This window comes from Anolis carolinensis, unplaced genomic scaffold, assembly GCF_035594765.1.
Source record: "Anolis carolinensis isolate JA03-04 unplaced genomic scaffold, rAnoCar3.1.pri scaffold_10, whole genome shotgun sequence".
Taxonomy (NCBI): domain Eukaryota; kingdom Metazoa; phylum Chordata; class Lepidosauria; order Squamata; family Dactyloidae; genus Anolis; species Anolis carolinensis.
The window spans coordinates 26,037,643-26,097,257 of record NW_026943821.1 but is presented as its reverse complement, the minus strand read 5'-3'; the positions used below and the strand labels follow the sequence as shown (position 1 = coordinate 26,097,257).

The 59,615-nt window shown below is 43.3% G+C and overlaps 1 protein-coding gene across 1 annotated transcript; it reads left to right on the top strand.

Moving 5' to 3' along the window:
- The first annotated feature begins 1,118 nt into the window (after positions 1-1,118).
- Positions 1,119-56,900, top strand: extl1 (exostosin like glycosyltransferase 1). Its single transcript, XM_062962148.1, has 11 exons — positions 1,119-5,370; positions 36,756-36,849; positions 38,577-38,684; positions 44,998-45,117; positions 47,118-47,250; positions 48,080-48,198; positions 49,612-49,710; positions 51,993-52,079; positions 52,822-52,982; positions 54,642-54,813; positions 56,446-56,900. Exons 1-11 carry the CDS (start codon positions 4,430-4,432, stop codon positions 56,632-56,634), a joined length of 2,223 nt encoding a protein of 740 aa, XP_062818218.1. The 5' UTR covers positions 1,119-4,429; the 3' UTR covers positions 56,635-56,900.
- The last annotated feature ends 2,715 nt before the right edge of the window (positions 56,901-59,615 follow it).

Sequence of the window (59,615 nt, the reverse complement as noted above, 5' to 3'; positions counted from 1 at the left end):
TAATAATAATAATAATAATAATAATAAACATCACACAGTCCTAGACACTTGGGAAGTGTTTGACTTGGGATTTTGTGATACGAAATCCAGCATATCTATCTTGTTTGCTGTGTCATAATAAAATAATAATAATAATAATAATAATAATACATCACACAGTCCTAGATACTTGGGAAGTGTTCGACTTGTGATTTTGTGATACGAAATCCAGCATGTCTATCTTGTTTGCTGTGTCATAATAAAATAATAATAATAATAATAATAATAATAATAATAATAATAATAAACATCACAGAGTCCTAGACACTTGGGAAGTGTTTGACTTGTGATTTTGTGATACGAAGTCCAGCATATCTATCTTGTTTGCTGTGTCATAATAAAATAATAATAATAATAATAATAATAATAATAATACATCACACAGTCCTAGACGCTTGGGAAGTGTTCGACTTGTGATTTTGTGATATGAAATCCAGCATATCTATCTCGTTTGCTGTGCCATACAATAATAATAATAATAAAATACATCACACAGTCCTAAACGCTTGGGAAGTGTTCAACTTGTGATTTTGTGATACGAAGTCCAGCAGATCTATCTTGTTTGCTGTGTCATACTACGTCGTTGTGTCAATAATAATAATAATAATATTTTTGAGGCTGGATGGTCATCTGTCAGGGTGGTTTGATTGTGTTTTTCCTGCATCGCAGATTGGGGTTGGACTAGATGATCCCTGGGATTTCTTCTAACTCTATCATAATAATAATGTTTAAATAATAATAATAATAGAGTTGTGTGATGCACATTATCATTATATTACAATAATATTATTATATTGAGGCTGGGTGGCCATCTGTCAGGGGTGCTTTCCCTGCCTGGCAGAAATCGGGTTGGACTAGATGACCCTTGGGGTCTCTTCTAAGCTCTATTGCTTGTCCCCGACCCGCTTTAAGGAGACACGAATGAAAAGCGCCGCCTTAAAAAACACCCCGAGGCCCCGCCTCCTCCCCGTCGTCCAGATAAGAAAGGGTTACCCGGAGCCACGCCTCTTCAATCGGCGGGGACCAATGGGAGGCGAGGGGCGCGGCCGGGGGCGTGGCCTGGTAAAGGTGGGCTGGGGAGGCTTCTTGCCTGGACCAGAGGCTGGGCGGCGGGCGAAGGGAGCGATGGCTTGGCCGAGCCTGGCATCCTTGCTCCCCTGGATTGGAACTCAAGCCTTGGGCGGAGAGCGCGGATAGCGGGGCCTGGACCTGGGAGCCTGGAGCCGGTAAGGGGCGAGAAGGGGAGAGAAGAAGGCAAGAGGAGCCCCAGCCTCTCCAAAGGCAACTACTCACCTGCTGCCATGAGTCTCCTTGCAAACTCAGCAGAAGGAAGGAAACAATAATAATAATAATAATTTGCCATTTTGAATATATTTTATTTATTTTTAAATCAAGGAAAGAAAGGGAAAGAGAGCTGGTTTGGCACAGAATTGGACTCAAAACATAATAATAATAATAATAATAATAATAATAATAATAATAACAATAATAATAATAATAATTTGCCATTATATTTAAGAGTAATATTTTTAAATCAAGCAAAGCAAGGGAAAGAGAACTGGTTTGGCACAGAATTGGACCCAAAACATAATAATAATAATAATAATTTGCCATTATATTTAAGAGTAATATTTTTAAATCAAGCAAAGCAAGGGAAAGAGAACTGGTTTGGCACAGAATTGGACCCAAAACATAATAATAATAATAATAATTTGCCATTATATTTAAGAGTAATATTTTTAAATCAAGCAAAGCAAGGGAAAGAGAGCTGCTTTGGCACAGAATTGGACTCAAAACATAATAATAATACTAATAATAATAATAATAATAATAATAATAATAATTTTCCATTTATAAGGGTAATATTTTTAAATCAAGGAAAGCAAGGGAAAGAGAGCTGGTTTGGCACAGAATTGGACCCAAAACATAATAATAACAATTTGCCATTATAAATATTTAAAAATATTTCTCTCTCTCTCTCTCTCTCTCTCTCTCTATATATATATATATATAAAGAGTAATATTTTTAAATCAAGGAAAGCAAGGGAAAGAGAGCTGGTTTGGCACAGAATTGGACCCAAAACATCATAATAACAATTTGCCATTATATTTAAGAGTAATATTTTTAAATCAAGGAAAGCAAGGGAAAGAGAGTTGGTTTTGCACAGAATTGGACCCCAAACCATCCAAGATTGGAGACTCCTTGGGAATCCCTTTCAGGTGGGATCCCTTCCAGCCCCCACTGCTTGCTTTTCCAAGCCAGGAAGGTCCAGGTCCGGTTTCCCGGGGAGAGGCTCAAATATCCCGAGCGAGCGAGCGAGCCCTTGAACTCTCTTCTAAGGGCAGGGCTTTGCAAGAAGGGAGCGGAGGAGGGCAGTGCCAGGCAGGCCAAAGCTGGCCAGAGGAGCAGGAAGGACAACACAGGCCCAGCCAAGCCCAGAGGGAGCCCGAGAGCTGACTCTATCAAAGGGCAGATTTTTATCTCAACGGGAAATAAGACTTTTGAGAACTGAAGAAAGGAATTTGGAAAAACTTCGCCAAGAAGTAGCTGGAGGAGGAAAAGGAATCACTTCTTTGAGTAGTTCCAAATAAGTCGGACATTGCTGGTCTCAGAGGGCATCAAGGTGTCGAAAGATGCATTTGGATTAACTAAGGCTCTGCTGCAGATTGGCTCCAGCACCAAACAAACAATCACTTCTCAGAGTAGTTCCAAAAAAGTCTAACATTGCTGGGCTTGAAGGACATCAAGGTGTCAAAGGCTGCGTTTGGAGAAACTGAGGCACCGCTGCAGATTGGTTCCAGCACCAAGCAAACAAGGAATCGCTTCTCAGAGTAGTTCCAAATAAGTCTTAAATTGCTGGTCTTGAAGGACATCAGGTTGTTGAAGGCTGCATTTGGAGAAACTACGGCAACGCTGCAAATTGGTTCCAGCTCCAAACAAACAAGGAATCGCTTCTCAGAGTAGTTCCAAAAATGTCTAACATTGCTGGGCTTGAAGGACATCAAGGTGTCGAAGGCTGCATTTGGAGAAATTAAGGCACTGCTGCAAATTGGTTCCAGTGCCAAACAAACAAGGAATCACTTCCCAGAGTAGTTCCAGATAAGTTGTACATTGCTGGTCTTGGAGAACATCAAGGTGTCAAAGGCTGCATTTGGATGCACATAAAGCACGGTTGCAGAGTGGCTCCAGCGCCAAACAAGCAAGGAATCGCTTCTCCAAGTAGTTCCAAATAAGTCGTACATTGCTAGTCTTGAAGGACATCAAGGTGTTGAAGGCTGCATTTGGAGAAACTGAGGCACCACTGCAGATTGGCTCCAGCACCAAACAAACCGGAATCGCTTCTCAGAGTAGTTCCAAAAAAGTCTAACATTGCTGGGCTTGAAGGACATCAAGGTGTCGAAGGCTGCATTTGGAGAAACAGGCACCGCTGCAGCTTGGCTCCAGCACCAAACAAACAAGGAATCACTTCTCAGACTAGTTCCAGATAAGTTTTACATTGCCGGTCTTGAAGGCCATCAAGGTGTCAAAGGCTGCATTCAGATGAACTAAGGCTCTGCAGTGCCAAACAAACAAGGAATCCCTTCTCGAACTAGTTCCAAATAAGTCTAACATTGCTGATTTTGGAAAGCATCAAGGTGTCAAAGGCTTGGGAGACCTAAAGCACTGCTGCAGATTGGCTCCAGCATCAAACAAACAAGGAACCATTTCTTAGACTAGTTCTAAATAAGTTTTACATTGCTGGTCTTGAAGGGCATCAAGGTGTTGAAGGCTGCATTTGGATGCACATAAGGCACCTCTGCAGATTGGCTCCAGCGCCAAACAAACAAGGAATCCTTTCTCAGAGTAGTTCCAAATAAGTCCAACATTGCTGGCCTTGAAGGACATCAAGGTGTCGAAGGCTGCATTCGGATGAACTAAGGCTCTGCTGCAGATTCGCTCCAGCATCAAACAACTAGGACTTTGCAAACAAGTCATCCTTGGCCGTGTCGTAAGATGGGCAAAGATTTGGCAAGGCTAACGCAGACCCCTCCGTGAGATCATTGCAAAATGATCGGGTCATGAGACTCGGGGTCTTGCTTTGGTTTTGGTTTCTACTAGAGCCTGCAATTTGCACCGAACTTAACAGAAATTGAGTTCTTCTACATTAGAAAGCATCATGGTCTTTTCCCGTGAGCATGCCATCTCAAGAAAAGTCCAAAGTCCAGTGTATTGATTTTGGTTTCAAAGGTAAATTCATGCTTAATTTGCTCTGAGATCCTATTATTATTATTATTATTATTATTGTTGTTGTTATTATTACCGTCTGGCCTGCCTTTGATGACTTCTCCTTTGTCGACGGAGCGGGCCTCCTTTTTCCAATAAGGAGTCTCGCGGGTTCTGCGTGAACCTATGCAGGCCAGGAAAAAATACCTCTTGATGACTTTCTTTGCCACGTGGCTCCTGCTCTCGCTGTTCGGAGGAGACCAGATCCGGCGCTTGGCCTTCCTGCCCGGCAAGAGATCCGGGGCGCTGCAGAGCTGGCCTCGCTGGGCCGACGGGTTCCTCCTGGAGAGCTTTGCCGACCCCGAGCACCTCGACGGCCATGAGGGAGACCCCGAGGAGCCCTCGCCCAAAGCCCGGCGCGAGTTGAGGAGGAGCATCTACAGGAACAGCCGGTGCCGCATGGAGACCTGCTTCGACGCCTCCAAGTGCCGGGAGCACGGCTTCAAGGTCTTCGTCTACCCCTTGGAAAGAGGGGACCCCGTGTCCGAAAGTTACCTCAAAATCATCGCGTCCCTGGAAGAGTCGCGGTATTTCACGTCCAACCCGGAGGAGGCCTGTCTCTTCGTCCTTAACATCGACACGCTGGACCGGGACCACCTCTCCCTGCGTTTCGTCCGCAACATCGACGAGAAAATCCAAGGCTTCCCTCTCTGGAACGACGGGCGCAACCACCTCATCTTCAACCTCTACTCAGGCACGTGGCCCAACTACACGGAAGACTTGGGCTTCGACATCGGCCAGGCCATTCTCGCCAAGGCCAGCTTCTACATGGAGCACTTCCGCCCCGGCTTCGACATCTCCATCCCGTTGTTTTCCAAGGACCACCCCCGGAAAGGCGGGGAGCGGGGCTGGCTGCACAAGGCCTCCGTCCCGCCGCCGAAGAAGAAGTACCTCTTGGCCTTCAAAGGGAAGCGCTACCTGACCGGAATCGGCTCCGACGCCAGGAACGCTCTCCACCACATCCACAACGGCAAAGACATCATTTCCCTCACCACGTGCAAGCACGGGAAGGACTGGGAGAAGCACAAGGACACGCGGTGCGACAAGGACAACGCAGACTACGAAAAGTAAGTGAGCGGGCTTTTTGCATGTATCTATTTATTGTGTCAGAAACAAATAGAGAAAATAGCAATCTATCTTCTATCTATCTATCTATCTATCTATCTATCTATCTATCTATCTATCTATCTACTAGCTGTGCCCGGCCACGCGTTGCTGTGGCGAAGTATTGTGGTATGGGAAATAAAGTATTGAGGAATTGGTGGTAGTTACAATTATTGCTCTCCCTGTAATTAGGACTTTATTTTTCTTTTCTTTTCTTTTTGTTGTATCAACCTAGAGGCGTGGATGATGGGTTGTGTTGTCAAATTTCGAGGTTGGGGGGCCTGTAGGTTGGGGTTTTGTTGTTTTGTGGGTCGCCGTGATGCCATCAGATAATCTGTATTTTATAGGTAGTGTGGAAGAGGCCTAAGTGAGGCCTAACTCTGCCTGTCCCCTGGGCTGAGTGGGTTGCTAGGAGACCAAGTGGGCAGAGCTTAGCCTTCTAACTGGCAGCAATTGGATGAAAGCAATTATTCCTCTCCCTCTAATTAGGACTTTATTTTTCTTTTCTTTTTGTTGTATGAACGTATAGGCATGGATGAGGGGTTGTGCTGCCAAGTTTAGTGTTTCTGGGATGTGTAGTTTTGTTGTTTTGTCCTAGGCCGAAATTTCATTACCCTTTTATATATATAGATATAAACTAGCTGTGCCCGGACACGCGTTGCTGTGGCTTATGGGAATGCTTTGTTGGCCAGGTGGAATAGCAGTGAATAGCCTTGCAGCCTCAAAGGCCTGAACCCTGGCTGTACCCCGGTGCCATTGTGACCGAGGAGGTTGCTAGGAGATGAAGTGGGCGGGGCCTAAAGGGGGCAGGGCCTACCCTTCTGACCAGCAACCAGGGTTGAAAATGGCTCTTCCTCGTGCTCTAATTTGGACTTTCTTTTCCAGGTTGGATGACTATGTCTTTTTTGGCCAAATTTGGTGTGATTTGGTTCAGTGGTTTTGTTGTTTACTCTGTCCTACAAACGTACATTACATTCTTATATACAGTATCTATCGTGTCAGAAACAAATAGAGAACAGCTATAATGTATAAAAAACTGCAAACAAAACTTGACATGATACTAAATGTCCTTTAACCAGAAACTGGCAACTTGTGTCGCTGTGAGAAGGTCCTCCGTTGTGGATGTGGCAGGGCTCAGACCACATTGTAGCCACAGTGTTCTGTGGTTTGCTCTTTTCCACACTTGCATGTCATGGACTCTATTTTGTAGCCCCTTTTCTTTATTTCTTGTTGTGCCGGAGCTTAGCCTGTTCAGCGCCTTCCAAGTCGCCCTGTCTTCTATGTCCCCAGGAAGGAGTCTCTCATCCAGTTTAAGCCACTGATTGAGTTTCCGGGTTTTAGCCTGCCACTTTTGGACTCTTGCTTGCTGAGGTGTTCCTGCGAGTGTTTCTGTAGATCTTTGGAAGCTGTCTCTTGATTTAAGTTGTAGTTTGAAAAAGTCATTTTTCCAAGTTCTGATTCATCTACAGCAGGTATGGGCAAACTTCGCCCCTCCAAAACACCTGGAGGGCCAAAGTTTGCCCATGCCTGATCCACAGCATGGAACAAAGGCTACATCTACACGCTAGAATCCATACAGGGCCTTCCACACAGTCATATAACCCAGAATATCGAGGCAGATAGTCCACAACATCTGCTTTGAACTGGGGTAACTGAGTCCACATTGCTGTGTAATCCAGCTCAATGTGGATTTTATACAACTGTGTGGAAGGGTCCATAGTTTGACACTACTTTGAATGGGCATTACTTATTATTATTATTATTAGTATTATTATTATTATTATTATTATTATTATTATTATTGTATGACACAGCAAACAAGATAGATATGCTGGATTTTGTATCACAAAATCACAAGTTGAACACTTCCCTTGTTGTTGTTGTTGTTGTTGTTATTATTATTGGCTCAAAGACATAGTAGGACACAGCAAACAAGATAGAACACTTCCCAAGTGTTTAGGACTGTGTGATGTATTAATAATAATAATAATAATAATAATAATAAATACCCTGCTTTATCTCTCCCAAAGGAGACTCAAAACAGCCTAACATGAAAGCATCAGCATACAACCCGAAATATACAAGTATGCAAACATTATAACAGGATTAAATATAAACAGTATATAAAAATTTCCAGTTTAAAACCATTAAAACATATTAAAACATATTCAAAGTTCTTATGTCGCTCATGTTGAGCCTTATGAAATCTTGGGAATTGTAGTTTTGCAGTTCTGCAAGGTTTTTAACCATCTGCCAAACTACAAACTCCCAGGCTTCCGTAGCATTGAGCCGTTAAAGTGGTGCCAAACTGCATTAATTCTACAGTGTGGATGCACCCATGATGATGTGATAGATTTTGGGTACAATGTGGAGTGTGGAAAAGCGGCATTTGTATCTAGTTGACCCGTGGCCCATGTTTCCATTAGAAACTATTTAGATGAACAGCACAGGCTCATTTCCATGAAGCTTTCGCAAAAATAATTTCCCAATCGCTGGTGTCCTGGCTTAATAAGTATGTATAAGGTGTAATTATTGTTTTCTGCCTCGGGCACCGAAATGTTTGGGGCGAGCCCTTGCCGTATCTGTAAAGTTATCTCGGCAGGGAGGCGCGTGTGGTAAGGAAAACACAGGACTCAGCAAAATAAAGAAAATTGCAAGTGTTGTAGAATTCCCGTTGTCAAAAGCCAGGACATTTTGAGAGCCTTGGGAGCCGGGCGGTTAATATGTGCGCCGTGGAGCGATGTGTCAGCATCACCCTGTGCAAATATCATTAGGTTGTTTACCCAAACGTTGACTCGACTCATACTAAGTCACGGCTCCTTATCGTTTGTCCCTGGAATCTTTGGCTTAGCTCTGGAACTTGGGAAATGGGCGTTGTGTCTCTGAACATGTGCAGAATGTTTTCCTTGAAGGGTTTCCGTCTCCGCAAACCGATCCTCCTTCGGGGATGTAAACAACGATTCCCGTCTTTGCAAATGGGAAGAGAGTTTTATTTTATTTCTGTGTCATATACCTCACAGCCTTTGAAGATGCTTGCCATAGATGTGGGTGAAATGTCAGGAGAGAATGCTTCTGGAACATGGAACCCCGGGAAAAAAACAACACAACAACCCAGTCCTGTGTGTGTTCTAATCTAACCGGGGGCGCATTTACATTATTTATTTTTATTTATTTATTTGCAGTATTTATATTCCGCCCTTCTTTCTCACCCCGAAGGGGACTCAGAACGGATCACATTGTATACATATAAGGCAAACATTCAATGCCCATATACACATAGAACAAAGACAGAGACAGACACAGAGGCAATTTAACCTTCTCCCGAGGGGATGTTCGATTCCGGCCACAGGAGGAGCAGCTGCTTCATCATCCACTGCAACGGCACTTCCTCATTCCAACGACGGCTGGATGATTTTTATGGAGTGGTAAATTAGTTAAATTAGCCTCCCCACTTTTTAAGTGGTACCTTAATTTCCTACTTGATAAATGCAACTATCTTTCGGGTTGCTAGGACAGCATCGAGCAGGGGCTATTTTTTATTTTTAATTGTCGGGTGCTCACCCCGGCCACGGGCTGGCCTCGAACTCATGACCTCATGGTCAGAGTGATTTATTGCAGCTGGCTGCTCACCAGCCTGCGCCACAGCCCGGCCCCATTGCAGAATAGATGCTTTTTTGACACCACTTGTACTGCTATGGCTCCATGCTACGGGACCATGAGAGTTGTAGTTCTACAAGGTCTCTCTCCTTTTCTAACAATCAGTTTTAGTGCCTCACCAAACCGCAACTCCCACAATTCTATTGCATTGAGACAAGGTAGTTAAAGTCTTCTCAAACTGAGTTAATTCTACAGAATAGGTCAGGCACGGGCAAACTTCGGCCCTCCAGGTGTTTTGGACTTCAACTCCCACAATTCCTAACAGCCTCCGGCCTTTTCCTTCCCCCCCCTCGGACGCTTATATGGTCAGCGTAGACTCATATAATCCAGTTCAATCCAGTTAAATTGCATTGTAAACTGTAGTTGTACTCCAAATCCCGAAATTGTACATTTGGGTCGCCAAGATAGTGACAGTTCGATATACAAGAGCATCAAATTCTTTAAAGGTACTGGATAAAATTACCTTCGAGCTATGTATATAAAATTTATTTATTTACAATATTTATATTCCACCCTTCTCAGCCCGAAGGCGAATCACAATGCACATATACAGTAGAGTCTCACTTATCCAACATAAACGGGCCGGCAGAATGTTGGATAAGCGAATATGTTGGATAATAAGGAGAGATTAAGGAAAAGCCTATTAAACATCAAATTAGGTTATGATTTTCCAAATGAAGCACCAAAACATCATGTTAGACAACAAATTTGGCAGAAAAAGTAGTTCTATACGCAGTAATGCTATGTAGTAATTACTTTATTTATGAATTTAGCACCAAAATATCACGATGTATTGAAAACATTGACTACAAAAATGCGTTGGATAATCCAGAACGTTGGATAAGCAAGTGTTGGATAAGTGAGACTCTACTGTATATAGCAAACATTCAATGCCATTAGATATGCGACATATATAGACAGACACAGAGGCAATTTCACATTCTCCAGCTTCTGGCTTCATGAGGGTATGCTCAATTCTGGCCACAGGGGGAGCTGCCGCTTCACCGTCCACTTGTGACACCGAGTCCTTGGTGGAGTACTTCCTCATTCCTTTACGCACACTGCTGGAAGTTTTATAGTGTTGTAAATTAGTTAAATTAGCCTCCCCGCATAAAGCGGTACCTAGAATTTTGTACTCAACAGATGCAACTGTTTTTCGAGCTGCTTAGGTCAACAGTGAGCTAGGCTATTAACGGTCGGGAGCTCAATCCGTTCGGTCAGTAGTGATTTATTGCAACTGGCTATTAGCCAGGTAAGCCACAGCCCGGCCCATGAATCATCTTGCGTATATGAAACATCAATGAATTTATGCTTCAAGGCACATACATATATTGGTATTCCAAAATCCAAAGCACTTCTAGTCTCAAGCACGTCAACCTGGGCAAGTGAAGGTAAAAGAGAGTGAAAATGAAGCAGAAATGTATTTTTCTCTCTTTATGGAGCTTTCTAGACCCTTTCCTTTGCAACCTTAAAGCTGGGAACACCTAGTTGTTATGAGACATAACAATTAAATGTGTCGCAGCAAGAAATCCCGGAGCCTGAATGGCCGTCATTATAGTAAATGACTGAGCTTTGGGTTGTTTGTTTGTTGACCTTTTAAATCCGTTGAACTCGGTAGGTTGGTACGAAACACCGATTCTCAATTTGCAGAAGTGCAGCAGATGGCGAATAATTCCTGCCGTCCTCTTCCTTTCCTCCGTCGTGTCCTCTTCTTTCTGCTCCGTCCTCTTGTCAAGAAATGCCGGGATTCCCGCACGGGTTTGGCATCCACGGTCCAGGAATCCTGCCCAATCCAGCCTTGTTTTTCTTGGCTACAAAATGCCCCGCCGCAATGAGCCGTGCATGCTTTTCATTGTGCTTATTCAGTAGTAAACTTTTTATAATCAGACTGAAACTTGACATAAAGTCAACAGAGATGCACATCAATTGGATTACTCAACGCGAAATGATTCATAGCCAGATGCGCCGTGCCAAGATACAGAAGGAAAACTAATCCCGAAATGTGGATCTTCTGATCCTGGGGAGGGGTGTCAAACTTGTTGGAGGTTGTAGAACTAAATAAATAAACAAATAAATACATAAATGAATAGAAGTTTTAACACAGTTTCTGGATCAAGAGAAACCCCGCAGTATAATAAAATGTCACTCAGGCTTGTGTAACAAGTAACAGTGTCTTTACTTCGGTTCGAAAGATCCAAACAGGGCGACAATATATACAGCAGTCTTTCTCAATTCACACAGAGAACATAGGGAATAAACAATCCCTTTTAAACAGTCTTTAAATATGCCTCATTTGTCTTACAGGCCCAGGCTGTGGCGCAGGCTGGTGAGCAGCTAGCCAGCTGCAGCCAGCTGTAACAAATTACTCTGACCAAGAGGTCGTGAGTTCGAGGCCAGTTCGGAGCCTATGTTTGTCTTGACTTTGTTCTATGTTAAAGGCATTGAATGTTTGCCTTATATGTGTAATGTGATCCGCCCTGAGTCCCCTTCGGGGTGAGAAGGGTGGAATATAAATACTGTATATAAATAAAATAAATAAATAAATAAATAATCAGGCTTCGGAGAGTATGACAGTCATTTCCTTCCTGACCATTTCCAGTCCGAGATTAAAACCGTTTGTCTCGGCACCAAGCTAGAGACAGCAGCCAATCGGAATTCTGGCTCCTGACTGGCAAAGCCAATCAGCAATCGACACATCTCCTTTCCAGTCAATGCACCACATCATGGTGCCTCTTTTACAAATCCTCACAAAACTGCATTAATTAAAGTGTGTAGATTCACCCAGGGTTCGAGTCTGTGCCAACCAACCCTGGACAAATCTTACTGAGAAAACTTAGTCTTTAAGTGTCTGTAAATTAGACTTGAAGACCCATAAGAACAACAACCTCTTTGTAAAATGAAGTGATGTTCACTGGAAGCTGGGCATTAAGCTCCGCTGAGATAGTTTTAACTTTGTTTATGTTTTCAAATACATTACAACTTGTGCCCTCGGTTCGTGTCTGACACGATCAAATAAACCTGAAATCTGGTTGCAGATCATGTTGCCAAAAATGCAGCCGCAAACTGGGGAAAACCCCTTTCAAGGGAGTTTTTGGTTTCAAGGTGTTTTCCCAGGTTGCAAGCATGCTCAGGATGGGGAAATTTGGCAATATGGTTTTCTGCCAAATCTGAATTTCAAGGTTTGGAGGGCAAACCCAGAAGTCCAGTGGATTGCATGCTGGCTGTCCCCATTGTAAAAATTATTATATATTATTATTATTATTATTATTATTATTATTATTATTATTATTATTATTATTATTATTATTATTATTGTAGAGCTTCACTTATCCAACATAAACGGGCTGGCAGAATGTTGGATAAATGAAAATGTTGAATAATGAGGGATTAAGGAAAAGCCTATTGAACGTCAAATTATGTTATGATTTTACAAATTAAGCACCAAAAACATGGTAAAGGTTGTGTAGTAATTACTGTATTTATGAATTGAGCACCAAAACATGGCAATATATTGAAGACATGGACTGCAAAAACAGTGGCTACTAACAAATTGACTACAAATAGAGATAGAATTGCATAAAATGAACTTAGAATAACAACATTGTCGGAAATTAAATCCATAAAAAGTTCAATCCTTGCTGCCTAGAGAAACAGCTGTGGATCGGGATGGGAGGCAGGCTGCATTGGATAACCAGAACGTTGGATAAGTGGATGTTGGATAAGTGAGACTCTACTGTATTATTAGTATTATTATTATTTATTTGAAACACAACAATCTGCTGGCTGTTGTATTGGATCACACGTCGGACAGTTCCCAAGTGTCCTGTATTATTATTATTATTTTATTATGACACAGCAAACAAGATAGATATGCTGGATTTCGTATCACAAAATCACAAGTCGCACACTTCCCAAGTGTCTAGGACTGTGATGTATTTTCGGATGATGCATGCACATCCCAGCAGGGTGGCCTTTTGCAGGTGGCAGATCGTAATTTTGTCAATGTCTATTGTTTCCAAATTCCGGCTGAGATCTTTTGGCACGGCACCCAGTGTGCCCATCACCACCGGGACCACCTGCACTGGTTTCTGCCAGAGTCTTTGAAGTTCAGTCTTGAGGTCCTGAGAGCGGCTGAGTTTTTCCTGTTGTTTTTCGTCAATGCGACTGTCACCTGGGATGGCGACATCAATGATCCAAACCTTTTTCTTTTCCACAACTGTGATGTCTGGTGTGTTGTGTTCCAGAACTTTGTCAGTCTGGATTCGGAAGTCCCACAGTATCTTTGCGTGCTCATTTTCCAAGACTTTTGCAGGTTTGTGATCCCACCAGTTCTTTGCTGCTGGCAGGTGGTACTTGAGGCATAAGTTCCAATGAATCATTTGGGCCACATAGTTGTGCCTCTGTTTGTAGTCTGTCTGTGCGATTTTCTTACAGCAGCTGAGGATATGATCAAGGGTTTCGTCGGTTTCTTTGCACAGTCTGCATTTTGGGTCATCAGCTGATTTTTCGATCTTGGCCTGAATTGCCTTTGTCCTGATGTCTTGTTCCTGGGCTGCAAGGATCAGGCCTTCTGTCTCCTTCTTCAGGGTCCCATTCGTGAGCCAGAGCCAGGTCTTCTATTATTATTATTATTATTATTATTATTAATTGCCTTTGTCCTGATGTCTTGCTCCTGGGCTGCAAGGATCAGGCCTTCTGTCTCCTTCTTCAGGGTCCCATTCGTGAGCCAGAGCCAGGTCTTCTATTATTATTATTATTATTATTATTATTATTATTATTATTATTATTATTATCATTAATTGCCTTTGTCCTGATGTCTTGCTCCTGGGCTGCAAGGATCAGGCCTTCTGTCTCCTTCTTCAGGGTCCCATTCGTGAGCCAGAGCCAGGTCTTCTCCTTATCAGCTTTTCCTTCAATTTTGTCAAGGAACTTTCCATGCAATGTTTTGTTGTGTCAGCTGTCAGCTCTAGTTTGTAGTGCGGTTTTCTTGTACTGGTTTTTTGTCTGCTGTGCTTTGAGGAGTTTCTGATTTTTTACTTCAATCAATAATAATAATAATAATAATAATAATAGCTCCATTTAAAAAGTAACATGTATGGGCACCTAGGACTTTACATGCATCAGGACCAGCCATCTCCCTGACGTGTTAAGTATTTGCGTGGGCAGTGGCGGTATCTTACTGTACACATGTAAACAACCCACACCGAAGGTTGTAAACAAACAATCCGCAGCTGTCCTTCCGTCCCGCCCCCGCCCGGAGCACCTCTCCAGATGGTCTGAGCCTCTGCTTGGGAGTTGCACCTACTCCAAGCAGATCTGCCGTGAAATTAAACGGTGTGCAACATGCTCTTAGCAAATGATGCCTTGATAGGAAGGATGGAACCAGGTGGGCAGCCAACGCAGGCCCACATCTGCTGAATTTGGGGAAATGCCGTGACATTTCAAACTGTTCCTTCGCACCGGGATTTTCCGTGGCGAGCAAATGGAAATGGCATTTGCTAATACAATATTTGCTGCCTCTTTGAAAGCGAGGACAAGGAGGTGTGTTGTGCTCCTGCTGCGGGAATTATACTTGGCCTTTATATTTGTGGGTTTTACTTTAGTGGCTTTAGTGGGTGACTTGAGAACATAAGACAAGTCGCTTCTGGTGTGAGAGAATTGGCTGTCTACTGAGATGTTGCCCATCCTGCTGGGAGGCTTCTCTCATGTCCCCACAAGCTAGAGCTGACATACGAAAGCTCACCCTGTCTCAGAAGCGATTTGAGAACATATTGCAAGTTGCTTCTGGTGTGAGAGAATTGGCTGTCTACTGAGACGTTGCCCAAGGGATGCCTGGATGTGTTACCATCCTGCTGGGAGGCTTCTCTTATGTCCCCGCAAGCTGGAGCTGACATACGAAAGCTCACCCTGTCTCAGAAACGATTTGAGAACGTACTGCAAGTTACTTCTGGTGTGAGAGAATTGGCTGTCTACTGAGACGTTGCCCAAGGGATGCCGGGATGTGTTACCGTCCTGCTGGGAGGCTTCTCTCATGACCCCGCAAGCTGGAGCTGACATATAAGAGCTCACCCTGTCTCAGAAGCGATTTGAGAACATACTGCAAGTCGCTTCTGGTGTGAGAGAATAGGCTGTCTACTGAGATGTTGCCCATCCTGCTGGGAGGCTTCTCTCATGTCCCCACAAGCTAGAGCTGACATACGAAAGCTCACCCTGTCTCAGAAGCGATTTGAGAACATATTGCAAGTTGCTTCTGGTGTGAGAGAATTGGCTGTCTACTGAGACGTTGCCCAAGGGATGCCTGGATGTGTTACCATCCTGCTGGGAGGCTTCTCTTATGTCCCCGCAAGCTGGAGCTGACATACGAAAGCTCACCCTGTCTCAGAAACGATTTGAGAACGTACTGCAAGTTACTTCTGGTGTGAGAGAATTGGCTGTCTACTGAGACGTTGCCCAAGGGATGCCGGGATGTGTTACCGTCCTGCTGGGAGGCTTCTCTCATGACCCCGCAAGCTGGAGCTGACATATAAGAGCTCACCCTGTCTCAGAAGCGATTTGAGAACATACTGCAAGTCGCTTCTGGTGTGAGAGAATAGGCTGTCTACTGAGACGTTGCCCAAGAGATGCCGGGATGTATTAGCATCCTGCTGGGAGGCTTCTCTTATGTCCCCGCAAGCTGGAGCTGACATACAAAAGCTCACCCTGTCTCAGAAGCGATTTGAGAACATACTGCAAGTCGCTTCTGGTATGAGAGAATTGGCTGTCTACAGAGACGTTGCCCAAGGGATGCCCAGATGTGTTACCATCCTGCTGGGAGGCTTCTCTCATGTCCCCACAAGCTAGAGCTGACATACAAAAGCTCACCATGTCTCAGAAGCGATTTGAGAACATACTGCAAGTCGCTTCTGGTGTGAGAGAAATGGCTGTCTACTGAGACGTTGCCCAAGGGATACCCAGATGTGTTACCATCCTGCTGGGAGGCTTCTCTCATGTCTCTGCAAGCTAGAGCTGACACATGGGAGCTCACCCGTGTTGCCGAGTCAAGCTTTGGGATAACTGCAGTGCAAGAATGGATGTCTAAAATGTATAATGACCTTAGAATGGCTTTTTAGACCATGACTTTTTGGTTGGCGCGGTTTAAAAAATTTTATGTCTAAATTTTTAAATATTTAATATTTTAAGCTTTGATTTTGTATGTGTTTTGGGGCATCGGATTGTGCCATGTGTAAGCCGCCTTGAGAAAGGCGTGGTATAAACGGGGCAAATAAAATAGTAAATAAATAAACCCAGCCTTCAGGTCAGCAGTTCAGCCGGCACATATAAAAACAATGGCACTTTCTTCATTGGACCAAGGGTGAAAGAGTTCCGCCTTGTGCTTGGTTGCAAAGAGGCCACAGAGGCTTCCAATTTTGTCTCTCCTGACATTGCAACAGCAGTTCCAGAAGCCACAGCAAACGGGATCTCTGATGCACACACACACACACAGACAGACACACACACACACACAACCTTTCTCCAAGATGAATGGTCCCCTCTCTGCTGATCTGACAGATACATGATCTCATCTGGCAGGTTTCACAGTTCGCGAGAGACCCAGGAAGGAAAGAAAGCATGTGCTTGCTTGGCAATTTACTGATTGCAGCAAAGCCACAACCAGGACAGCTGAGCAAAGCAGAGGGGAAAATGGACCGGAGAAGATGTGTCTGAAAAAGCAGAAAATCCACTGCTTTAGGCAGAGAGACATCTGGGATAAGGTTCCCAGGTGGCCAAGCTACCAAGGCTTCTAGAAGTCCAAAACATCTGGAGATGCACTTCTCATCCTTGGTGCAAAATCCCTATGCCAGTGATCACGTAGGGCAGGGGTCCCCAAACTAAGGCCCTCCAAGGTCATTGACCCGGCCCCTGTCCTAAACTTTAGACTTAGGGATGACTTAAGTCTACCTGGTCTTTGGACGTCTCTTTGCTTATTTATGGCCTTATGAGATCGTCTAGATGGTCTTTGAAGGTCTCTTTGCTTAGCTACGGCCTTATGAGACTATCTAGATGGCTTTTGGAGATCACTATCCTTACCTATGATCCTATGAGACTGTCTAGATGGTCTTTGAGGGTCCCTTTCCTTATCTATGGTCTTCTGGTGGCTTTATGAGATTATCTAGATGGTCTTTGGAGGTCTCTTTGCTTATCTATGGTCTTATGAGATTGTCTAGATGGTCTTTGGAGGTCTCTTTGCTTATCTATGGTCTTATGAGATCGTCTAGATAGTCTTTGGAGGTCTCTTTGCTTATCTATGGTCTTATGAGATAATCTAGATGGTCTTTGGAGGTCTCTTTGCTTATCTATGGTCTTATGAGATCGTCTAGATGGTCTTTGGAGGTCTCTTTGCTTATCTATGGTCTTATGAGATCGTCTAGATGGTCTTTGGAGGTCTCTTTGCTTATCTATGGTCTTATGAGATCGTCTAGATGGTCTTTGGAGGTCTCTTTGCTTATCTATGGTCTTATGAGATCGTCTAGATGGTCTTTGGAGGTCTCTTTGCTTATCTATGGTCTTATGAGATCGTCTAGATGGTCTTTGGAGGTCTCTTTGCTTATCTATGGTCTTATGAGATAATCTAGATGGTCTTTGGAGGTCTCTTTGCTTATCTATTGTCTTATGAGATCGTCTAGATGGTCTTTGGAGGTCTCTTTGCTTATCTATGGTCTTATGAGATCGTCTAGATGGTCTTTGGAGGTCTCTTTGCTTATCTATGGTCTTATGAGATTGTCTAGATGGTCTTTGGAGGTCTCTTTGCTTATCTATGGTCTTATGAGATCGTCTAGATGGTCTTTGGAGGTCTCTTTGCTTATCTATGGTCTTATGAGATCGTCTAGATGGTCTTTGGAGGTCTCTTTGCTTATCTATGGTCTTATGAGATCGTCTAGATGGTCTTTGGAGGTCTCTTTGCTTATCTATGGTCTTATGAGATCGTCTAGATGGTCTTTGGAGGTCTCTTTGCTTATCTATGGTCTTATGAGATAATCTAGATGGTCTTTGGAGGTCTCTTTGCTTATCTATTGTCTTATGAGATCGTCTAGATGGTCTTTGGAGGTCTCTTTGCTTATCTATGGTCTTATGAGATCGTCTAGATGGTCTTTGGAGGTCTCTTTGCTTATCTATGGTCTTATGAGATCGTCTAGATGGTCTTTGGAGGTCTCTTTGCTTATCTATGGTCTTATGAGATCGTCTAGATGGTCTTTGGAGGTCTCTTTGCTTATCTATGGTCTTATGAGATCGTCTAGATGGTCTTTGGAGGTCTCTTTGCTTATCTATGGTCTTATGAGATCGTCTAGATGGTCTTTGGAGGTCTCTTTGCTTATCTATGGTCTTATGAGATCGTCTAGATGGTCTTTGGAGGTCTCTTTGCTTATCTATGGTCTTATGAGATCGTCTAGATGGTCTTTGGAGGTCTCTTTGCTTACCTATGGTCTTATGAGATCGTCTAGATCAGGGGTCCCCAAACTAAGGACCATGGGCCGGATGCGGCCCTCCAAGGTCATTTACCTGACCCCTGTCCTAAACTTTAGACTTAAGGTTGACCTAAGTCTACCTGGTCTTTGAAGGTCTCTTTGCTTAGCTATGGCCTTATCAAACCATCTAGATGGCTTTTGGAGGTCACTTTCCTTACCTGTGGTCCCATGAAATCATCTAGATGGCCTTTGAGGTCCCTTTCCTTATCTATGGTCTTCTGGTGGCCTTATGAGATCATCTAGATTGCCTTTGAGGGTCCCTTTCCTAACCTATGGTCTTATGAAACCATCTAGATGGTCCTTGGAGGTCTCTCTGCTTACCTATGGCCTTATGAGATCGTCTACCTGGTCTTTGGAGGTCACTTTCTTTACCTATGGTCCTATGAGACTGTCTAGATGGCCTTTGAGGGTCCCTTTCCTTACCTATGGTCTTATGAGACCATCTAGATGGTCCTTGGAGGTCTCTTTGCTTACCTATGGCCTTATGAGATTGTCTAGAGTAGGGACTCAATTGTGTTGGATGATGAGAAGAAGGAACTGACTGTTCTTGAAACCAACCAAAGTGTTCCATAGCTGCAACTTGGAGCTCCAACTCACACCGACTCTCTGATGCCAACGGCCTTGTTTTCAAATCCTCGGAGGTCCTGGAACCTTAAGTCCCCTTGACATGCATCCTCTCCATATGTATGTGTCTATGTCATGATCCCGCCATAGAGCTCCAGGGACCCCTTTCCCAGGCCAAGATGATGCATCTCGTCCGAGAGAGCCATTTCTCACTCCGCTTGGTTCCCTGTCAACGCCTGGCAAACACAGACGTTTCTTCAGAGGTGTGACATTTACGACATGCAAATATTTGGAAATGCAGCGCCGAGGAGCAGCAACAACATCAGGACGGCGTCTTATCTTGAGATACTGAATGCGTGCGCTATGTTTGCTCGCGGAGCCGGACAGGTTTCCATGGCACCTTCGGGGAACCAGGCACGGCTTTAGATGCAAAAAAATAAATAAATCTGAGATGCAGACTCAGTATCATTACAGAACAAACAATTCTGCTTCTGGGTTGCTGTGAGTTGTCCGCCCTGTCTGGCCATGTTCCAGAAGCATTCTCTCCTGATGTTTCGCCCACATCTATGGCAGGCATCCCCAGAGTTTATGAAGTCTGTTGGAAACTGGGCAAGTGGGGTTTATATATCTGTATGGCCATGTTCCAGAAGCATTCTCTCCTGATGTTTCGCCCACATCTATGGCAGGCATCCCCAGAGTTTATGAAGTCTGTTGGAAACTGGGCAAGTGGGGTTTATATATCTGTATGGCCATGTTCCAGAAGCATTCTCTCCTGATGTTTCGCCCACATCTATGGCAGGCATCCCCAGAGTTTATGAAGTCTGTTGGAAACGGGGCAAGTGGGGTTTATATATCTGTATGGCCATGTTCCAGAAGCATTCTCTCCTAATGTTTCGCCCACAGCTATGGCAGGCATCCCCAGAGTTTATGAAGTCTGTTGGAAACTGGGCAAGTGGGGTTTATATATCTGTATGGCCATGTTCCAGAAGCATTCTCTCCTGATGTTTCACCCACATCTATGGCAGGCATCCCCAGAGTTTATGAAGTCTGTTGGAAACTGGGCAAGTGGGGTTTATATATCTGTATGGCCATGTTCCAGAAGCATTCTCTCCTGATGTTTCGCCCACATCTATGGCAGGCATCCCCAGAGTTTATGAAGTCTGTTGGAAACGGGGCAAGTGGGGTTTATATATCTGTGGAATAATGTCCAGGTGGGGAAAGAAAGAACTCTTGACTGTTGGAGCCAAGTGTGAATGTTGCAATTGGCCAGCTTGATTAGCCTTGATTGGCCTTGCAGCTTCAAAATCTGTATGCTTCCTTTCTATGAATCAGGCTGTGGCGCAGCTGGTTAGTAGCCAGCTGCAATAAATCACTACTGACCAAGAGGTCATGAGTTTGAAGCCAGCCCGGGTCGGAGTGAGCTCCTGACCATTAAGTAGTCTAGCTTGTTGACCTATGCAGCCCAAAAGACAGTTGCATCCCTTGAGTAGGAAATTTAGGTACTGCTTTATGCGGGAAGGCTAATTTAACTAATCTATATCACCATTAAAAAAACCTTTCAGTAGCGTGCATGCAGAAGAATGAGGAAGTACTCCATCAAGGACTTGGTGTCACAGGTGGACGACAAAGCGGCAGCTCGCCGTGTGGCCGGAATCAAGGAAGCTGGAATGTTAAATTGCCTCTGTCTATACATGTTGTATAGATGGCTCCTTGTGCCTATTTTGGGCTTCCTCCCCATCCTCACAGGCATTCGTGAAAGAGAAGTCTGGAGTGAAAGGTTTTTCTTTCAGCCGAGCAGAGTTGCTTGCGGCGTCATGCATTATTAAACAGGTCCTTGCCCCGTCTCGTGCCATGCGCCACCGGCTCGGTAATTGCCTTCCTGAGAAATAAAAAGAAACTCTGCACTTTGGGTTGGTGCGCATGGGCTTTTCCTTTGGTTGTGGTTGGGTGCCCACTTGGCTGGACTTCACCTTCGATGTTGTTTGGATGAGTTTGTCCCAGTGAAGGAGTCTCGATGTGCAAGGGGCCACCCGGTGCGCACAGGGCTTGATAGGAACGCCGCATCCTTGGATTGGTTCAAGATTGGCAATGGGACCGTTTTAATTGATGAGAGGCTTGAACGAAAGGGCATTTCTGAACATCAAAGTTAAAGACCATCAATAAAGATAAGAATGATGCAGCTGATTTTAAAACTACGGCATAGCTGAGTGTATGGGCACAGGACCAGAGCAAAACCTGCAAATAATAAAAATACTATCCTGATTGGACCAGCAACACTCAGAAAACAGGGGAATTCCAGATAGGTAAAATTAAGGCCCAGCTAATAATAATAATAATAATAATAATAATAATAATAATAATAATAATAACAGGAAAAACTCGGCCGCTATCAGGACCTCAAGATTGAACTCCAAAGACTCTGGCAGAAACCAGTGCAGGTGGTCCCGGTGGTGATCGGCACTTTGGGTGCCGTGCCAAAAGATCTCAGCCAGCATTTGGAAACAATAGACATTCATGAAATCACGATCTTCCAACTGCAAAAGGCCACCCGACTGGGATCTGCACGCATCATCCGAAAATACATCACACAGTCCTAGACACTTGGGAAGTGTTCGACTTGTGATTTTGTGATATGGAATCCAGCATATCTATCTTGTTTGCTGTGTCATAAAATAATAATAATAATAATAATAATAATAATAATAATAATAATAATTTTATTTTTATACCCCGCCCCATCTCCCCGAAGGAACTCGGGGCGGCTTACATGGGGCCATGCCCAGACATCAGACAATATAAAAACAAAGCAATAAAACAAGTCAATCAACAATAAAACAAATCATAAAAGATCACATACAATAAATAAATGATAAAATCTTGGGTTGGCTCCAAAAGAAACTGGACCAAAAGTGCAAGTAGTGTCAGTGCCATCAGGGAGAACTAACACTTCCCAACAGGGGATTCCTTCAGGCAGGAAACAGCCAGGCTTTGAAGCTGCAAGGCTATTCATTGCTGATCTAGCTGGCCAGTGGCAACATTCACACTTGTCTCAAACAGACAAGAGTTTTTTTTTCTCTCTCCCTGGACATTATTTCACAGATATATAAACCCGGCTGTTAGGAATTGCGGGAGTTGAAGTCCAAAACACCCGGAGGGCCAAAGTTTGCCCAGGCCTGGCTTAAACCCATCTTTCCATCTCTTTTGGCTTGTGTTGTGCAGGACAGATGGAGTGTGCAATGCGAGATGTGCAGGGCTGCGCTTACCCTGGAATAATGTGCAACTTTTGCTTTATTGCCGTGCCTTCATTTCCTCTCCGGTGGGAAAAAAAAGAGATGCAAACACACTGATAGCAGGGCGAGAACATTTCTGCAGCGCCACCGTACGAATGCCAAGGGCGGAGATGTGCGGCATCATTAATAAACACATCTGCATCTCAATGCACATCTCAGTCCATTAGGACCGGCCACGCTTGGCAACACATTTTTCATATCCGTATATCTTTGCACGAGAGGCCCAAGGTGCGTGTTACTAAACGGGAAGATGAGTAATGATCTTGCCGAGAACCGGGACGGACGGCGTCAAAATGATGCGGTTTGCAGGCTTTTCCAACAACTGGGTGGCTGTTGGTTTCCCATTTTATAATTTGTTGATTTATTCCAAGTCCTCCTTGAACACAGAGTCTACGGTTGTCCTGTTGGATACTTCATTCTCAAGGAACTCATTCAACCTGGCTTCAAAAATGCTCACTTTGCCAAGCGCTCGCTTTGTTTCGGTGCCACTTGGTGTTCTTTCCTTTCCTTGACTTCTATTTCTTCTTGGCCCATTTTTCCCTTCTTTGCGGCCGCTCTCCTTGCCCCCATTTGCCCTCATTTGGCAGTGACAGGTCCCACAATTCCCCTTTTTGAATCCATATTTTATTTATCATGTCGGAAGTGTATTGAGAATACAGTTATAATGTATTTATTGGCTCTGCATCTCATGGCGCTAAGTTGCCCCATCTTCTGTGTGCCCGGTCTCAGCCACTGATTGAGTTTCCGGCTTTTAGCCTGCCACTTTTGGACTCTTGCTTGCTGAGGTGTTCCTGCAAGTATCTCTGTGGATCTTAGGAAGCCGTTTCTTGTTTTCCATCAGTGCCTTCCAAGTTGCCCCATCTTCTGTGTGCCCGGTCTCAGCCACTGATTGAGGTTCTTGGTTTTAGCCTGCCACTTTTGGACTCTTGCTTGCTGAGGTGTTCCTGCAAGTATCTCTGTGGATCTTAGGAAGCCGTTTCTTGTTTTCCATCAGTGCCTTCCAGGTTGCCCCATCTTCTGTGTGCCCGGTCTCAGCCACTGATTGAGTTTCCGGCTTTTAGCCTGCCACTTTTGGACTCTTGCTTGCTGAGGTGTTCCTGCAAGTATCTCTGTGGATCTTAGGAAGCCGTTTCTTGTTTTCCATCAGTGCCTTCCAAGTTGCCCCATCTTCTGTGTGCCCGGTCTCAGCCACTGATTGAGGTTCTTGGTTTTAGCCTGCCACTTTTGGACTCTTGCTTGCTGAGGTGTTCCTGCAAGTATCTCTGTGGATCTTAGGAAGCCGTTTCTTGTTTTCCATCAGTGCCTTCCAGGTTGCCCCATCTTCTGTGTGCCCGGTCTCAGCCACTGATTGAGGTTCTTGGTTTTAGCCTGCCACTTTTGGACTCTTGCTTGCTGAGGTGTTCCTGCAAGTATCTCTGTAGATCTTAGGAAGCTGTTTCTTGATTTAAGGCGTTGGCATGATATCCGAACAGTAGATGGCCTCCATGTTATGGCTATATTGGCTGAAGTGACATTATCAGGGCTGGAAGGAACAAATGTGCTTACTCTGTATTTTAATATGAGCCTACCTCATATTAAATCCCAAACACTCGGACCTAATATGCATGTGTGCTGTGTTGTTATGTATATAGAAAATAATAATAATAATAATAATAATAATAATAATAATAATAATATATCTCTAATAATAATATTTCTAATATTTCTAGGCACTTGGGAAGAACCAAATATTCAGAGATGAACCCCCAGACACTTGAACCTAATATGCATGTGTGTTGTGTTGTTATGTACATAGAAAATAATAATAATAATAATAATAATAATAATAATAATAATAATAATATTTCTAATATCCTAGGCCCTTGAGAAGAACCTGATATTCATAGACGAACCCCAGACACTTGGACCTAATATGCATGTGTGCTGTGTTATTATGTATATAGAAAATAACAACAACAACAACAATATATCTCTAATAATAATAATAATAATAATAATAATAATACCTCTAATATCCTAGGCCCTTGGGAAGAGCCAAATCCCAGACACTTGGATCTAATGTGCATGTGTGCTATGTTGTTATGCACATAGAAAATAGTAATAATAATATATCTGTAATAGTAATAATATTTCTAATATCCTAGGCCTTTGGGAAGAGCCTGATATTCTTCCCAAAGGCCTAGGATATGCATGTGTGCTGTGTTGTTATGTACATAGAAGATGATGATGATGATGATGATGATGATAATAATAATACCTCTAATATCCTAGGCCTTTGGGAAGAGCCAAATCCCAGACACTGGGATCTAATGTACATGTGTGCTGTCTTGTTGAGTACATGTAAAATATTATTATTATTATTATTAATAATAATAATAATAATAATAATAATACCTCTAATATCCTAGGCCCTTGGGAAGAGCCGAATCCCAGACACTTGGATCTCATGTGTGTGGGTACTGTGTTGTTGTGTACAAGTAAAATAAATAATAACATAATAATGTTATTGGCTTTGCATCTCGTGGTGCCAAAGCGCAGTCTGTATAATATAATACAATATAATATAATATAATATAATATAATATAATATAATATAATATAATAATAATTATTATATATTATATTATTATGTCACCGCAAACAAGATGGATATGCTGGATTTCATTTATTATTATTATTATTATTATTATTATTATTATTATTATTATTATTTTATTATGACACAGCAAACAAGATAGGTATGCTGGATTTCGTTTCACAAAATCACAAGTCGAACACTTCCCAAGTGTCTAGGACTGTGTGATGTATTATTATTATTATTATTATTATTATTATTATTATTATTATTATTATTTTATTATGACACAGCAAACAAGATAAGTATGCTGGATTTCCTATCACAAAATCACAAATCGAACACTTCCCAAGTGTCTAGGACTGTGTGATGTATTTTCGGATGATGCGTGCGGATCCCAGTAGGGTGGCCTTTTGCAGTTGGCAGATCGTAATTTTGTCAATGTCTATTGTTTCCAAATGCCGGCTGAGATCTTTTGGCACGGCACCCAGTGTGCCCATCACCACCGGGACCACCTGCACTGGTTTCTGCCAGAGTCTTTGAAGTTCAATCTTGAGGTCCTGATAGCGGCTGAGTTTTTCCTGTTGTTTTTCGTCAATGCGACTGTCACCTGGGATGGCGACATCAATGATCCAAACCTTTTTCTTTTCCACAACTGTGATGTCTGGTGTGTTGTGTTCCAGAACTTTGTCAGTCTGGATTCGGAAGTCCCACAGTATCTTTGCGTGCTCATTTTCCACGACCTTTGCTGGTTTGTGATCCCACCAGTTCTTTCCTGCTTGCAGGTGGTACTTGACGCATAAGTTCCAATGAATCATTTGGGCCACACAGTTGTGCCTCTGTTTGTAGTCTGTCTGTGCAATTATTATTATTATTATTATTATTATGTAGAAAGGATACCATTTTACTATGCAAGTGCATAGAATGGGAAGTCCCGGAAACAAAGTCCAGTGGATCCCAAATGACACATTGTGTACGAATTTATGAATACAAATTGCACCAGGAAACTTTCAAGGGTGCACATTTCTTAAGCACAGAGTACTTGAAATGGATCTTAGGAGATTCCAGTGGATGCTGAGATACTGACCATCAGGACAGGGAAAGCCATTTCTTTGCAATCCCTGGCATTGGGGATTTCTTGCGTGGCAGCTGGTGCCTCGGAAATGAGAAACCCATCAGATTTTCCCACCTTCTGTCCGTCCACCTGCCTTAAGAGCAGCCATATGGCTTCCTAATGAAAACATCGCTTCCAGTCGGTTTGCTCCAGGACTTCTTTCTGCGGCATTCTCCGGAAATTTACCGGGAGGATCAAATCAAGAAGGACTAATCTCCCAAGAAGGGGAAGGAAGGCAAGGCCTGATTAAAGGGGGCCGGCTGACCTCTTGGGGGGATTTCTTCAGCCCTGGACCGAATCTTAATACTTGTGAACCTTCTATTGGGGTGAAGTTGGGCGCAGATGGACGGCTCCTCGGTGAAGTCCGCCTCATTTCCTTCTGTGTGGCGGAGAATTATGCTTAAGGAAGCTAAGCCTTGGGGGCCGCGGGGATTTCCTCCTGGAAGGGAGCTTGGGAAAGTTATTTGTGGGGAGGGGCTACAACTCCCCACTGCTAACATTGCCATAGCAGGGTCCTGTGGGTGGGCTACAACTCCCACATCATCCAGCTAACACAGGTATGGGCCTACGTGGGCCCTCCAGGTGTTTTGGACTTCAACTCTGGTAGGTTGTTAGGAATTGTTAGAAGTTGGAGTCCAGAACACCTGGAGGGTGTTTTCTTGGCTAAAAGGCCATGTTCCAGAAGTATTATCTCCTGACATCTTGCCCACATCTATGGCAGGTACCCCCAGAGGATGTGAGGTATACAAGCCAGTAAACACACAACAACCCTGTGATTCCAGCCCTAAGAGCCGGCGTTGTCCATAGACACCTCCATGGTCATGTGGCCAATGGCATGACTGCACGGAGTGCCGTTACCTTCCCACCGGAGCGGTACCTATTGATCTACTCACACTCTGGGGGTTGGTGCTCATCTCCATTTCTAAGTCAAAGAGCCGGCATTGTCCATAGACACCTCCATTGTCATGTGGCCAATGTCATGACTGCATGGAGCGCTGTTACCTTCCCACCGGAGCGGTACCTATTGATCTACTCACACTCTGGGGGTTGGTGCTCATCTCCATTTCTAAGTCAAAGAGCCGGCATTGTCCATAGACACCTCCATTGTCATGTGGCCAATGTCATGACTGCATGGAGCGCTGTTACCTTCCCACCGGAGCGGTACCTATTGATCTACTCACACTCTGGGGTTAGTGCTCATCTCCATTTCTAAGCCGAAGAGCCGGCATTGTCCATAGACACCTCCATGGTCATGTGGCCAATGTCATGACTGCATGGAGCGCTGTTACCTTCCCACCGGAGCGGTACCTATTGATCTACTCACACTCTGGGGTTAGTGCTCATCTCCATTTCTAAGCCGAAGAGCCGGCATTGTCCATAGACACCTCCATGGTCATGTGGCCAATGTCATGACTGCATGCAGCGCTGTTACCTTTCCGCTGGAGCGGTACCTATTGATCTACTCACACTCTGGGGGTTCGTGCTCATCTCCATTTCTAAGTCAAAGAGCCGGCATTGTCCATAGACACCTCCATTGTCATGTGGCCAATGTCATGACTGCATGGAGCGCTGTTACCTTCCCACCGGAGCGGTACCTATTGATCTACTCACACTCTGGGGGTTGGTGCTCATCTCCATTTCTAAGTCAAAGAGCCGGCATTGTCCATAGACACCTCCATTGTCATGTGGCCAATGTCATGACTGCATGGAGCGCTGTTACCTTCCCACCGGAGCGGTACCTATTGATCTACTCACACTCTGGGGTTAGTGCTCATCTCCATTTCTAAGCCGAAGAGCCGGCATTGTCCATAGACACCTCCATGGTCATGTGGCCAATGTCATGACTGCATGGAGCGCTGTTACCTTCCCACCGGAGCGGTACCTATTGATCTACTCACACTCTGGGGGTTGGTGCTCATCTCCATTTCTAAGTCAAAGAGCCGGCATTGTCCATAGACACCTCCATTGTCATGTGGCCAATGTCATGACTGCACGGAGTGCCGTTACCTTCCCACCGGAGCGGTACCTATTGATCTACTCACACTCTGGGGGTTGGTGCTCATCTCCATTTCTAAGTCAAAGAGCCGGCATTGTCCATAGACACCTCCATTGTCATGTGGCCAATGTCATGACTGCATGGAGTGCTGTTACCTTCCCACCGGAGCGGTACCTATTGATCTACTCACACTCTGGGGTTAGTGCTCATCTCCATTTCTAAGCCAAAGAGCCGGCATTGTCCATAGACACCTCCATTGTCATGTGGCCAATGTCATGACTGCATGGAGCGCTGTTACCTTTCCGCTGGAGCGGTACCTATTGATCTACTCACACTCTGGGGGTTGGTGCTCATCTCCATTTCTAAGCCAAAGAGCCGGCATTGTCCATAGACACCTCCATTGTCATGTGGCCAATGTCATGACTGCATGGAGCGCTGTTACCTTTCCACCGGAGCGGTACCTATTGATCTACTCACATTTGCATGTTTTCAAACTGCTAGGTTGGCAGATGCTGGGGCTAACAGCGGGAGCTCTCTCCGCTCCCTGGATTCAAACTGCCAATCTTTCGGTCAGCATATTCAGCAACTCAGCAGTTTAATCCGCTGTGCCACGGGGGGTTCCAGAAGTTATTTGAGTGTAAAAGGACACGGATCACCTTAGAGACTGACTGTGGGAATGACGCTGATAGCATAAGCTTTCCCAGACTAAGTCTACTTCCCCAAGTAGACCCCAGTACTTGTTGTACGCTAAGTCTATCCTCGGTTTCTGCTTCCAACTTCATTTGAGTCTCAATTAGGCTCCTGCAAATGAAAAAAATGAAGAGGAAAAAAGTATAGCAAAGGAGAGAGTGGAGAAGAGGTGGACAGGTGTCGAACGAGACGGGATTCCCTCCTCCGTCTCCTCCTTTTCTGTTCGAGGAAAATACTCCGCCTGACCCTGAATATTCTGGCTTTCCACTGAAAAGCTATGGCTGAGCTGGGCATCCGGGTGCAATCGCCGGTTTATGGCAGTTCTCCCCGGGTCATGCCCCGGCCTCCTCGTGTGCCGGCAGATGTCCAAAAGGCTAAGCTCACGGGGCATTTGAAACAACTTAGGGGTCGGTTTGACTTGATGATGGGAGATCGTGCACCCGGTCCAACGGACAGTCTCACAAACACACACACAGCCAGCCATTGAGGTGTCTTTGCTATGATGCTGGAACGGTTGCAGAGAAAGGTATGAATGGCAATCACACTTAGGACATTGGTAACCAGGCCAGATGATGGGACTCATTCACACTAAATTATTTATTTATGTATTTATTTATTTACAGCATTTATATTCCGCCCTTCTTTCTCACCCCGAAGGGGACTCAGGGCGGATCACATTACACATATAGGCAAACATTCAATGCCTTTTAACACAGAACAAAGACAAGACAAACATAGGCTCCGAGCGGGACTCGAACTCATGACCTCCTGGTCAGAGTGATTCATTGCAGTTAATTGCAGCTGGCTTGCTCTCCCGCCTGCGCCACAGCCCGGACCTTTCAAAATCTAGAGAGTAAGCAGGGTGAAACCGAACATTAACGGCTGCTCAAAGGATTGCACACACCTCTAAAGATGCATTAAATAAGCCAAGGACTGCTGAACGGGAGATAATTTAATGCCGGCGAAACGGTGCTATTTATTATTTTGTCAGGGGCACAAAGTGGGAACATGGCATTTTGCTAACTCAGGTGGGAGACCCGGACCCAGCAAATTCTCTTCTGTGGAACATGATGGATGGATGGATTTAAGAAGTTGGTTTAGCAACCTGAAGATGTCAGGAGGAAAGACTGGAAAAGGAATCACAGGCGCGTTCAGTGTTCACACAGAAAGTCTCAGCGTGATGTTAAATCAAGGAACCCGAGGAATGTTTCAATGTAAACACCAGAAACATGCACCTAAAGTGCTACCAGGCCCATCCAAGGTACCTTCTAATTCCACGAAGTCTTTTTCAGTCACAAGATATTCAAAACCACCTCCGAGTATCCCCTTGCCTAAGAAAACCCTGCACAATTCACAGGATCTCCCTGCTGACAGGTGACTGGAAGACGTACACATATGGGAAGCTCCCGGCAACAACGGGAACCTGCTGCTCAAAACTAGAAAAGAACCGTGTCAAGCAAACACATGCCGACATGCCCGGCCACACCTGCCCTCCGACCTGGAGACCGAGGTTTCGTAGCAACCTGTAAGCTGGAAAGGCGAGTTCCAGCTTGATTAATCCAGCATGACTTCACCATGCTTGGCAAAGCTGGTCTGTGGTTTGGGTTTTCCCCAACGTGCACCAGCGATAGGACAGCGCTTTTGCAAAAACTTTGGGAAGGTCACTTTTGCAAAACCCTTGAGAAGGTCACTTCTAAGTCAGCCCAGGTTGGATTGAGTGCCCAAACATTAAATAGCCTAGCTCATTGTTGACCTAAGCAACCTGAAAGATGGTTGCATCTGTCAAGTAGGAAATCTGGGTACCACTCTATGCAGGGAGGCTAATTTAACTAATTTACGACACCATAAAAATGTCCAGCAGCATGCAGAAGAATGAGGAAGTACTCCATCAAGGACATGGTGTCACAGTGGACGATGAAGCAGCAGCTCCCCTCTGTGGCCAGAATCGAGCATACCCTCACAAAACTGGAAACTGGAAAATGTTAAATGGCCTCTGTCTTTGTCTCTGACTGTATGTCGGACTCTGGGGGTTGGTGCTCATCTCCATTTCTAAGCTGAAGAGCCGATGTTGTCCATAGACACCTCCAAGGTCATGTGGCCGGCATGACTGCATGGAGCGCCAATGTTACCTTCCCGCCGGAGCGGTACCTATTGATCTACTCACATTGGCATGTTTTCGAACTGCTAGGTTGGCAGAAGCTGGAGCAACAGCGGGTGCTCACTCCACTCCCGGGATTTGAACCTGGGACCTTTCGGTCTGCAAGTTCAGCAGCTCAGTGCTTTAACACACTGCACCACGTACATATGTCCATACATCACAAACATACAGATATCATCTTTCAGCGTCCCATTTGCCAGGGGCACGGACCTTCTTCAGTTCACGCAGCTGCTTGACTTTTAAGAGGTGTTTCAACAGAAGTTGGAGAGTCAGAATGGTCGATTTCTTATAACAGTGGATATCACAGAAGGTCCCTTCCAAGTCTCTTCTTCCAGTGGCAATGAATTAGATAACCTGGTGACCCTGCCGTGTTCCCATATGATTGGAGGCAGTTCCTGAGATGGATCGGGGTCAGCCTCTGACAGCCACGGCACGGGCAGTCGTGTTTTGGCCGCGGCTCCTGCCCAGCCGCCCAGGACGAAATCTGCCTCCCAGGGAACCCTTTGTCCGCCGCTTTGACACAGCAAACCTCTTTCGCCCAGGGTCCCGCATTCGCAAACAGGTTCCGTCCAAGTGCAAATAAAGGGCCTTTTTGTAGCCGGCTTCTTGTCCCACGGTGAAAAGAACATTGCTCGGAAATCCACGACAATGGACCAAAAATAGAATTTGGGGCGAAGGATGCCGTTTTGCTAACGGAAATGAGCGGCGGTGCTTAAATATCCGCCCCTGCCGGCGCTCCGTCTGCTTTCGTTTGCGCAGCCATCTGTTCCAATTTGTAAAGTTTTATGGATCCCGCATCTCGGAGATGTGCGTTTTATTTGCACTCCCGCTGCACGACGGGGCTTGTTATTATCGCTTGTTCATAGTGTGTAATTAATGTATATTTTGTGCGTGGCGGAGTATTGACAGAATTCGGGTGGTGATATATATTGGCTCAACTTCCTCTTAGATTATATTGTGATATGTGCGCTTAGGTTTGTTTCACAGGGATGGACTCAGTACAAACTCAGTTTTTCAGCGCCAAAGCATATCGGCAGAGCATGCAACGCAGCCACTTCCAATGACGGTTTTGCACCGAAGAAAATAATAATAATAATAATAATAATAATAATAATAATAAAAAATATGGGGTCATTTCCAGCAACGGTTTTGCACCCAGGAGAAGGGGGGTCTGGTTTTGCACTGAAGAAAATATAATAATAATAATAATAATAATAATAATAATAATAATAATAATATGGGGTCATTTCCAATGATGGTTTTGCACCCAGGAAAAGAAGGGTATGGTTTTGCACTGAAGAAAATGATGATGATGATGATGATGATAATAATAATATGGGGCCACTTCCAATGGTGGTTTTGCACCCAGGAAAAGAAGGGTATGGTTTTGCACTGAAGAAAATAATAACAATAATAATAGTAATAATAATAATAATATGGGGTTATTTCCAATGACAATTTTGCACCCAGGAAAAGAAGGCTTTGGTTTTTGCACTGAAGATGATGATGATGATAATAATAATACATTTTATTTATATTCCGCCCTTGTCCCTATGGGGACTCAGAGCGGATTACAACATTTACATATATAGGCAAACATTCAATGCTTTTACAATCATATACAATAGGATAGACAAATACAACCAAAGCCAAAGGCTTCTCTTTTCATTTCCGGCTTCTGGGGAGGTGTATTTTTTTCCATTTTCAAGCCTACGTTTTTACTTTCTAGTTGTGTGGCCGGCAAGATTGTTTGGAGCATCCCTTTGCCTCTTCCCAACAAAGCAGTACCTATTTATCTACTTGCATTTGCATGTTTTCGAACTGTTAGGTTGGCAGAAGCTGGAGCTAACAGCGGGCGCTCACTCCGCTCCCTGGATTTGAACCACCAACCTTTCGGTCTGCAAGTTCAGCAGCTCAGCACTTTAACACATTGCGCCACCGGGACCACAGCTCTCCAAACCCTCCATCCACTACAACTGGGAATCATAGTGGTGGACTCTGGGAATAAATTTTTTACTTAGCCATAGTTCAATTCTGCTTCAGATCAAGTTTATCTTGAGACAGGAATCGTGTAGTTGAATAACATCTTGTCATGCGCGGGGATCATCCATCCAGCCTCGGTGGAAGCCACGGGTGTGCAGACCCATGCGCCACACTGGCACCTTTGTTCCGTGTGCTCCTTTTTTGCAACTTGTCGGCGGAGCTCAAGGTAGAAACATAAGGCAGAGTGTCCACGGCAAAGGTAAATATTGGATTTTCCACTGTGGTTACGGGCAGCTTGCGGTGAATGTGCCTCTTTCTCTTTTTCTGCATCGTGTTCACAGAGGCTCCTTTCATCCCTTGGTATTTTGTGAAATATGGGCTTTGGCTGCCAGGCTCCAGGATTCCTACATTTTGGAGATCGTAGAAACCTGGAACTTTCTTGACGGAGTTGTTCATGCATTTGAGAAAGACACACTCATCCAGTTGTTTTCTGTCCTGGGGAAATCTAGGCGCATTGTAGCACCTTGGATTTATAAGAGATTTTCTTACACTGTTTTGTATACAATGAGACTTGGGCATCCACAGATTTTAGTATCCACAAAACCCAACGGTGTAAACAATAGTGCCATTTAAAGAGGGAGATTCCTTGTAAAATTGCAAAACCCATAACCTGAAATGATATAAACATGTTCCTGGAAACAGGGCTATCAAATGAATGTTTTCAAGACTGCCGTAACCACAGTGTTTGAGGTACAGTGTCAAGAATATTGGCATCAACCGTGAGGTTTTTCACCCATGTGTGTGAAAGCAAAAAAAGTATTTATTTTATTTCCAAATTTCTGTCACTCTTGGAAATCATTCAAATCTAAGAGTCATCTTACCTGCCCTGAGTCCCTTCGGAGAGATGGTGGCAGGATACAAAAATAAAGTATTATTATTATCTATTTGCTTTGTTTGCATTTTCAATTGTTGGCCATCCTTTTTTTATGGGGGGGTGGGGGGGGGGGGTGGGGTCCTTATCTTTATTTCTAAATACTCAGTTTTGAGTCACTGCAAAAGTGAGATCTCTCCCGACAGATGGCCATCTAGTCTCTACATACTATTATTAGTAGTAATGGGTTAAACCCTTGTGAACTTCTGACCTGAATGTTGGGTTGCTGATCTGAAGGTTGTCGGTTTGAATCCTTGGGATGGGGTGAGCTCCCTTCTGTCAGCTCTAGCTTACAAGGACATGAGAGAAGCCTGGGCGTCCCCAGGCAATGTCACTGTAGACAGCCAATTCTCTCACACCAGAAGCGACTTGCAGTATGTCTCCAAGCCTTTTCTGATTCCGTGTGATGGGGTGAGCTCCCCTCTGTCAGCTCCAGCTTGCAGGGATATGAGAGAAGCCTCTCAGCTAACACCGCTGGGCATCCCCAGGGCAACGTCACCGTAGACAGCCAATTCTCTCACACCAGAAGCGACTTGCAGTATGTCTCCAAGCCTTTTCTGATTCCGTGTGATGGGGTGAGCTCCCCTCAGTCAGCTCCAGCTTGCAGGGATATGAGAGAAGCCTCTCAGCTAACACCGCTGGGCATCCCCAGGGCAACGTCACCGTAGACAGCCAATTCTCTCACACCAGAAGCGACTTGCAGTATGTCTCCAAGCCTTTTCTGATTCCGTGTGATGGGGTGAGCTCCCCTCTGTCAGCTCCAGCTTGCAGGGATATGAGAGAAGCCTCTCAGCTAACACCGCCGGGCATCCCCAGGGCAACGTCACCGTAGACAGCCAATTCTCTCACACCAGAAGCGACTTGCAGTATGTCTCCAAGCCTTTTCTGATTCCGTGTGATGGGGTGAGCTCCCCTCTGTCAGCTCCAGCTTGCAGGGATATGAGAGAAGCCTCTCAGCTAACACCGCTGGGCATCCCCAGGGCAACGTCACCGTAGACAGCCAATTCTCTCACACCAGAAGCGACTTGCAGTATGTTCTCAAGTTGCTTTTGACAATAATATGGCAGTGCTTCCATGAAGCATGAGGTACCCATCCTGTAGGAAATCCTTTGGGACGCAAACAAAGCTGCTTTCTGTGGTCCCGGGCCCCCATTGATGTCGACGGGGATATTTGTATATGTGTGGGGCAGGAAGCTCTGTGTAGTTCACAGAGCGGTGTGGAGAAGGTCTGTCTCTTGTCAGCCCCCCTTAAACTGTGTCACTTTCAGCGCACACCGCTCTCTCTGTGGCCATGCGCCGGGACCTGAGTGCGCCCTTTGTTCCACCGGGCCTTGCGCACCTCCGGGAAGGATGTACGTCACGCTCCCAACCTCAGACCTGATTTAGGATTTAGCCCGAGCTTCGTCGCTGTTTGGGGGGCTCATTGGTGAGATTGGGCACAGACCCCCCAACACGTTAGACTTGAAAATAAGCACGTGTGCGGCCAAGAGTGTGGCCGAGATGGCAAAGGTTATCAAGGAGAAAGAACACATAATAATAATAATAATAATAATAATAATAATAATAATAATAATAATACACTTTATTTATATTCCACCCTTACAGCATTTACATAGGCAAACACTCAATACCTTTGCAGTCAAATACAATGAGATGCACAAACAAAGGCAAAGGCTTCTCCTTTCATTTCCGGCTTCTTCCCCATTTTCAAGCCAAGGAGCCCACGTTGTCAGCTCCTGGTCATGTGGCCGGCATGATTGCTTGGAGCGCCTCTGCCTTTTCCCGCCAAAGCCGTACCTATTTATCTACTCACATTTGCAGTGAGTAAGTTGGCAGGAACTAGGGCTTGACAGACAGGAGCTCACCCCGTCTCATGGATTTGAACTACTGCAGTTCAGCGGCACAAGGGTTTGACCCATTGTGCCGCCGCAAAGAAAGGCTGAAGCAGGGCAGCAACCCAACCCAGAGCCAGTTTAGCATGACTACGTGTTGTCCATCTGTTGGGAGAGATCGGATGGTGTCTTGAGGCTGGATGTTCATGCGTTGGGAAGGATCAAATTGTTTCTTGAGTCTGGATGGTCATCCGTTGGGAGGGATCAAATGGTGTCTTGAGGCTGGATGTCCATCCGTTGGGAAGGATCAAATGGTGTCTTGAAGCTGGATGGTCATCCGTTGAAAAGGATCAGATTGTGTCTTAAGGCTGTGTGGTCATCTGTTGGGAGGGATCGGATGGTGTCTTGAAGCTGGGTAGCCATCAATTGGGAGGGATTAGATGGTGTCTTGAAGCGTTGGGAAGAATTGGATGGTGTCTTGAGGCTGGATGTTCATCCGTTGGGAAGGATCAGATTGTGTCTAGAGGCTGGATGGCCATCTGTTGGGAAGGATCAGATTGTGTCTAGAGGCTGGATGGCCATCTGTTGGGAAGGATCAGATTGTGTCTAGAGGCTGGATGGCCATCTGTTGGGAAGGATCAGATTGTGTCTAGAGGCTGGATGGCCATCTGTTGGGAAGGATCAGATTGTGTCTAGAGGCTGGATGGCCATCAGTTGGGAGGGATCGGATGGTGTCTTGAAGCTGGGTGGCCATCAATTGGGAGGGATTAGATGGTGTCTTGAAGCGTTGGGAAGAATTGGATGGTGTCTTGAGGCTGGATGTTCATCCGTTGGGAAGGATCAGATTGTGTCTAGAGGCTGGATGGCCATCTGTTGGGAAGGATCAGATTGTGTCTAGAGGCTGGATGGCCATCTGTTGGGAGGGATCAGATTGTGTCTAGAGGCTGGATGGCCATCTGTTGGGAAGGATCAGATTGTGTCTAGAGGCTGGATGGCCATCTGTTGGGAAGGATCAGATTGTGTCCGAAACCCACCCTGTGTCTCCTCCTTTGCAGGTTTGATTATCAGGAACTGTTGCACAACTCCACCTTCTGCATCATTCCCCGGGGGAGGCGCCTGGGCTCCTTCCGGTTCCTGGAAGCATTACAGGTAACAAAAGGCATTTCTATTACACCCGAGGCAAACGTCAGTGGGTGACAGAGAGCAGAGGTCGAGGGCTACATTTCCCCCAGGCTCACGGGAATAGCTTTGGCGTGCATTAAATACATAATAATAATAATAATAATAATAATAATAATAATAATAATAATAATAGCATTAAAAACATCAAAAACATCTGGATGTCCCCTGGGCAACATCCTTGCAGACGGCCTTTTATCTCATGCCAGAAGCAACTTGCATTTTCCCAAGTCGTTCCTCACACGAAAATAAAAAAAATCTGAAACTAGCTTTAGCATGCATTAAACATATAATAATAATAATAATAATAATAATAATAATAATAATATCAGGACCTCAAGATTAAACTTCAAAGACTCTGGGAGAAACCAGTGCAGGTGGTTCCAGTGGTGATGGGCACACTGGGTGCCGTGCCAAAAGATCTCAGCCGGCATTTGGAAACAATAGACATTGACAAAATTACGATCTGCCAACTGCAAAAGGCCACGCGACGGGGATCTGCGCGCATCATCCAAAAATACATCACACAGTCCTAGACACTTGGGAAGTGTTCAACTTGTGATTTTGTGATACGAAATCCAGCATATCTATCTTGTTTGCTGTCATAATAATAATAATAATAATAATAATAATAATAATAATAATAATAATAATAATATCACACAGTCCTAGACACTTGGGAAGTGTTCGACTTGTGATTTTGTGATACGAAATCCAGCATATCTATCTTGTTTGCTGTCATAATAATAATAATAATAATAATAATAATAATAATAATAATAATAATATCACACAGTCCTAGACACTTGGGAAGTGTTCGACTTGTGATTTTGTGATACGAAATCCAGCATATTTATCTTGTTTGCTGTGTCATACAATAATAATAATAATAATAATAATAATAATAATAATAATATCACACAGTCCTAGACACTTGGGAAGTGTTCGACTTGTGGTTTTGTGATACGAAATCCAGCATATCTATCTTGTTTGCTGTCATAATAATAATAATAATAATAATAATAATAATAATAATAATATCACACAGTCCTAGACACTTGGGAAGTGTTCGACTTGTGATTTTGTGATACGAAATCCAGGATATCTATCTTGTTTGCTGTGTCATAAAATAATAATAATAATAATAATAATAATAATAATAATAATAATAATAAACATCACACAGTCCTAGACACTTGGGAAATGTTTGACTTGTGATTTTGTGATACGAAATCCAGCATATCTATCTTGTTTGCTGTGTCATAAAATAATAATAATAATAATAATAATAATAATAATAATAATAATAATAAACATCACACAGTCCTAGACACTTGGGAAATGTTTGACTTGTGATTTTGTGATTCAAAATCCAGCATATCTATCTTGTTTGCTGTGTCATAATAAAATAATAAAATAATAATAATAATAATAGCATTCAATGGTGTAGATGGGAGCTAGATCTCCTAGTCCCAAATTCCAAACACTTTGTACCCACAGCCTCCTTGACACATTTTTGCAAATTGCACAAATTGCAGACCAAGGGCCTTGGATGAAGTCCAACCAAGCACTGCTTGGCTTACATTTGGGGAGGGAGAAAGTCGGTATTGGGTGACACCGCAGTGTGTTAATGCTGATGTTGGTGTTTTTGTGTGTCTCCAAGCCTCACACTCTGCTTCCTCTTGTCCCTTGACCAGGCTGCCTGCATCCCGGTTTTGCTCAGCAACGGCTGGGAGTTGCCCTTCTCCGAAGTGATCGACTGGAGCAAATCCGCCATCGTCGGGGACGAGAGGCTCCTTCTGCAGGTAAACAAGGCCGGCAGTGTGTTCGGGGTGCAAGCCGGGGTGGCGCATGGTGGTGCCGGGCCATAATTGGCCCTCTGTGTTATGTTCACGCTGGGAACAATAGCATGACTTTGTCCATTTCAACTGTGAAATTACCTTCCCCATTTCGGCCCATTTCGGCCCATTTCGGCACATGTTGCACTTTGCCTGGGTTCTATGAATTAGTCTCCAGTGTTAATATTGTATGTTTTATGTTGATTTTAACGATTGTTTTTACTGTAATTGATGTTTTTATTGGATAACTGTTTTATTGCTGTGTTTTGATATTTGATTGTTTTATCGGGCAAGGCCCCATGTAAGCCGCCCCGAGTCCCTTCGTGGAGATGGGGCGGGGTATAAAAATAAAGTTATTATTATTTTATTATGACACAGCAAACAAGATAGATATGCTGGATTTCATATCACAAAATCACAAGTCGAACACTTCCCAAGTGTCTAGGACTCTGTGATATTATTATTATTATTATTATTATTATTATTATTATTGTATGACACAGCAAACAAGATAGATATGCTGGATTTCATATCACAAAATCACAAGTCGAACACTTCCCAAGTGTCTAGGACTCTGTGATATTATTATTATTATTATTATTATTATTATTATTATTTTATTATGACACAGCAAACAAGATAGATATGCTGGATTTCATATCACAAAATCACAAGTCGAACACTTCCCAAGTGTCTAGGACTCTGTGATATTATTATTATTATTATTATTATTTTATTATGACACAGCAAACAAGATAGATATGCTGGATTTCATATCACAAAATCACAAGTCGAACACTTCCCAAGTGTCTAGGACTCTGTGATATTATTATTATTATTATTATTATTATTATTATTATTATTATTATTATTGTATGACACAGCAAACAAGATAGATATGCTGGATTTCATATCACAAAATCACAAGTCGAACACTTCCCAAGTGTCTAGGACTGTGTGATGTATTTTCGGATGATGCGCACAGATCCCAGCAGGGTGGCCTTTTGCAGCTGGCAGATCGTAATTTTGTCAATGTCTATTGTTTCCAAATGCTTATTATTATTATTATTATTATTATTATTATTATTATTATTATTATTATTATTGCTATATTGCTTTCACGGCATCTCTGTGAGGTCACTGCCGTGTTGGGATGTGTCTCTGTGGCTGGATGCATCCAAGAAAAGTTGCACAAACAAGCTTTTTATTTGTTGACACATTTCCCTTATTTATTCCACTTCTGTACCACGGACTGTCCAAGGGTCTTGGGAGCATTTCACAAAACAAGCTCATCTATCAGAGCATCAGAGAACATACTGAGGGGTTCTGAGTATAAAAAGATTGTGAAGACCTTAACAGAACTAATTAGTGACATAGACAAACAGACCTCAATGACTCTACAGGCTCCCCATTGACTCTCGGCCTAACATTTAATTCTATGGGAGGTGCTAAATATCTAGAAAACTTAAATATTCCAAAATTTCGGCTTGCTTTTAGCCGGGCCAGATTTAATGCACTCAAATCAGCCATACTAGAGGGTAGATACAAAGGCACTGAATATGAAAACAGAGCATGCCCTTGCGGGGAGGGTAATGTTGAAACTGTAATCCATGTACTTTTTATTTGTACAATTTACAAAGATGTTAGACTAAGGTGAATATCCCCTCTACTCACTAAATGGCCAGGGAGAACCCTAAATTGGTACCGCAGTTATTTATTGTCTGATCTTGACAAAAAAAGGGTAACAGAGCAGGTGGCCAAATTTCTCTTTTCAGCGGCAAAAAGCTGTAAGTGCTTCATGAAAAATCTGTAAGTGTTGAGAGTGTAACAAAGAGTATCTAGATGACGTTTTACTAATCGGTAATCAGTTTTTGTTTTAGATTATAAAGATCAGGGGTCCCCAAACTTTTTAAACAGGGGGCCATTTCATAATTCTTCGGACCATTGGAGGGCCGGACTATAGTTGACCACTGAGCATAAATAATAATAACAACAATAATAACAGCAATAATAATAATAAAGACGTTTGGAAGAAACCCCTTGGGCCATTTATTCCAATCCCCTTCTGCCTTTGTGCACCGAAAGCACAAGCAAAGCACCCCTGACAGATGGCCACCCAGCCTCAATGTTGATGATGATAATAATAATAATAATAATAATAATAATAATAATAACAATGAAGAGGCTTGGAAAAGACTCCTTGGGCCATTGAGTCCAATCCACTTCTGTCTTTGTGCACCGAAAACACAAGCAAAGCACCCTTGATAGATGGCCACCCAGCCTCAATGTTAATAATAATAATAATAATAATAATAATAATAATAATAATAATAATAATAAAGACGGTTGGAAGAAACCCCTTGGGCCATTTATTCCAATCCCCTTCTGCCTTTGTGCACCGAAAGCACAAGCAAAGCACCCCTGACAGATGGCCACCCAGCCTCAATGTTGATGATGATAATAATAATAATAATAATAATAATAATAATAATAATAATAATAATAATGAAGAGGCTTGGAAAAGACTCCTTGGGCCATTGAGTCCAATCCACTTCTGTCTTTGTGCACCGAAAACACAAGCAAAGCACCCTTGATAGATGGCCACCCAGCCTCAATGTTAATAATAATAATAATAATAATAATAATAATAATAATAATAATAATAATAATAAAGAGGGTTGGAAGAGACGCCTTGGGCCATTGAGTCCAACCCCCTTCTGCACACGCAAAGCACCCCTGAGAGATGGCCACTCAGCCTTAATAATAATAATAATAAGGGTTGTAAGAGAAGAAGAGACCCCTTGGGTCATTTAGCCCAACCCCCTTATGCCCTTGTGCCTTGGGGGCCGGATAAATGGCTTCGATGGGCCGCATCCAGCCCCCGGGCCTTAGTTTGGGGACCCCTGATAAAGATAGTCAAATAACCAATAGAGAATGGAGACCCTTTTTTTAACCATAAGCCAAATGCAATGTCATAAACTACTCAAATGTTGTATTCCATCATTGTACTGTAACCTGATCCTAGCCAATGGTTTGTTGACCGAAATAAAGGCTACTGACTGACTGACTGGCATCAGGGAACATGATAGAAGCCATTCACTGAAAACGATGCCTTCATTGTCCTGAAATGTTTTCTCCTCCTCGAAACGGTGGAACAAGTTCCGTCTCGAATCCTGGCTCCCGAGGTTCCCATCCACTCCTTTGCTGTTTCTGTTACATGAGTAATAATGAGACGTTGACTCAAAGGAGCGGAGCAGGTTGGGAAGGAATTTCATTGTGGCAGATGGAAGGACGGGTGCTCGCTCGAGAACGGCCCCGGGCCCCTTGGCACTGGTTTCGTGGTCTGTGTCGGTAGCAGCAGGTTGCACTTTGGTTAAGGCCCAGAGTATTTGTTTATCGTGTCAGAAGCAAACCGAGGGTGCAAGTTGTAATGTATTTGAAAACACAAGCAAAGTTTTAAAAATTTGGCATTATACTAAATGTCCTTTGACTAGTAGCTGGCCACTCAGAGTGCCTCTGGTGTTGCCATGATGAATGTGGCAGGGTACAGGTTGCATTGTAATACGTGGTATGTGGTTTGCCCCTATCCACATCCACAAGTTCCGGACTCCTCTTTGTGGCCCCATTTCTGAAGCTTGGCTTTGCATCTCGTGGTGCCAGTGCGCAATCTGTTCAGCGCCAAGTCTGTGTGCCCAGGAAAGAGTCTCTTATTCTGACGTCACCCACTGATTGAGGTTCCAGGTTTTAGCCTGCCACTTTTGGACTCTTGTTTGCTGAGTATTTCTGTAGATCTTAGAAAACTATTTCTTGATTTAAGGCATTGCCTTGCTGGCTGATATCCGAACACAGGATGGTCCGGAGATGTCACTGCCTTGGTCCTTTCATTGCTGGCTGCTACTTCCTGGTGGATGTCAGGTGGTGCAATGCCGGCTAAACAGTATAATTTCTCCAACGGCGTAGGCCTGAGTTGCTGCCTCTTTCTTTGTGTTTGTGCATGACAGTCTGGAAGGAACGATGGGGTTGCTTTTGTGAGGAGTTGTTAGGAGTTGTTGGGAGAAAATGGAATCTAAATATCGATATACTACCGGTATAAACGTAGATGGCGAGCTAAAGTATGTCGGTGTTACAGGAGGTCTTTCCACAGTCTGTTGGAAATAGCAACCTTCTCCAGCCTCCACTAGTTATTTGCTTGCCTATGATTCCGTTTGTTTACTGGATCGTATATGTATGTTTTGATATGCAGCTTTCCCTTTACTCTGTGTTTCTTGAGGCCATAGGCCAGATCTCGGGTCCATGTCCCCCCAAATCCAATGTGCGGTGCTGCTACCAATGTGCCTTCCTCCTCCTATTACTACTACTACTACTACTACTACTACTACTATTATTACATTAGCCTTACCATGCCATAGACCAGATCTTGGATTCACATCCCTCTGAATCCGACTTTATTGCTATCCTGTTGTCGTCTCTTCCTCCCCTTTATTATTATTATTATTATTGACCCAACGACGTTGTATGACACAGCAAACAAGATAGATATGCTGGATTTCGTTTCACAAAATCACAAGTCGAACACTTCCCAAGTGTCTAGGACTGTGTGATGTATTTTCGGATGATGCGTGCAGATCCCAGTAAGGTGGCCTTTTGCAGTTGGCAGATCGTAATTTTGTCAATGTCTATTGTTTCCAAATGCCGGCTGAGATCTTTTGGCACGGCACCCAGTGTGCCCATCACCACTGGGACCACCTGCACTGGTTTCTGCCAGAGTCTTTGAAGTTCAATCTTGAGGTCCTGAGAGCGGCTGAGTTTTTCCTGTTGTTTTTCGTCAATGCGACTGTCACCTGAGATGGCAACATCAATGATCCAAACCTTGTTCTTTTCCACAACTGTGATGTCTGGTGTGTTGTGTTCCAGAACTTTGTCAGTCTGGATTCGGAAGTCCCACAGTATCTTTGCGTGTTCATTTTCCACAACCTTTGCAGGTTTATTATTATTATTATTATTATTATTATTATTAGTAGTAGTAGTAGTAGTAGTATTTATGTGTTGTCGAAGGCTTTCATGGCCGGGATCACAGGGTTGTTGTATGTCTTTCGGGCTGTGTGGCCATGTTCCAGAAGCATTCTCTCCTGACGTTTCGCCCACATCTATGGCAGGCATCCTCAGAGGTTGTGAGGTATGGATAAACTAAGTAAGGAAAGGAAAGAATATATATATCTGTGTAGAGTCTGGGGTGTGGCAAGGGTCCTTTGTCACTGGGAAGCCAGCATTAATGTTTCAGTTCGTAGTATTACTTTAGCCTTGCCGTGCCATAGGCCAGATTTTGGGTCTGTGTCCCTCCAGATCTTTTTTTTTTTTATTATTATGTTTTGTGATAGATAAAATTTGTACATGAAAACTGTGAAACAGCTTCGCGATTATCTATAACCTCTATCCATCCTACAGCAGTATCTATTAAATTTACATTCATTACGATAGAGGCGAGGCAAACCAAAGCCACAGAGAAAGTCATGAAAGACAGAGAGAGAAGAAAAGAAAAAAAAAAAAAAAAAAGGAAGAATCCCCCGATTTCCTTCCAGACCCTTTACATGACAGCATATTTTTGCTCAAAGTATTGTCAATTTTATGCGATGTACTTTAAGACATGTTCAGTCCATAGTTAATTTCTTGCAGTGCTTTGTTTTCAGTTCCACTTTACTTTGTCTATGTATTTTCTCAATAAAGTCCAATTTGTCTCTCGCGTGGTAGCACTGTCCTGTTTTAAAATTTGGGTTAGTAAATCCATGCTTTGAATGTCCAAAAGTCTCAGAACCCAGTTTTCTTTTAGTGGAATTTCTTTTGTTTTCCACATTTTTGCCAGACATATCCTGTCCCTCCAGATCTGTTGGTGTTGCTATCCCACTGTCGTCTCTTCCTCCCCTTTTTAAATTATTATTGTTGTTGTTATTATTACTATTATTACCCTAGCCTGGCCATACTATTTTAACGTGGTGAGATGTATTCCACACTGGGCATGCGTATTCAGCAGCAGAGTAGCAAAGCGCAAGGTCTTCACTGTGTCCGGTTGTCATCAAGGCGGCTGACAAGTCCCTCCAGGTGTTTTGGACTTCAACTCCCACCATTCCTAACAGCCGGCAGGCTGTTAGGAATGGTGGGAGTTGAAGTCCAAAACACCTGGAGGGACCAAGCTTTCCCATGCCTGGTCTACCTTATCCCTCGTGTCCTTTGGGTACTTTCCTTGGTGGTCAACCAGTTTGTTTTCACTCCTTCCGCTTCGCAGATTCCGTCGACCGTCCGATGTCTCCACAGCGACAAGATCCTGGCCTTCCAGCAGCAAACGCAGTTCCTGTGGGAAGCGTATTTCTCCTCCGTGGAGAAGATCGTCCACACCACCCTTGAGGTGAGCCGCAAAGGTCCTGCTTTTGCAAATTTGATTGTTTGCAACACGACTTTATGGTCACCTTCCAGCATGGAATTCGTCAGATCCTCCGGCGGCGCAGTGGGCTAAATCCTTGTGCCGGCAGGACTGCTGACCTGAAGGGTTGGGTTGCTGACCCGCAGGTTGCCGGTTCAAATCCACATTATCTGCTTTGAACTGGATTATATGAGTCTACGCTGCCGTATAATCCATGACAAAGCAGAAAATCTAGATTTGATATGGCAGTGTTGAAGGGGCCTCAGAGATGCATGCTAATCAGGTTTTCCAGTCAAGCCTTTGTTGACCTTCTGCTGACCAATAAACCAAAGAAGAAAAGTGGGATATAAATAATAATAATAATAATAATAATAATTATTATTATTATTATTATTATTATTATTATTTTATCATGACACAGCAAACAAGCTACATATGGTGGATTTCATATCACAAAATCACAAGTCGAACACTTCCCAAGTGTCTAGGACTGTGTGATGTATTATTATTATTATTATTATTATTATTATTATTATTATTATTATTATTATTATTTTATCATGACACAGCAAACAAGCTAGATATGCTGGATTTCATATCACAAAATCACAAGTCGAACACTTCCCAAGTGTCTAGGACTGTATGATGTATTTTCGGATTATTATTATTATTATTATTATTATTTTATCATGACACAGCAAACAAGCTAGATATGCTGGATTTCATATCACAAAATCACAAGTCGAACACTTCCCAAGTGTCTAGGACTGTGTGATGTATTTTTGGATTATTATTATTATTATTATTATTATTTTATCATGATACAGCAAACAAGCTAGATATGCTGGATTTCATATCACAAAATCACAAGTCGAACACTTCCCAAGTGTCTAGGACTGTGTGATGTATTTTCGGATGATGCGTGCAGATCCCAGTAGGGTGGCCTTTTGCAGTTGGCAGATTGTGATAATAATAATAATTATTATTATTGACACAACGACGTTGTATGACACAGCAAACAAGCTAGATATGCTGGATTTCATATCACAAAATCACAAGTCGAACACTTCCCAAGTGTCTAGGACTGTATGATGTATTTTCGGATTATTATTATTATTATTATTATTATTATTATTATTATTATTATTTTATCATGACACAGCAAACAAGCTAGATATGCTGGATTTCATATCACAAAATCACAAGTCGAACACTTCCCAAGTGTCTAGGACTGTGTGATGTATTTTCGGATGATGCTCACAGATCCCAGTAGGGTGGCCTTTTGCAGTTGGCAGATTGTGATTATTATTATTATTATTATTATTATTATTGACACAACGACGTTGTATGACACAGCAAACAAGATAGATATGCTGGATTTCGTTTCACAAAATCACAAGTCGAACACTTCCCAAGTGTCTAGGACTCTGTGATGTATTTTCGGATGATGCGTGCAGATCCCAGTAAGGTGGCCTTTTGCAGTTGGCAGATCGTAATTTTGTCAATGTCTATTGTTTCCAAATGCCGGCTGAGATCTTTTGGCACGGCACCCAGTGTGCCCATCACCACCGGGACCACCTGCACTGGTTTCTGCCAGAGTCTTTGAAGTTCAAACTTGAGGTCCTGATAGCGGCTGAGTTTTTCCTGTTGTTTTTCTTCAATGCGACTCAATGCGATTATTATTATTATTATTATTATTATTATTATTATTATTATTATTATTCTGCTCAATGCAAGATATGGCAGTGAAGAAAAGGGATCATTTGAGGGTCACTTGCTGCTTGGATATTGAGAAAACCAACTGAGCTCATTTCAGAGGTGAAATCTCCTGGTCTTAACTTGTCAGCCTACATCATGGCAACCTCCCTTTCTTTCTCTTGATGCGAGAATCCAGGCTGAGGTGGATCTCATGCCTCCTCCACATCATGCTGACAGCTCCAGGGGCGTGACGCGGGTGCGATGACAACTCTCTCTTTCTTTTCCAGATCATCAAGGATCGGATATTTCATCGAGAATCCCGCCCGAGGTTCTTGTGGAACGTGCTTCCGGGGGGTCTGCTGGCACGGCCGGAATTCTCCACCCACCTGAGCGACTTCCCTTTCTACTACCTGCAGCAAGGTACGTAGGAGACCTTTTCCCCATGCAACCTCTTCGATGTATTGTTTCTCTACTCCTAGCCATGGAGATAGGGTGCACATGAGGATGGGAGAGACATCATGCCTTAAATGGGATGATGGAGTGTGCATTATTATTATTTTATTATGTCACAGCAAACAAGATAGATATGCTGGATTTCGTATCACAAAATCACAAGTCGAACACTTCCGAAGCGTCTAGGACTGTGTGATGTATTTTCGGATGATGCGTGCAGATCCCAGTAGGGTGGCCTTTTGCAGTTGGCAGATCATAGTTTTGTCAATGTCTGTTGTTTCCAAATGCCGGCTGAGATCTTTTGGCACGGCACCCAATGTGCCGATCACCACCGGGACCACCTGCACTAGTTTCTGTCAGAGTCTTTGCAGTTCAATCTTGAGGTCCTGAGTTTTTCCTGTTGTTTTTCGTCAATGCGACTGTCACCTGGGATGGCAACATCAATGATCCAACCTTTTTCTTTTACACAACTGTGATGTCTGGTGTGTTGTGTTACAGAACTTTGTCAGTCTGGATTTGGAAGTCCCACAGTATCTTTGCGTGCTCATTTTTCAATACTTTTGCAGGTTTGTGATCCCACCAGTTCTTTGCTGCTGGGAGGTGGTACTTGAGGCAGAAGTTCCAATGGATCATTTGGGCCACATAGTTGTGCCTCTGTTTGTAGTCTGTCTGTGCAATTTTCTTACAGCAGCTGAGGAGATGATCCGTGGTTTCGTCAGCTTCCTTGTTGTTGTTGTTGTTGTTGTTATTATTATTATTATTATTTATTATATCATCCCATCTCTTCTCTCCGCAGGGTCCAGCCCTTCCGGCAAGTTCACGGCGTTCATCCGGGCGGTGTCTCCAGTCGTCTCGCTCTCGCAGCCCATCCTCAAGCTCATCCAAGCCGTCTCCAGGTCCCAGTACTGCGCCCAGGTAAGGCACCCTTGTATGGAAGGGAAGAGGGAAACTGTATGGCCAAATTCCCTTTCCTTTCCAGGTGTTGAAATAGAAGTAGCACTCCCCTCTGCATACACTACTTGCTGGAAACAAGAGGCTTAAGGGAGTTTGTTGTCTGTGTCCATCTGAGATGTGTTCTGGGATTGGAACATGTTCTTTGGGAAATGGACAATGTGCAGAAAGCGGTTTCCATGGCCACCTGGATGGCACGGACAAGTTGACTGCCCTCTTCCATTCCCTCCCATATGTAAATATGCCAGACATCCATGGTTTGCAGATGAGTCAAAGTCTGAACAACAAAGCTTTCAGCAATCTCTCCCAGGTATTGCCATCAATGGGACCAGTGAGTTAGGGGCTAACTTACGTCCCATTGATTTCAATTCATCTGCTATTCTAAACATGACTGATACTTGATCCAACTTGCACTTTCAGAATGTTTAAATTGTATATTTGGTGTACACTTGCACTCCTGACTCTCTCTCTCTATCTATATATACAAAAGGGTAATGAAATTTCGGCCTAGGACAAAACAACAAAACTGCACCTCCCAGAAACACTAAACTTGGCAGCACAACCCCTCATCCATGCCTCTACGTTCAAACAACAAAAAGAAAAGAAAAATAAAGTCCTAATTAGAGGGAGAGGAATAATTGTTTTTTATCCCATTTCTGCCAGTTAGAAGGCTAAGCTCCGCCCAGGGGACAGCAGAGTTAGACCTCACTTAGGCCTCTTCCACACTGCCTATAAAATACAGATTATCTGATTTTACCCTAGAACTCAAGACCTGGCTCTTTACTAGAGCTTTTAATCTATGTTAATTTTATCAATATTTGTATGTATGTATTTTTATCCTTTACAATTTTATCTTGTAAATCGCCTAGAGCATCTTGGATGGAGGGCGATTAATAAGTAATTAAATGATGATGATTTTAACTGGATTATATGGCAGTGTAGACTCAAGGCCCTTCCACACAACTATATAACCCATTTATAATGAACTTAATGTCAGGGGAAAACCTTTACCCTTTACCCTAACCACCAATTCCTCAATACTTTATTTCTCATACCACCAGACTTTGCCACAGCAATGCGTGGCCGGGCACAGCTAGTATATATATATATGTGTGTGTGTGTGTGTGTGTGTTATTTATTTTGTGTCAAATAAATGTGTGTGTGTGTGTGTGTGTGTGTATGAGTGTTCCTTGGTGTTCAGATTAGAACAATTTAGGTATAGATTAAAACACTAAAAAAGAGACCAGAGCCCTATCTCTTTCATAGTTATTGCTACCTATTCCTTTGGGGAGCCAGAATGTCGGTCCAGAGCGGGACGTCTCTGCACGATTGCTTTCCTGATTCGAGATCTCCTTCCCCTTCATCTCTCCTCCTCAGATCTTGGTTTTGTGGAGCTGCGAGAAGCCTCCGCCACAAAGCAGTAAATGGCCGCAGACGCCGGTTCCCTTGAGAGTCATCCACAGCAGCAGCAACAAGGTAAACAGGCAGCTTTGCTTGTGGCAGAGAACAAGGCATTTCTCAGCGATGACTCTGCCGCTGAACCCTAGGGATCCTTGCCAGACGTTGGTGGTTATTTTATCTGGATCTGGATATTTCGCCCCATATCACTTGCATGCAGAAGATTAAAAAGCCAATGGGATTTTGGTTTGCAGAAATAGGAGTCTAGTGCCTAGATCCAGGGAAGTCATGCTGTGTCAGGACCCAGGCAGCAGAGCACCAATAACCATGCGCAGAGACCAGAATCTATCTAATATCTTTATTATAGAAATATATAAAGTCAATAAAAACAAGTGAAGAATATAGTTCAGAAGCAGACCCTTCAGATGAGGTCAAATATAGTCCAGAATTGTATTGTCCAATATAAGATATTAGAGTTCAAAGTTATAATCCACTTGACCGAAACACACACTTTGCCAAGCAATAGTGTGGGGAGATGACAAGGTCTTTAGTTCATTGAAGCTAGACAACAAGGCTGGATCTTAAGCTTGATTGTTGGCTGGATCAAGACTGGAAACGTGACAACTTGAAGCATGAAACAAGGTCCGTGGCAAAACGTGAGACAGGCAAGACTGGAAACTTGGTCCGTGAAACGAGGCAAGGCTGGAAACTTGATCCGGGAAACAAGGAACTGGGGTACGAAGTCCACACACGATCTCTCCCCTCAAGCTGAACAATTGACTCCGCAAGGTTCCCCTTGCGGCAAAACCCCTATATAGGGTCTTGTTTTCCCGCCAACAGAACACTTTCCCTGGAGAACAAGAAGTGAAACCCAACTCTGTCCAGATGCATGACTCCTTAGAATTTCCCAAGGGAAGCAGACCTAATCAGCTAATTGTCTGGCAGCGATTCTGAGGCTCCGGCGATTTGCCTCCCTGACTCCTCTATGTCTATTATAATTGTCCTTTCGGGAAAATGGGAGAGAATTCTGCTCAAGGCTTGTTTGGTTAACTTCCTGAGGACAAACATCCTCCAGGTGGAGAGGCTCCGATTCAAGCTGAACCGGTGGAAATCCCATGTTTTCCTCCTCGTCTGCCACAATAGCACTAGGAACGGGACTACAAGGCCCATGAGACATCACATGCTGCCCCTCTATTCCGTTCTGTTTGGTCTGACCACTTTACCTGGAATCACACTGTGTCCCATTCTGGGCACCACAATGGAAAGGAGATGTTGGAGAACAAGCCCTGTGAGGAGCGGCTTAAAGAGCTGGGCATGATAGGCTTGCAGAAGAGAAGGCGGAGAGGAGACATGATGAGGGCCATGCAAAATAATAATAATAATAATAATAATAATAATAATAATAATAATAATTATTATTATTATTATTATTATTATTTTATTATGACACAGCAAACAAGATAGATATCCTGAATAATAATAATAATAATAATAATAATAATAATAATAATAATAATAATAATAATAATAATGTTGTATGTCACAGCAAACAAGATAGACATGCTGGATTTCGTATCACAAAACCACAAGTCGAACACTTCCCAAGTGTCTAGGACTGTGTGATTTTTTATTATTATTATTATTATTATTATTATTATTATTATTATTATTATTATTATTATTATATTATGACACAGCAAACAAGATAGATATCCTGAATAATAATAATAATAATAATAATAATAATTATTATTATTATTATTATTATTATTATTATGTTGTATGACACAGCAAACAAGATAGATATGCTGGATTTCATATCACAAAATCACAAGTCGAACACTTCCCAAGTGTCTAGGACTGTTATTATTATTATTATTATTATTATTATTATTTTATTATGACACAGCAAACAAGATAGACATGCTGGATTTCATATCACAAAACCACAAGTCGAACACTTCCCAAGTGTCTAGGACTGTGTGATGTATTTTCGGATGATGCGTGCAGATCCCAGTAGGGTGGCCTTTTGCAGTTGGCAGATCGTAATTTTGTCAATGTCTATTGTTTCCAAATGCCGGCTGAGATCTTTTGGCATGGCACCCTATTATTATTATTATTATTATTATTATTATTATTATTATTATTATTATTATTTTGCATGGCCCTCATCAAATTATTTATTCATTTCTATCCCGCTTTTCTCCCATGGGTGGGATTCAAAGCGGCATACAACATACAACAAACTGTATTCACGTAAAGCCCTGAAACTCTGAGTTTGGAGGCCGGGGGGGGGGGTCACAAACATGGGCTCCATCCTTTTTTCTGGCTTCGCCATTCTTCTCCTCTATTTCCTGAAGGTCAGTGACCGGTTTTTGCCTTACCCTGCCATCGAGACAGATGCGGTGCTGAGCCTGGACGAGCACACCAGCCTCTCCACCAACGAGGTAAGGCAATGCCAAAGACAAACAGCCCAGAATGTAGGAACGTGCCAAGGAACAGCCAACCTCTTGGGCAGTGTTCAGCCCTGGCTTGATGCCCAACAGCGAGACTCAACTTATTATTATTATTATTATTATTATTATTATTATTATTATTATTATCATCCAATAATATTAATATTATTATTGTACCATGCTGTGGCGCAGCTCGTTAGTCGCCAGCTGCAATAAATCACTACTGACCATGAAGACATGAGTTCGAAGCCAGCCCGGGTCAGAATGAGCTCCCGACCCTTAATAGCCTAGCTCGCTGTTGACCTAGGCAGCCCGAAAGACAGACATCTGTTGAGTAGGTAATTTAGGTACCACTTTATGCAGGGAGGCTAATTTAACTAATTTACAACACCATAAAACATCCAGCAGTGTGTGGAAGAATGAGGAAGTACTCCGTCAAGGACTCGGTGTCACAAGTGGACGGTGAAGCGGCATCTCCCTATGAAGCTGGAAGCTGGAAAACGTTACATTGCCTCTGTGCCTGTGTCTATATATGTTGTATGTCTAATGGCATTGAATGTTTGGCATATATATGTGCATTGTGATCCGCCCTGAGTCCCCTTTGGGGTGAGAAAGAAGGGTGGAATATAAATACTGTAAATAAATAAATTATTATTATTATTATCATTATTATTATTGCTATTGTATAACTTTCACAGCTGGTGCTGCTATTCATTTCCTTCTGCCTGCCCAGGTCGACTTTGCCTTTGTGGTGTGGCGGAGCTTCCCGGAGCGGATTGTGGGCTTCCCCATGCGCAGCCACTTCTGGGACGCCGGCAAGAGCCAGTGGAGCTACACCTCCAAGTGGACCAACGAGTTCTCCATGGTCCTCACTGCAGCTGCCTTCTACCACAGGTGCCCTCCTTCTGCTCCCATGTTTAGGTCGGATCAATGGAGCCTGGGACAAAGTGTTGTGATAGGAAAATCTCCTCTGAGTAGAGAAATTAGGCACCACTTCAGCAGGGAGGTCTTTTGCAGCACCTTAAAAAAGCATCGGAGCCTCCGGTGGCTCAGTGTGTTAAAGCGCTGAGCTGCTGAACTTGTGGACTGAAAGGTTGGCGGTTCAAAACCTGGGGAGGGGAGTGAGTGCCCGCTGTTAGCCCCAGCTTCTGCCAACCTAACAGTTCGAAAACATGCTAATGTGAGTAGATCAATAGGTACCGCTCTGGCGGGAAAGTAACGGCGCTCCATGCAGTCATGCCAGTGGCCACATGACTTTGGAGGTGTCTATGGACAACGCCGGCTCTTCGGCTTAGAAATTGAGATGAGCACTAACCCAAAGAGTGTGAGTAGATCAATAGGTACTGCTCTGGCGGGAAGGTAACATTGGTGCTTCATGCAGTCATGCCAGTGGCCACATGACTTTGGAGGTGTCTATGGACAACGCCGGCTCTTCGGCTTAGAAATTGAGATGAGCACTAACCCAAAGAGTGTGAGTAGATCAATAGGTACTGCTTTGGCGGGAAGGTAACATTGGTGCTTCATGAAGTCATGCCAGTGGCCACATGACTTTGGAGGTGTCTATGGACAACGCCGGCTCTTCGGCTTAGAAATTGAGATGAGCACTAACCCAAAGAGTGTGAGTAGATCAATAGGTACTGCTCTGGCGGGAAGGTAACATTGGTGCTTCATGCAGTCATGCCAGTGGCCACATGACTTTGGAGGTGTCTATGGACAACGCCGGCTCTTCGGCTTAGAAATTGAGATGAGCACTAACCCAAAGAGTGTGAGTAGATCAATAGGTACTGCTCTGGCGGGAAGGTAACATTGGTGCTTCATGCAGTCATGCCAGTGGCCACATGACTTTGGAGGTGTCTATGGACAACGCCGGCTCTTCGGCTTAGAAATTGAGATGAGCACTAACCCAAAGAGTGTGAGTAGATCAATAGGTACTGCTCTGGCGGGAAGGTAACATTGGTGCTTCATGCAGTCATGCCAGTGGCCACATGACTTTGGAGGTGTCTATGGACAACGCCGGCTCTTCGGCTTAGAAATTGAGATGAGCACTAACCCAAAGAGTGTGAGTAGATCAATAGGTACTGCTCTGGCGGGAAGGTAACATTGGTGCTTCATGCAGTCATGCCAGTGGCCACATGACTTTGGAGGTGTCTATGTACATGCAAATGTGAGTAGATGAATAGGTACCGCTCCGGCGGGAAGGTAATGGCGCTCCAGGCAGTCATGCCGGCCACATGAGGTGTGTATGGACAACGCCGGCTCTTTGGCTTAGAAATTGAGATGAGCACCAACCCCCAGAGTCAGACACGACCGGACTTAACGTCAGGGGAAAACCTTGACCTTTACCTAAAAAAGCATTTCTTTCGGGGAGTTCCCTTACCTCGCTTTACGAAGATTAAGAAAAACATTCAGAAAATGTCTTTTGATGGGAAGTTTGTATGCATTCTGTGTCCTGTTTGCATTCGGAGGACCCCAACCAATGAGGATTGTGGTCCATTGCTTTTTCCCGGGTCTCACTGGTGTCCGTTTCTCCTTCCTCCCTCCCTCCTTGAGCAGGTATTATCACAGCCTCTTCACCCATTTCTTGCCGGCTCGTCTACGTGGCCTCATTGACCAGATCGCCAACTGTGAGGACATATTGATGAACTTCCTCGTTTCCGCTGCCACCAAGCGACCTCCCATTAAAGTGACCCAGAAAAAGCAGCACCGAGAGAGTCCCGCTTCGCAGGTAAGGAGCAGGCGAGCGGAGAGCCAAGACGGTCAACTATATGGCTGGGAACCATGGAGCAATCTAGATCTTGGTGAACTACAACTCCCATCATTGCTCACCAACAAGTCCAGTGGTGAGTAATGCTGGGAGTTGCAGTTTGACAGCCTCTGGGGAATCCACAAACAAGGATTCCATACCTCACAACCTCTGAGGATGCCTGCCATAGATGTGGGCGAAACGTCAGGAGAGAATACTTCTGGAACATGGCCACACAGCCCGAAAGACTTACAACAACCCAAGGATTTATTTGTTTGTTTGTTTACAGTACCAAGTATAAGCCGACCCGAACATAAGCCAAGGCACCTAATTTTGCCACAAAAACTGGGGAAACGTATTGACTCGAGTATAAGACGAGGGTGGGAAATGCAGCAGCTACGGGTCAATTTCAAAAATAAAAATACCGTATATACTCGAGTATAAGCCGACTCAAATATAAGCCGAGGCACCTAATTTTATCACAAAACTGGGAAAACTTATTGACTCGAGTATAAGACGAGGGTGGGAAATGCAGCAGCTACGGGTCAAATTCAAAAATAAAAATACCGTATATACTCAAGTATAAGCTGACTCAAATATAAGCTGAGGCACCTAATTTTAACACAAAAGCTGGGGAAACTTATTGACTCGAGTATAAGACGAGGGTGGGAAATGCAGCAGCTACGGGTCAAATTCAAAAATAAAAATACCGTATATACTCGAGTATAAGCCGACTCAAATATAAGCTGAGGCACCTAATTTTAACACAAAACTGGGAAAACTTATTGACTCGAGTATAAGACGAGGGTGGGAAATGCAGCAGCTACGGGTCAAATTCAAAAATAAAAATACCGTATATACTCGAGTATAAGCCGACTCAAATATAAGCCGAGGCACCTAATTTTGCCACAAAAACTGGGAAAACTTATTGACTCGAGTATAAGACGAGGGTGGGAAATGCAGCAGCTACGGGTCAATTTCAAAAATAAAAATAGATATTAATAAAATTGTATTATTTGAGGCATACGTAGGTTACATGTTTTTGAATATTTATATAAAACTACTAGCTGTGCCCGGCCACGCATTGCTGTGGCGTTGTCTGGTGGTGTCTGTATTTTATAGGCAGTGTGGAAGAGGCCTAAGTGAGGCCTAACTTTGCCTGTCCCCTGGGCTGAGTGGGTTGCTAGGAGAGCAAGTGGGCAGAGCTTAGCCTTCTAACTGGCAGGAATTGGATAAAAACAATTATTCCTCTCCCTCTAATTAGGACTTTATTTTTTCTTCTTTTTGTTGTATCAACCTAGAGGCGTGGATGAGGGGTTGTGCTGTCAATTTTTGAGGTTGTGGGGTGTTTAGTTTTGTTGTTTTGTCAGTCGCCAGGATTCCATCACTCTTTTATATATATAGATAATTTAAAATAATAATAAGACTTTAAAATAAGACTGTTCAACTCTGTCCAACTCAAGTATAAGCCAACCTGAATAGCTAACCGGCTGTTAGGAATTGTGGGAGTTGAAGTCCAAAACACCTGGAGGGCCCAAGTTTGCCCATGCCTGGCTTGGGGCACAGCAAATATAGAAGAAGGCTGATGGTGCTTGCATCTTTGTCCCCTTGCAGATGTTGAAGAGTGCTCCTCCGTCCAACGGGAACCTTCAGTTTTCCCAGCGTCAGGACTGCGTGAACCAGTTTGTGAGCTGGTTCGGATACATGCCACTGGTGCATTCCCAGTTCCGCCTGGACCCGGTGCTCTTCAAAGACCAAGTGTCCGTCCTGCGGAAGAAGTACCGCCACCTCGAGAGGGACTAGCTCCGCTGGAGAACAACACATGGCCAACCCTTGGACCAAAAGCAAGAAGCTTCCCGGCTAGTGAACCATCGGAGCCCAAGAGCAGCATAGTGCTATTTTGGTCCCATCCGCATGGTCAATAACCTCATTGAAACGGAGGCCATGCTTGTCCATCAGACTTTGGGTACCCAAAGGTGGGACCTCACCTCACTGGTCGCTGTGGAAGTGCCAGGCGGATTTTCACGCTTTTATTGGGTTTTACCAGTACTAATAAAGGTTTGCAGGAATGGGCCGGCTCTGGCTCTTTCTTCGGACCTTGTCACACTTATTTATTTTTTTATTATTTGCAACGTTTATATCCCGCCCTCTCTCACCTCGAAGGGGACTCAGGACAGCTAACAAGTTATATGTACATGCAATATTTTATATTATTAGTATAGCACAATATAGGCATTATATATTACTATATTGCACCTTGGCCTGGATCTTTTGACCCAAATCGGGATTTTAATATTATTGTGTATATTGACTTTTATGACTGTTTTTAATCATGTTGAAGTTTTACTGCTCGGTTTAATGTTTTATCTGATTTGTGCTGTCGTGTCTGGGCATGGCCCCATGTAAGCCGCCCCGAGTCCCTCCGGGGAGATGGGGCGGGATATAAGAATAAAATTATTATTATTATTATTATTATTATTATTATTATTATTATTATTATTATTATTGTACTATACCTATATTGCAATATTATTAGTAATATTACATGTAATATAAATATACAATTTTAATACTGTATTATTATATTATATTACATTAAATTACTATTATATTGTATTACATTATAATAATATTATGTGTATATACAATATATTATATTATCAGTATAGCATAATAGTAATATTATATATTGTTATATTGACACAGGACAGCTAACAAGTTATATGTACATGCAATATTTTATATTATAAGTATAGCACAATATAGGCATTATATATTACTATATTGTACTATACCTATATTGCAATATTATTAGTAATATTACATGTAATATAAATATACAATTTTAATACTGTATTATTATATTATATTACATTAAATTACTATTATATTGTATTACATTATAATATTAATATTATGTGTATATACAATATATTATATTATCAGTATAGCATAATAATAATATTATATATTGTTATATTGACACAGGACAGCTAACAAGTTATATGTACATGCAATATTTTATATTATTAGTATAGCACAATATAGGCATTATATATTACTATATTGTACTGTACCTATATTGCAATATTATTAATAATATTACATGTAATATACAATATGCAAATATAATAGTGTATTATTATTATATTGTATTACATTATAATATTATCAATATTATGTGTCTATACAATATATTATCAGTATAGCATAATATTAATATTATATATTATTATATTGTTGTATTGACACAGGAGACATTGTGTTGTATATATGCCAAGGTGAGAAGAAGAGGTGGGAGAGTCAGGAAACAAAGGAAAATGCCTTATTCTTGCATTTTCTCTCAATATGCTATTATTTCTACTCACACTGCCTTATGCACCATTTCTGAGCCCCTTGACCAACAAATAATAACGTAATACCTCGTGTATCTTAGTTATAGCTATCTGCGTTCCAAATACAACTGCAAATACTGGCAGGGTTTGGGGGCGATTGCCATGGGAATCAGGGAGTTGTAGTTCACCCTTATGCAGACCAAACAATAATTTCGTCTAATAATCCGGGCACCCAAGCTAGTAAATAAATAAAACAGAATAAAATCTTCTTCCAAGTTCACGCCCCAGTCTAGGAAGAAAAAAAACCTAGAGAATTTGGGCTCCTAAGGCCCCTTCCACACAGCTGTATAAAATCCACATTGAACTGGGTTATATGGCAGTGTGGACTCAGATAACCCAGTTCAAAGCAGATCTTGTGGATTGCCTGCCTTGATATTCTGGGTTATATGGCTGTTATATGGCTTGCAAAAGTAAACAAACCTCTGGTGCCACCTAGTGGCAAACTGGAGAAGAGCAGGCTGTTGTAACAAGACAGGAGTAGAAAATAATCTCTTTGGAGCTGCTTATTCCTAGCAGAAGAGGGTCCAGGCAGTCTGTTTTAATTTCCCATAATATTCCCAATATTTATCATTGCAGAAGAGCATTTTGGGAAGCTAAAATCCAAGTCGGAACTTCAAGGACAAGGTTCAGAATGTCCACAATGCTCTGCAGCAAAGGCACATGTTGTGCCGGTGTTGTCCAACCAGAATTTGTGAATTACTCCTTATGGGAAATAAAAAAATACAGACATTCCTGCTCCTTGTCCCAAAGATATGCCTGTCCCTAAGGAACACATCCATCTACATTTGTGATATAGCAAAGGTACACGTTCATAGCCATGCAATTCTGGGATTTGTAGCATATTGTTATTGCTTGTTGTTTATACTGTTTTAATTGTTTTTAATTTGCTTTTTGTTTTGTATTGTTATATTGTGTGTTGAGGCCTTGGCCTTTGTAAGCCGCATCGAGTCCTTCGGGAGATGCTAGCGGGGTACAAATAAAGTTTAATAATAATAATAATAATAATAATAATAGTTCCGCACGGCACAAGAGATTCCATAGGATGGAACCATGGTTAAAAGTGGGATCATCGTTCTAGAATTTGCTGTATGGAAGGACTCTTGGGAGAGATCTACACTGGAGAATTAATGCAGTTTGAGACCACTTTCTCCACCGTAACTCCATGCAACAGAATTAGGAGATCTGTATGCTGCTGAGCTGTACACAGCTCTTTTTGGACAACCTTGCCAAACGACAATTCCACGATGCCGTAACATTGAGGCCCTTATATCCCAGGATCTGGTTTTATATTTATCCCAGATTATCTGGCAGTGCGGACTCGTATAAACCAGTTTAAAGCAGGAAACTTGGGATCAGATCCTGGGATGAAGAGCCAAGGTTACGTTGTTG

Bases quoted from the DNA above. Each gene is read 5' to 3' on its own strand.
- extl1 (XM_062962148.1), top strand. From the start codon at position 4,430: ATGCAGGCCAGGAAAAAATACCTCTTGATGACTTTCTTTGCCACGTGG. The intron at 45,118-47,117 runs GTGAGCCGCAAA...TTTCTTTTCCAG, and splicing joins TCGTCCACACCACCCTTGAG to ATCATCAAGGATCGGATATT. The intron at 52,080-52,821 runs GTAAGGCAATGC...CTGCCTGCCCAG, and splicing joins CCAGCCTCTCCACCAACGAG to GTCGACTTTGCCTTTGTGGT.